The 61,950-nt window shown below is 46.9% G+C and overlaps 1 protein-coding gene and 1 long non-coding RNA gene across 8 annotated transcripts; one reads left to right on the top strand and one right to left on the bottom strand.

The window, feature by feature from the left end:
• Window positions 1-1,756: 1,756 nt before the first annotated feature.
• LOC147821249 (anthrax toxin receptor-like) lies at window positions 1,757-45,454 on the bottom strand. 7 transcript variants are annotated; one of them, XM_087201107.1, is made up of 20 exons: window positions 45,317-45,454; window positions 29,459-29,507; window positions 29,264-29,386; window positions 27,183-27,357; window positions 21,992-22,063; window positions 20,749-20,820; window positions 18,449-18,530; window positions 18,316-18,349; window positions 17,532-17,611; window positions 17,388-17,456; window positions 17,166-17,246; window positions 17,016-17,076; window positions 14,516-14,611; window positions 10,238-10,307; window positions 9,587-9,665; window positions 8,411-8,608; window positions 7,395-7,433; window positions 6,293-6,448; window positions 5,383-5,460; window positions 1,757-2,339 (listed from the first exon to the last, which is right to left on the bottom strand). In XM_087201107.1, the coding sequence occupies exons 1-20, from the start codon at window positions 45,350-45,352 to the stop codon at window positions 2,277-2,279; spliced, it is 1,713 nt and encodes a 570-aa protein (XP_087057233.1). In that variant the 5' UTR covers window positions 45,353-45,454; the 3' UTR covers window positions 1,757-2,276. The 7 variants fall into 7 exon arrangements, with proteins under 7 accessions (XP_087057233.1, XP_087057232.1, XP_087057234.1 ...); XM_087201106.1 differs by having other exon boundaries at window positions 29,264-29,507; XM_087201108.1 differs by having other exon boundaries at window positions 27,183-27,347; window positions 29,264-29,557; window positions 45,317-45,445.
• Window positions 27,831-31,639, top strand: LOC147821250 (uncharacterized). The gene is made up of 2 exons (XR_015447366.1): window positions 27,831-28,943; window positions 29,187-31,639. It is a non-coding gene; the product is annotated as an uncharacterized LOC147821250 (long non-coding RNA).
• Window positions 45,455-61,950: the final 16,496 nt, after the last annotated feature.

Below are 61,950 nucleotides of genomic sequence, written 5' to 3'. Positions count from 1 at the left end.
TACCCAGGCAACTCTGACATCTACTTCATCCTCCAGTCCTGTCTCCCCCAGACCCCAGGAAGAAGCAGTCCCAGTCACTGCAGGCAGGATGGGGCCTCAGGGAAACCCCATGTCTGTAAGAGGACTGGCAGGGCCCTCCAGTGCTCAGCCCCCAGCACAGGCCTCAGTGATCTCCTTATCTCCTCAAGTGGGAGTGTCACCACAGAGGCTCTGGGTGGCTCTGGCCCTGCATCAATGTGGCCCAGCCCTGGGTTCAGGAGGGCCCTCAGTCACTGGTCCCCAGGAGCCACCTCCCAGCCCTGGGAGAAGCCTCAGTAGGGTTCTCTGGAGAGACCACCTGTGGCCTTGGGGGGCAGTCAGGCACATGCATGCCCAGTGGCCTCTCCTCTAAGCCTTGCTCTTCCTCCCACCTTGCAGACCTGGCACAGTCCCTGGACCGTCAGGGGAGCTAGGGAATAGAGTGGCCCTGAGGAAGCTGGGCTGTTCCTGAGGCTCCTGCTGGCTGTTGGGGAGGGAGGCAGGCGAGTCTTAGCCTTGGGGAGGTGACTGGGTTCCATCTCAGCCCTCCTGCTGGCTCGGGCTGGGAGCCCAAGAAGAGCCTGTGTGGACCTCAGTAGGGGGACATCCTCACCGGACCCCAGTCCTCCTGCAACATTATGTCCTTCTTGCTCCGGATACACAGGAGCCAAGGCGTTATGTGATTACAAAACAAAAACTGTTTAAAAACCAAACAAAAAACCATTAGCCAAGGTAAGCATTGCATTCCAGTGCACCAGTCAGGCTGTGCCTTTTGGAGGGGCTGCTTATTTTCCGAACCTCCCACAGCTGCTCTGGGACCGGGTCTCCAGGGGGGCCCAGACCAGGCCACCGAGTCCATCCCCAGGTCACAGCGCCCTCCTCCATTGCCTGTGCTGTGACTGTATTTCCCTGGACCACAGGGAAGCTTCCTACACCCAGTAGGAGACAGATGTGCTGACAGAGGGGAGATGCTAGGAAGGGTGGGCAAGACCGAGGTCCCATCCTGGAAGCTAGTGGGACCCAAGTTGGGGCTCTGGTGGTGGCAGCTCAGGACAATCCAGGACAGAGAAGTTGGGGAAGGAAAAGAAATAGCAATTCCTGGAATGAATGAAAGGTCAAAGTTATGGGACCTAGAGAAAGCCTGTGAATGACCCCTTCATGTGTGAAACAGCCACTCCAGCAAGCCCTGTCACTTTGCAAATGTAGGGACAGTGTGGTCATCACTGGCCATCCTGTTAAATCCATGCCAACTCAAGTCCAAAGTCTGGCCTTTTTCTGCTTGTGCGAACTTTACAGAAATTCACCTGCAAAGCTGAAGGTAGCCTGCAGGGAGAAGGGGGCCGATGGGAGCTGCCATTTAATTAATTCTCAGGTTGGATTAGGGACAACTGGGCAGCCTGGTCCTGGCCCCCTGGGGACCCTCCTGAGGTCCTTAGGGCCCCTTGTTGGGTTCCCATGCCCGTGTGACCTGCTCCTGGATGGTCACGAGGACAGCAGTGCATGTGCTGGGCTGTAGGATGCTGTGTGCTACATAGGCCTGTGAGGACCCTGTTTTCTTCTCTGGTGACAAAGGGCACAAGGAGATGAAATGCAGGGGATCTGCTGAAATCCCCTGGGCTTGGGACCTTGCCAGGTCTCTGGAAAGAAACATCTCCCTTCCAGAAAAGGCTGGCCTCCTTCTAGGATGCATTCAGGATTTGGGTAACCAAAAATGGAGACCAAGGAGAAATTTACACACTTCTCTTACAAACACTTAGGGCAGAGGCCCAGGATTTTATCTGTGTTCCAACACTTGGGTGCTTTTTTCCTTTTTGATAGGAGACTTGACATTACACCCATGTTTCCCACCCCTTGGTGACAGATGAAGACAGAGTGGTGGCAGTGGGGTCACCCACGCCTGGCATCCACAGAACACCTGGGTGCACATCCAGGCAGTGCAGACTAACCACAACTCAGATGGGGGAGCATCTTCCTAGTGACAAACCCCCGCTGTTCAGCAACAAAATCCAACTGGTTTATTAGAATCCAAGACTCCATGCCATGTCCAGTTCAGCAAGAAGACCTCTCATCTGGGTAAGCGGGGCCTGAGAGGTGGCCTATGGAGGTGGGAGTGACAGTACAGGCCTACAGGCTGTCCGGGAAGGGGGATGCAGCAGGGGCAGCATTCTAGAAGGGGACCTGGCACTCGTGGCTCTGGGGTGGTGGCACTGGGAGCAGTAGGTCATGGAGAGGCTGTCTTGGCTGGGATGAAGGCAGATCTAGGGGGCCAAGGGGCCCTGGGCACAGAGCACCTCCAGGAGGTCGAAGTTGGTAGAGCTGCCCTGGTGGGAAGAGCAGAGAGAGAGAGAGGAGATGGCTGAGCGCCTCTGGAACTGGGCCACAGGATGCAAGCACCTGGCTGGAGGGTGGGCCTGGATGAGGCACCTTCCCTGGTGCTGCCCTCCAGCCTCCACTGCCTCCAGGCTCAGTCCAGGCATCTGACAGCAGGCAGGCTGGGGGCTGAGCAGTGGATCTGAAAGGGGTATGGGTCTGCATCCCTGGAACAGGTGGCTCTGTGCCCTACCTGGTAGAAGGGACTTTGAGGCTATAGTTAAGGACTTGCAGATGTGCTGGGTGGTCTGGTGGACACTGTACATTCCCAAGGGTCACAGGGAGGCAGCAGAAGGAGAGGACAGGAGGAGGAGAGTATGCCTGGGGATGGAAGCCAGGAGACTTTGCAAGCAGGTGCTGCTCTGCAGGATTTGGAAATGGAGGAGGGGGGTCCTATTCCTGCAGTGTCAGGCCTCTAAAAGCTGGAAAGGGCAAGAATACAGATGTACCCAGAGTAGCCCCGGGACAGCTTGATTGCTGCCAAGCAAATCCCTTTCCAACATCCAAATGCCTCAGAGGGTTGGGATAGATGCAGAGGATGAGGCCTTTGTGTCTCTGGGGTGGGACCTGGCCTGGGTTCTGTGCTGTGTGCCAGCCAGGCTGCACCTGGAACCACAGCCAGGCCCGCTGAAGCCTGGCGATCTCTTTACTCCAACAAAGGAGGTTCTTGGGTGGGGGTGACTGTGGGCCCCACCCACTCCACTCTGGCCCCTCAGCCAGGCACAGGTCCTCCAGGTAGCCCTGGGGACAGAGACTGAGTCTTCTTCCCATGTTGGTGTCTCTGCTAGTTCCTCATGCCCAGGGGATCAGGAAGAACCCCACCCTAAGAGCCAATCAGGGCCTCTTAGGAAAGCCCTGAGTGCTCCTCACTCTAGGTAAGCTCAAGGGCTGGGGTCCATGCCTGGCACAAACCTCCTAAGCCACTCAACCTCAGGGGAATGGCTTTCCTGTCTCTACATTGGGGCAGCCATTCCAAATGCTGACCTGTAATCCTGTGTTCATTCCCCTCTTAACAACAACAAACTGGTTTTGTCAGGAGAAGCAAAGTACTCCTCTGTGACATGACATTGCTCATTTTCTCCTGCTGAGCAAGATGACCACTGGTATAAATTCTGGCAAATGGAACAGAAACAGGAATTTCTGGGTCACGCTCTGCAGAATGCTCCCTGTGCCCTGTTCTTCCTTCTTTCTCCTTGGAATCTAGATATGTTGATGGGAGCCCTGCGACCATTTTGTTAAAATGAAAGCAATTTGAGAGTCTGGTCTACCAGACCTGCTTTGTTAGCTTCCCTGAGGTTGTCCTCTTGGGGATTTAGCATGGCTACTGTCGTCCCAAAGAAAGCCTCCCCCATAATTTCCTTCTCTTTTGTACTCTGAACACACAGCACAGCAAAAGGCAGAGACAGTGTCATCTCTATGCTCCACTGGCCTAGGCAGGAAAGTTCCCAGATTACACCGCAAGGAAGGCCGAGAATGGTGTGGGAGTGAGAAACATCCTCACTGTGCCTGTGACAGAGCTGTGACCATTCCAATAGGAGGGCTCTTAGGGTCTCCTTGGGCTCCAGGCCCGCAGGCTCCGCCTCTACCCAAGTGTGCTTCCCAGTCTATCTGGAAGCCGCTGCTGGCCTGTGCTGGGCCCGGGGTGTTACAGAAGGGACTTGCTGACAGCTGTCACCCAGCGTCAAGCCCACATGGGCCTGTGAGACACCGGTTGAGGTGCTCCATTCCCCTCCAGGACTACCCTGCTGACTTCCTGCCCCTTCCCATCTGTGCTTCATCGGACCTTGTCCTGACCCAGCCTGGGTCACCCCCTCCTGGGCCCTAAGGTGACAGCCTCCCTCTCTGGCTGACCCCAGCTGCTGGCCCTGGTCTCCACGGCTCCACCCACCCCAGATTCCCGTCCTCATAGAGCCACCTCCTGCCCTCCTCACAGCACCAGAGGGGCTTTGTAGGCCTGCAACCCAGACTTTCCCACCAAGCCCTCCTTGCCATCTCCCTCCAGCCAGAACTGGCCCCTGGCAGCACCTGCTACCAGAAGCTCTGCACATGCCCACCCCTGCCTCCTGCTCTGACTCAGAGGGGTGTGTGTCCCGGGCCTCCCCATCCTAACCCAAGTCCTCCCATCTTCCCAGACTGAGCCTCACCTCTATCCTGCCTCTGCCAAACAGTGTTCTCCAACAGGGCCTGGGAAAACACTCAGGCCACAAAAGCCCAGAGCACCTGGGCAGAGTCACCTTCTGCAACACTGAGTTAGGGAGATTCCCTTTCCTCTCTCTCTCTCTCTCTCTCTCTCTCTCACACACACACACACACACGTACACACACACACACACACGGCCCTCATTCTCTCCACAAGACCTTCCCCTTCCCAGCCCCAGCTCCAAGCCAAGCCCACAGCAAGAGTCACCAGCACATCCACAGGCCTACCCCAAGGGACAGTGCTGTCCTCTGTCCACCTCTCCTCAGGCTCAGGACAGGCTCGGCAGGACCTCCACCCACCCTGTCCTTCCACGGATGGCTCTGCTGCTCAATGTGCTCCTGGGCCCTGTGCTTACCCAGTTCAGGGATTGAGGCCAGTGTAGCCTCGAGCAGGCCTTGGCACTGCCCACCCTCCTCCTAGGGATGTCTGTGCACAGGGCTGGACATAGGGCCCATCCCCAGGAGCCCCAGGCCACAGGAAGGGCATGGTGGGGACTGGGCCTGAGCAGGGCAGCTGTGGACTTGGGGGTGACCAGCACATGGACCCAGGGCTGAGCCAATGAGGACAGGGGGAGGAGGTAGCCAGGCCCAGGTCCAAGCCCCATTCTATATGTCCCGTGCTTTGTGACCGAGTCACACAAACTCCATGGGCTTCTGCTCCCAGTGTAAACTGGGAAAAAATAGCAGCTACTGTACAGTTGCTGGATGATCAAACAGGGACACAGGGACAGTCCTTAGCAAGCAAGCCTCAGGGAAGAGCAGTGCTCACCAAGAGGGCCCCAGAGTCCTGCTCACCTGGTCACTGGATGGAGACCGTGTCAGTGGCACCTGGTGAGAGCTGCGGTGACTGAAGTTGCGCAAGATCAAGGTGCCCTGAAAAGTAGATGAGGTCACGAGGAAGAGCACAGCAGGGACACAGCCTCCTGCAGGTCGGGATCGGGATCGAAGCTGCAGGCAGCTCTGTCCCCACGACAGTGCTGAGACCGAGCTCCAGGTGCCCAGGGAAGGCCGGGGGGCCTGGGTGTCTGCAGTGTCACTGTGAGACTCAGAGAGTTTGGAATTTGGCTAAAAGAGGTTTTGGGGCAGCAAGGAAGCCCAGAGCTGGTGACAGAGATCAAAGCTGGGAGCCCCGGGTGTGAGCTGGAAGCAGAGGGCATCAAACGGAACCAAGGTGGGCACAGGGCCAAGTAAGAGCACAAGGAGCGGTAAGGGGCTGGGTTTGGGGCCCACAGGATAGGCCAGGGGAGGCCCATACCCTGAAACCAGGACAGAGAAAAGGAAGGCAGACAGGGCGAGAGATGGCCCAGTCCAGAGCAGAAGCCCCTGGCCATAGTGCTGGACCTCTGGGTCCTGTGGGTGGGTGAGGATGGCCCCACAGCCAGAACCTGCCACAGGCAGTGGTGTTCTTGCTTCTGCAGAGCAAGTGTTGGCTTCTTAGTGTCCCCAGCGAGGTAGGGGAGAGGGCTGGCTCCTCAAAAGGGCTGTGGGGACAGAGAGGCAAGAAGCTCCCAGAAGCCACAGATCCTGGGGCTGGGACAGGCTGGGGTGGGGTGGGATGGTGAGCCCCACTGGGTGCTGCCCTTGCTGGCCAAGGTGGGGGGTCTGGCGCTGTCCTCTGGCACCACAGGATCCCCACACAGTCCACACAACCACGTCCCCTCCCAGGTCTCCAGAGCTCCAGTTCCCCAGAGCCCCGGCCCCTCACCTCCAGGCCCCTTTTCACGCACACACCACGGCATGCACAGCAGCACACGATACTGGTGGGGCGCATGGTGACAGGTGATGGGGCAGGTGCTGGGGACAGTGGTGGAGTTGGAGGAGGAGGCAGAAGAGGCAGGGTCTCCTCCTCTTCTTCTGATTCCTAGAAGTGAAAAAGACCTGTATGCAGCCCCTGGGCAGCAGGGACATGGGGTCCTTGACCTGGCACCTGCACATGGGGTCCACTAAGGTTTCAGGGTGACACAAAGAAACAAAAAGCAGCACCCACAGTGAGGGGAGGGCTCTTCGTGGAAGAACAGCCAAACTCCCCTGCTTCTCAAGTCCAGCTCTGCCCGAACTGCCCACAATCCCAGGGTAGGACCTTGGTCTCCCAAGGCTGCCCTGGCTGGCAGAAGCCTGGCAGGGGACTGTGCAGGGATCAGGGCACTGGCATGTGACTGTCCCCTCCCCCTGGGCCTGGCTTTTCAAATGTCACCTCCTCAAGCCACAGTGCAGCCAGCACAGGTCCCAGGCAGCACCCTCTTTCCCCACACCCCTAGCCAGGTCCCCTGGCCCAGCCACTCAGCACTTCCGGTTCCACCCAGCTGAACCCCAGGCTGCCCCCACCCTGACCCTGTGCTCCCCTGAGGACAGCTCAGCCCTCAGAAGCCCTTGACCCTCAGCCCTGCATCCACAAGGCTGCACCCAGCCCAACCCTGGCCCTGTGGGAGACGGGATCCAAAGGAGAATCCAAAGGAGCCCAGTGCCACCAGGGAGGACACAAGACCAGTGCTCCTTTCCCAAAGTCCTGAGCACTCAGATCCCAGAGACACCTTTGGGGTCACATAGCCCATCAGGGCAGTAGGAACAGCAACTGCTGAGGCAGGTCCCCAAGGTGCTCTGTCTGTGACAAAGGCCAGGACCAGAAGGTGCTAGGGCCTGGAGGGTGGTGTCCGGGGAAATCATTATTCCCGCTCCTTATTTGACTTCTGTTTTTTCTCCTTTGCCCAGAGGGGTGAGAGACCCTAGCACAGGCTGCATGGTGCCCCTTTGGAAGGACAGCACAGTCCTGTGTGTGTGAAGATGTCAGGACCCAGACCTCCACTTACTGTTTCAGGTTCTGGGGGAGGTGGTGGCAGCTGCTTTGGCTGGAATGGAAAACAGACATAACAGGGACTGCTGGGGTGGGTGGGCTTTGCCTGGACCATGAGCCGAGCTGACCCTGGTCTGAAGCACAGGCATGACATGGCCTTGGGGTGTGCATCAGGCACCCTGTCTCTGTGCCACTGTGCCCAGAAGCCCACCTGACCCACCCCTCCCTCTATGGTGGGCCAAGGCACTGTCACCCCCAACCCACCCTGCACCACAGCGCACTCCGGCCTCTTCCTCCCTCTGGGAACCTGGCTGTCCCCAGCCCTCCCTGCTGACCCTTGCCAGGTGTCCCCTGCTTCCTCTGTCCTGGGTAGAGCCAGGCACCTGTTCCAGGCTGGACATCAGCCCCATCAGGCCTGCTCTCTACTCCTTCCTCCAGCTCTGGACACCTCCTTCCACCCAGCTGCCCAGCTGCTCCACCTCCTCTGCATCCCTGGCTCTGCTGTGCCCAGGCCCTGGCCACACCCAGGCACTGGTGACATTTCACCCTTGTGCCCTAGCAGAGGCTGCTCTGAGCTCCCCATGGGGTGGGTGGATGGCGGCCGCTCTGTCCTCTTCCACCCAGCCCAGCTCAGGCCTCACACTCTGCTCAGTGATGGGGGCGGTGTGTACAGTGTGAAGACGTGCAGGTCCCAGGTTCCATGGGATTCACGGTACAGCCCCCCCAGCCAGTCCTCCCTGGTCAGCACCACCCTGCATCTGAGCCATCGGTGCTCCAAGGGAACCCTGTCCCTTCCCCACACAGGCTCCTGGGTACATATCCTCCTGGGGCCTGCAGAGGTCCAGTGAGGGATCCTGGGGTGACCTCTCTCCTGGGCAAGAGGCCGGGGGAGCCTGCCTAGGACTAGGGTGTGACCTTGAGTCACAGGATGACCTCAGAGCAGATGGAGATGGTCCATGGCTGGATCATAGGCTGCCACATGTCCCTGTCCCTTGGCAGGAGGGTGTGTGTCTGACCTCAGGGTACACTTACCTTGTGGCAGCTCAGCTGGTGGAGACAACCAAGAAACAGCACCGCCAACAGCAGGAATAACCCAAGGGGTACCAAGAAGAACTGCTTATTGCTCGAGTTCACCTCTTCGGGGAGTGGGGGAACGGGAGGAACCGGAGGACTCTCAGCAGGTGGTGGTGGTGGTGGAGGCGGAGGTGGTGGAGGTGGAGGACTCGTGGTCTGTGGGTACAGAGGTCCATGCCAGCTCAGCCAGGGACAGGACAGACAGCAAGGCCTCAGGTCCCACAGGGCCTGTTCCTGAGTGTCTGCCATGCAGGTTTCCAACCACCCACACCCTCCTTTGAAATTTGTGTGGCATGAAGGACACTGTGGGGCAGGGGCCAGCCCTGGTTCCCAGGCTGCAGGGCCCACCGCCACCCTGGTCAGCGCTCTGCACTCAGCCCAGACAAGGAGGCCCAGGAGCCCCTGTGTGACGCCAGCCTCACTGCCCACCTCAGGGCCAGCACAGCTCGTCCTGAGGACACAGAGAGCTACAGGTGCCACATTGGGGAGGCTGGGCTGCTGGGGACCCTGAGGAGGACAGGAAACATGGGTTCCCCCAGGCCTCGATGCCCACCTCCTGGCTCTGTGTCCTGAGCTCACCTCGTTCTCTCTGAGCCTCAGTGGGACCCTGGGCACAGAAGTGGGAGCCCCTTCCTGCCCAGGCACTCAGGTGTCAGAGGGTTTGGGGAGCCCAGCTCAGGCCCTGTGCATGTGGGTGAAAGGAAACGCTGTCCCTGGTTGTCACGATGAAGGTGCACAGGCTGCCTGCCTGCCCTCCCCCAAGTCACACACTGGGTGAGGAGAAGCTGCAGAGGGCACAGGGCTGAGAGCACAGAGGGGATGGTGCTGGCCATGGGCTGGCAGAGCTCAGGTCTGCTCTTGCGTTCTCTCCTAGTCATGTGCACAGCTGTGTGGGGTTGCCCATGTGGAGAGACCAGAGCCCTAGAACCCTGGAAAATCTACAAGCAAAAGCCTCTGGTCTCCCCAAGTGCCCCAGGGGAAGCCCAGGATGGGCCCAGCATCTCTCTGCCCAGCTGCTCTCTGGGCTGTGCAGCACACTCCTTCTAGACCTCCCCAGAAGCACATGTGTCCAGTGCAGGGCTCTTCACCCCCTGGGAGGTGCTCCAGCCAGTTCCCCAAACCCCTAGTACTCACACAGTCCATGCTGGTAAACATGAGGTCGTTGGCCCGGTAATTGCTCCCACTGTCCAGGCTGACTTCCACGAAGACCTCTCTGACATAGAGAAAGGACAGATGCTGGGATACACCTCATAGCTATCAATCAGGTCCTCAGCCAGAGCAGAGCCCCCAGCTCTGCTCAGGACAATGACTCTGAAAGTCACACATTCAGGGTGACCAGAGGGAAGTCACGTGGGTCATGAGAGCTGGTTCCCCAAGTCACTGTGAGGTCAGCCTCAGCAAGGGCTGCAGCTCAGGCAGTGAGTGGCCCTCACGGCAGATGGTGCCATCCTTGTCATGGCTGAGGGACCAGGGAGGTCTGAACAGCATCACCGTCACACTTCTATCACGTGCTGTGTGGTCCTAGCCGGGAAAGGCGACCCGGAGGAAAGGCAGCCATGTCTGGCCCAACCTCTCCTGCATCTGCCCTCAGCAGTGCCTGGGCCTCTGTGCTTCCCTGGGCACCTTGAAGGTCACCCACAAGGGCAGGTGGGGAGGCGCCTCAGCCCAGAGCAGGCCAACTTGTGCTGCCTGGCATGGGGACACCCACATTCACAACAGGAGATGGTGGTGGCAAACAGAGGCCACACTGTCCCCGCCCCAAGGACCCAGAACCATGGCCTTTACCGTCCAGGCTGATCTATCCTCGGCCCAGGACACGTTATGGAATCTTCTTTCACATCGGTGGCGTTTTTATCTAAAAAACAATGGCACCCAGGTGTCTGTGCAGCCGTCCTTCCCCTGTGCCCTCCACCTGCCCTGGGCCAGCAGAGCCAACACTGAGCCCGTTTGACAGGGGGAGGTGACAAAGGCTCTGAGCTCCCAGGCTCAGCCTCAGGGACAAAGGGGACAGAGAGGAAACACCGCAAAGAGAGCAGCCCAAAAGGCAGGTGCATGGTGCTGGGGGGTCCAGGCCACATGTACCGCCTTTGGGAGATGCTGTTGCTCTTTGAGAGACACTGAAATATCGGCACTGAAATGGCGCCAGCCCTGGAACTGGATCACAATGCTCTGTGGTATGGGTGGGGGGAACCGCGAGGACACAGATGGGCAGCCGGAAGAGCAGGCATCAAGAGCTTCAAGTTCCATGCAAGTCTTGTTCCCCTTGCAGGCAGGGGCCTGGTCTGTCAAGTCAGCTCTGCCCGAGCAGCAGGTTTCAGCTGAGCCCAACCACAGCAGCAGCAGCTGGGAGTGATGCATGGGACCGGAGGCTGGGCTGTGTGAGTGGCAGGTGCCAAGGCCTTGTGGAGGGGCTTGTGGAGGAGGGAAGGATGGGAGCCCAGTGGTGGGTGTCAAGTGGAGGACTGGGTTTTGCTCCTGGTGCAGTGAATCCTTGTGGGTGCGCAGATCCTGGGCACTGGGTGGACAGCAGTATTGTGGGACTAGCTGGGGGACTGGGTGTGAGAGGACTAAGGGTGACCCTGGGATTTGACCATAGGGACCAGGTGGGGTCATCACTGAGCTGAGGCAGCCTGTGGAGGGAATGGGGGTGTTTGGTGATTTCTCCTCTGTTTCTGTCCCTCCCTCCCTCCCTTCCTTCTTTCCTCCCTTCCCTTTTTCCTTCCTCTCCCCATCTTTCTTTCTCTGTTTCTATAAAAGTTTGGAAACTCAGAAGAGTTTCCTAATGTTCGGCCATGGAACTCGAGGGTGGAGCAACCACGAGAGAGGACGCCCTGCCAGCTCCACAGCGCCCTGCCCAGCACAGGGCCATGCTCCAGGGACACTGAGAAGAGAGGGCTCCTGGGTAGCGAGACTAGGTTTAGAGTGAAAAGTTAACTTTTATAAAAACAGGCTTGTTGTTTGTTGAGAAATAGCCCGTGGTTTTACAGGGCCGGCGGGTGGGGTCTGCACTGCACACTGCACTGTAGAGCACACACTCTCAGGAAGTTAGACTTTTTAGGGTATATTTGAAAGTGCTAACAGTACTTCACTTTGAGCTTGTTGTTAAGGGTAAATTTTTATTCTTTATCTTTTCTATATTTCCCTGTTTTGTACTGTATATCACTTATTTAATTAAAAAATAATTAACTTTAATTAATAATTTATAAGTTTTAAATTATAAAACCATATGATGCAAAATCTAAAATGCTCTTATGATTAAAATTTTATTTTATTTACAAAGTAATTTCTATTGTTTTTTTCTACTTCTTTAGGTCAATGCTAATGCTCACAAAATGATTCTTTTCCATGTGGGCCTACTCCATGATCATACTAACCATGGGTTGTTGAACCACTTGATGCCCTCATTGATAATGACCATGAGACTGAGTGGTAGAGTGGTCAGTGTTATGGTGTAGATCTAGAATGTCCCCCAAAGTATCATCTGCTCACTGGTGGGGCTTTTGGAAAGTGTTTGGATCATGAGGGCACATAACTCATCAGTGGATTGGTGAGTTTGTAGGTAAATGTGCTGTTAGGAGGTAGGGCCTAGTTGGAAGAGGTGTGCCACTGGGGGCGTGCATTTGGAAGGCATATCTCCCTCCCTTGATCCTCCCTTCTCTCTGCTTTCTGGCTGCCATGAGGTGAGCAGCTTTCCTCCCCCCATACTCTTCCACCATGATGCTTTTGCTTTAAGCCAGCCAACCATGGACTGAAACCCCTGAACTGTGAGCCAAATTAAACCTCTCTTAACTTTAAGTTGTGGGTGTCAGATATTGTGCCCCAGCAGTGGGAAAACTGACTAATTTAGCTGGGATTCCCCTGCAAAGATCCCTCCACTTAGGTGACACAGACACCACAGTGTGAGAATGTGAAAGGTCCAGATATACCCCATCCACTTAGGTTGGGACTGTTATGGCTTGTGTTTACATGTCCCTCCAAAGCCTCATTTGAATGAGGTAGACCTTTTTGGAGTGGCTGGATCTAGAGTGTGTGACACTGGAATTGGTTCATGGTGCAATGCTAGGCTCAAAGGCACTAGAATTAAGAGTGTGAGTGCTACCTTCCCTAAGTAGTCTGGATAAAATGGAAGGGACAGGAAGATGCTGTTAAAGTCCCTTACTGCTTTTGCTTCCATGTAGGCACAAAGAGGTGTTTCTCGGGCCAGGGATTTAGCTCAGTGGTTTCGCTGCCTGCTGCGCAAAGGCAAGGACCTGAGTTCGATCCCCAGTACCAAAAGAAAAACAGAGGTGTTTCTCCTCTGCAACACCCCTCTGCCATGTGCCACTCTGCCTTGGAGCCAGCCAATTATGGACTGAAACCCCTAAAAACTGTGAGCTAAATAAACCCTTTCCTCTTTAACTTTGGGTGTCAGGTATTTTGTCTCAGTGATGAGAGAAAACTAAGACAGGGACCCTCCGTCAGGGTGAGCAGAGAACCTAGCACAGCCTGGTTGATGGGAGAAGTTTTCAAACCAAGACTAAGAGATTACACTGACTACTTTGGTTGCCATCAACCAAGCATCTCATGACAAAGGTGGAAACCATAAAGCATGTGGAAATACTGTTTGTTCCATTTGTTTTCTTTACTTTCCATTTTCTATAATGGCACCCCAGTGTTTTTGAGAGCAAAATGAAATTAGGCGCCAAGAAAATCCTTGTCACATGAGACTACCATGGATGGTTGCTTCTAGCCCCACCACCCACCAACTTCACTATAGCTATCAGGAGCCGCAGGATGGCAGCATGGGTCTCCTGACCTACTCTGGTCCTGACCCCTGTAGGACAGAAAACCAGTGACCTCCAGGTGGTACCCCAAGGGGTCTTCCTTGAGGAGCATCTGAACCTCTTCCCTGGGGGTGGGCTACACCCCACCTTCCCCATGATCTCATTGAGCAGAAGACTCCATCTGGGCCCTCATTTCCTGGGTTCTCTTTCCAGTTTCCCCACAGCCCTGTGAGGCCATTTCCCTGGGCCTGGTTCTCCATCCAAAACCAGGGCTACTGTGAGGCTGTTTGGAGGCTCCAAGGAGAGACTGTAGGTGGGGCACTTGGCAGAGTACCTAGGATAGAAGTGCTAAATAACCCTCACTTTGGCAGGAGAAGGCCAGTTCAGATCCAAGCCACTTGGCAGACACTGAAGCCAATGGAAACCACACAGCCTTGCCCTGTTGGAATTGTGGCTGTGATAGCCACATTCAGAGGAAGGAGGAGAGGTAGACCAGAGCCATCCCCAGAGAGGGGAGTCTCCTGGGTTTCCCCAATGGCCCTGGAATAAGATGACATGAACATAATACATTTGGATCAAGTCAATGACCCCGGGGTTAAGTAGAGAACAGAGGTCACAGAAAGTCCAACTGTGCCTAGGCCTTTGTGGGATGACCACACTACCTCAGCTGCAATGGAAGCCTGGTGGGACTGAGGGCACTCCCAGTCACAGAGGGACACGGACACCCAAGCATGGCCAAATAATAGGAGGTTGACCAAAAAAAAAATAAATCATTTTGGTATACATGTGATGCAACCACCATCTGGGCTCCGTTTTGGTGAGAAATGGCACCTCAGTAGGAAATACCCATGTAGTCAGATTGAGCCCTACCCTGAATTCCAGGGCATCCTCTCAACCCAAGGTAAGCACAACACTTGGAGGGTTCCCTGAGAAGCTGGCCAGGTTCAGAGTGCAGATGCTGCTGCCCAATCCCCCAGCAGGGTCAGGGGCTGGGTCTTCAACTTTCAAGAGAGGAAGCTGGGGATGGGGTAGGAAAGATGCTGCCCTGAGGACACCCCAGCCCCAAACCCAACCTTTCAGAGGGAAGAAGCCTGCTCCACCATGCTCATGTAAGGCTGGGGATTTACAACCTCCCCACTTTGCAGACCAAAGGAAAGGTGAGTGCCCCCAGCAGGGTCCTTGCTCCCACTTGTCCACCCTGCAGTCTCCTCCAGGAGCAGTCAGCAAGGGCTGGGGGCTCAACTGCAGGAGAGAAGGGTAGAGCTGTGTAGGATGTAAAAGACATTCAGGGACTCCTTACCGATGACATTGCTGTCATTGAACTGGAATCTGCAAATGACTTTGTCTGGATCTACATCTTGAAAGCCTCGTCCATGGACGATCATGTCATAGGGTTCTGCAAAGATACATCCCAATGCATGAGTGAGGGGCACTGGGCTCTGTGGTTACTCTCAGCCCAGTGCTCACAGCAGTCACCCTCAGGGCACTCCCAGGGCCCCAAAGAGGCAGCAGGTGTGTTTGAACATCTGTGCATCCCTCAGGCCAGAGGTGCGTCTGCTGTCACCAAGGGTCCATGTGGATGCAGTGGACCAGTCTTACACATGTGGGAGCCCCCTCCCACCATCCCCAACCACAGCACCATGACAGACACCCAACTTCCAGGGGCCACCTCCGCTGAGGACTCCCACCGGAATTCCCATGGTTCCCACTGGAGAACCCAGGAGCAGGGCCAGGATGGGGGCACTGAAGGTGCCTGTTCCCCCAAGAGGGGGACTCATGGGGGTCGACACCTCCTTCCACACCCCAGCCTGTTCCTGACCCAGAAGGAACACAGCCCACTGCCCTGTGGACCCACAAGCCCCTCCCTCCACTAATGTGGCCCTCCCTGCCCCTCAGGCCAAGCCACAAGGGACAAGAAAGGCCAGCTGGGTGGCCCCATAGCACCCAGGCTGGGTTCCTGTGGGTCTTCCAGTTGCAGTTCCCTGCTCCTTCGCCTGACAGCAGCTCCTGGCCCAGGCCTGGCTCCTTCCTGTCCCCATGGCCCTGGAGTGGCCCCAGGTCACCCAGCCCAGGACCCTGGGCTGCAACAGCCCTGTCTCTCAGCCCCTGCACTTGGACTGGCTCTCCACGCCGGCCTGAGCACCCAGCCCATTCTGTGTCACCTGGGCCCGGCTCCTGCCTCAGCTTCTCCCCCAAGTCCCTGTCACTCTGTATGGCAGCTCTGCTCAGGATGCCTAGCAGTGTAGCAGGTCAGCGGCAGAGCTGGTGTCTGGAGGCACCTGTCACCTCAGCTCTGTGGCTGGGAGGAAGCAGTGACAGCTCCTGTCCTCACCTGGGGTTTCCCTGGCTGCCCAGATGTCAGAGCCTGTGTGTCACGGACACATCAGGAATGTGCAGAGGCCTGGTGGACTGCACAGCTGAGCTGCTTCACACCAGAAGCAGGAGAGACCTCAGGCTAGGGTCCCTGACCCAGCTCCACCCAGCACTGCAGCCCTTACTCTGCCCAGCATCAGAGGGGCTTGGGTGCAGAGCCGAGGTCCAGGGTGGAGAGGTCAGGACCAGGTGCCATCCTCAGCTCCTACCCACCCTGATGCTATGCCATCACACTCTCTGTCCCCCAATGTCCCCACAGTGCTATTTCTATCCATCGAAAGCCACACTGCAGCCCAGGTGTTTGGCACCTTATCCCTCCCCTGGGCCACGGGTGGCAGAGTTCAGAAGTGAGCACAGTTCTGTCTTCCCACAGCCTGCAGCCATGGTGCCTCCCACAAGGGACACGGAAGCCAGGACCCAGCACCTGTCAGCCTGACCCTCTCTGTCTCCTCCACCTAGGTGTTAGAAGCCAACCACATGGGGACCATGGAAACACATACAGAGCCCATGACAGAGAGGTGGCCTCCCCACTGGACCATTTAGGAATGTCCTCAGAGCACCAAAGCAGGGACTTGGGCTGGCCTGGGGCCATCCTTGGCACTTCCAGCCCTGGGGACAGGTGCTGCTATTTTCCCACACGGGTGGGGTGGAACAAATGGCTTTTCCTGTGGATGTTGGGTCAGGCATGGAGGTTTCCTCTCTGCCTCCCACAGTGCTGTATGCTGAACTGGAGCAACACTTTTGCTTCGTCCCAGGAGGTCACTGCCTTTTGTCTGTCCCCATTTGAAGATGTGGAAACTGTTTATATTTCTAGTGCTAGATCTGCTCACCCCTTCCAGGCTGAACCCTGGCTGCCATGTCTGTTTTGGCCTGTTTAAAAGTTCCTCTATTCCACTGACCATGTTTCCTTCAGCATTTTTAGCATACATTTTTTCTGTCTTCATTATTTTGCTCTTTGTTGTGACATAAGTAAGCACTAATTGTACATATACACACACCAACCCCACAGCATCCCCACCACCGCACAATGACATAGGCACCCAGTGTAGAATCACATTGCTACACAATCAGCCACACACACACACACACACACACACACACAGAGCTCCATAAACTCCACACATGCTCCATGCATGCACAAGTATACACAAATACTTAGCAATATATGCTAAGCATATACTATATACTTAGCATGTACTGCACACTCAATCAAAACACATTCACGTAGTCACCACACAAAATTGTCACCCACCACACATGCAGGACACACAGTACAATACATAGGCATGCATCATGCTCCTCCTTGTACTGCACATGACCCAAACACAACACACAACACACCGTCACCAAGGCTGTACCCGTCACACGCACACCACAAGACAACCTGGCACACCTCCCTGCCTGGAGTGACCGCAGTGATCTCCTACCTCCTGCACACACAGTGTCTTCTTCCAAGGATGAAATGCCAGCACACGTCTTGGAGGCCAGCTGGGACAGAAGGAAGGAAGCAGCAAGAGGGTGAGCATCCGGCACCAGTCAGTCGCAGCCCACTCACCGGTCACACACAAGCCACTCACCGCTTCTACAACTTCCTGCAACCCTTTGAACCCAAGCTTCACCTCCAACACGCCTTCCTCCTTGTCTGAGAGTCCCAGTAACTGCAGAGAGAGAAGCTGGCTTGGCCCCCAGGCAGGGGCTCAGGAAGCACCAGGGCCCCTGACCCAGGACACAGCATCTTGCCCTTGGCCCTTGGGAACAAAGGAGAGTCAGAGGGCCCCAGGTCATCTCAGCAGAGTTACCTGATCTTTGTCAACTTCACCCACACCCACAGTGTAAATGGATGCTCCCATCCTCCGAGCCTTGTCAACCTAAGAGAAAGGAAGGATGAAGCTGAAAGGGCCAAAATACACAAAATGGAACAAACTGCAGACAGGCAGACTCACTTCCACCTTTGCCTCCTGGTACAGGGTTTCGTTCATCGTTCTGATCATCACAGAGATGATCGTGCTGGGAACCCGGACACCTGCAGGACACAAAGGAGGGACCCGCTGAACATGGTACAGGAGCAACCAGCAGAGGCCCAGGGTACTGTAAGCCATCAGGGCCCAGCACTGCCCAAGGCAGTTGGGTCAGGTGCTCCCCTACACCTCAGGCTCCTGTCACAGGAAGCAGCAGCCCCTCCTGCAGAGCAGCCCAGAGAGGGGTGGAACTGGTGCCTGCTTCCAGCACAGCCTGCAGGCTTCTGCTTGGGACAGCAGCCCAGCTGCTCAGGACTCCCAGGCAGGGTCCTGGACAGGGGACCCCATTCTTCCCCAGTGCTGTCCCCTCCACTCCCACACAGAGCTGCCAACCCACAGTGCAGCTGTTTGCATGGTGGGAGATGCAGGTCCAGGAGCAAGTGGGCCTTGGAGGAAAGGGATGGAAAGGGGAAGGAAGGTCTGGCCCTGGGGACAGAGTGGGCGCCTCATGCTGGTCCTCAGGCAGCTTGGGATCTGGGCTTTCTCCTTTTGCACACAGGGCCCCGTGAAAGTCCAGCAGCTCAGAGTGACCAAGCTCCCTACGTGGACCCACGGGACCTCCTGTCCTGTGAGAACCCTGCTGGGGTGGGCGCTCTGCCCACTGCACAGGGCTGGGATGGGACAGGGGAGCAATGGGCTCTTCACACAGAGCTCTCTGGAGGGTGGCTGGCTCCGTGCAGCCACCCCCAGTGGGAAGGCAGGGGCTCACCTCCAGAGTTGGCTCTTTCAATTTGTAAATTTGCCTGCAAGGAAATTAAGATTCGTTGGAGAGAGGAGTGAGATGATGCAGAACAGTAGGAACTGAGAGGAAGCACTGACCCTTATGGTTTTGCCATCCCCACCTTTTGAAATGCTTTCTCCAGGTTCTCAAAACCTGCAGGGATACTGTACTTCAGTCTGTCCAGACCCCTCTGAATTTCTTCTCTGAAAAAAAGATGGAAAAGAAGATGACATGAGGAAAGTTGACCCCAAGCTGTTCCTACAGCCTTGTCCGCTGACCCTGTAGAAGGGGGATGTGAGCAATTTGCCCTTTCACCCAGCTCTGTGCTGGGTTATTGCCAGGTTTGTGCCCTTTTCTGTCCCCATCCTGCTGAGACCTCTGGCAGGCGGGGTGGCCGAGAGGAGGTCCCACATCAATGCCTGGCTTTCGGGCTCCCCACCCTCAGGGACTTCCAGGTGGGGTGGGACCCAGGGATATGCAGCTTGAGTCCAGGGCTCCAGGGGGACCCACATGCCTAATGCTGACCAGAAGCCCAGGACAACCTGCCTGAGGCCTGCTCTCCAGCAGGGAAGGCTGAGTCACACAGATCACCAGCTCAGCCTGCCCTGCGCTGCTCCCACTGCACAGACCCGATCTGCCCCTTCTTAGCCACCAAAGGAAGGAGCCAGGCTGCTTCATGAGCAGCGAGGCCTGAGGACCTCACACTCCTGACCCTGAAAGCCTGAGGTGGAGACACACGGCCACAGGCTGCTGAGGTTGCTGAGCTCTACGCCCAGGCTGCTGGCCCCAGGCTGTCAGGAGCTGTGAGGGAGACAGAGTTGACTGGGGCAGGCAGCACTGGCTCCAGGGGCAGCACTGGGATAGGAAGAGAGGCTGGGCTCAGGCTGATTGGCTGTGACAGGGCTGAGCCCGCACAGCAAGGCCACCTAGAGTGAAGACCCTGAGGGCGGCTTCCTCCTGGGGCAGAGACACTGCTGTGGGCCAAGCTCTGAGGGCCCTCGACCCTTCCCTGCCTGAGCTTCCCTAGGAGGAGATACAGCCAGCCCTGCCCAGGGGAGGCCCAGCCAGGTCCTGCCCAAGCCAGCCCTGCTCTGTGCCCAACCACTGCCCCTCTGAGCTCCTCCACCCCTCATGCCCACGGAGGTCTCCCCCAACCCCCAGCACAACATACACCAGCGTATACCACACCTCTCCTTTGCCCACTGAGCCAGCCCCTCCCTGTTTCTCCTGGCAGCTATACCCAGCCACACCATGTGCATGGGGCCTGGAGGCCCCACCCTTCCACCCTGGGGTCTGGCCTGTCCTGCTTCATTCTGCCCCTGGCTTCTCTCTAGACCCTCCCCATACCAGCTCCCCTACATTTCCAGGCAGCCCTCCTCCTTTCCTCTGAGCTCCTCCTCTCTGAAGGGGTCCTTGGCATTGTATGCAAGGTGACCCTTCACTCCCAGACCCCAGACCGTCAGCTCCTCCCCAGCACCCCTACTTGGATTTTCCTGGCCTCTGGGCACAGGTGGGACACCTCCCCCCCCCCCCGTGCTTGTTCCTTAGGCCTCATCGTGGCACCCAGACCAACCAGGACTCCACAGCCCCCGGGGCATGCCCTGTCTTGGACCCACCTGAGGACCCCACTGTCCTGCTCAATGTTCCCAGCTCCTCCCCTGGTCCCTGCCACACTGGCCCAGGGCAGACTGTGACCTGTCTTAGGAGGCTCCAGTCTGTCCACGGTACCTGTGGGACCCACAGACCTGCTCTACCAGGCTTCTTGTATGCTGAGGTTGTCACAGACAGCCCCTTCTGGGCCTGCCTATAGACTCTCGGGGACAGGAAGCCAGTCTGAGGTCAACGGTAGCACGGAAGTGACCCCACCTAGCCCACCCTGTGCCCCAGAGAGCGCCTTCTGGCCATCTCAGTGAAGCAGTCTGCCCCTGTGCTCTGAAAACCAGGCTTGCACTGGGATTTGAGTCAGCAGCTATGTTATGGCCTGTACCTAGATGTTCCCCCAAAGCCTCATAGCTCACAGTGGGGACTGTGAAGAGGTGGCTGGATCATGGGTGTGTGACACTGGGATTAAGTATGTCTGGTACTGGATTACCCACTGATGGGTTTAGCAGAATTCTGGAGGTGGCTGAATGGATTTGCTGAAGACAGAAGCCCCACCCTGTGTGTGAGCGGCACCAACCACTAGGCTCATACCCTGGATGTAATCAAAAGGGAACAGGAGGCTGCTGCTTCACCGCTTCCAGTCTGCCATAGACTGTTTCTCCCCTGTGATGCCCCTTTGCTACGTGACCCTGCCTTGGAACCAGCCAACTAGTGACTGAAACTTCCATAAACCATGAGCTAAAATAAACTTCTGTTCCTTTTAATTTTGAGTGTTGAGTATTTTGTCTCAGCAAAGCAGAAGTAACCAAGACAACCTACCTGTCAGAGGTGAGCGGCAAGATGATGTTGCCACTACAGGAGTAGGTGATGAAGGACATGCGCAGGTTTGGGCTGGGAGGAAGCAGGGCCGTGAGAAGTCACATATGCACAACATGCTGCCACCCAGGCATCAGGGAGAGGTTGGGCCAAATGACTCCCTCCCAACCCCTTTGCTTTCACTTTGGGGCACACCTCGAGATGCTGAGGAATTGAACAAATACAGGACGATTCTGAAGCCTACGGCAATGAATGGTCCCAAGGAGGGGAGAGCATCAGGATGGCTCCAGGCCCCACCCCGGTGCTCCAACACCCACCAAACACACACATGTATATGAACTAAACAGGGAAGATGACATCCACACTCCTCATGGGGCCTCCCCCCACCTGGCCTGTCTTCTACAGTCACCTCCTTTCTATCCTAACCCCATCCCTCTTTCCCTCCATTTCCTCCTCCCTCCTTCCAGCTCAGGAAATCCCACTCCCTCACAATGCCTCCCCTTCCTGCCACTGACCAATTGCCCTTGGCTCAGGACCTCTGACCCTCGGCAAAGTGGCTGCAGCCTTCCTGGCTGAGCTGACCACTGCTCCTGCTCTTCTTCCTGGCTCTGTTCACCCACAGTTGCCAGGTTTTTTCCTGGAGCACTATATCACTCCCCTGCCTGTGAATCTTCCATGGCTCCTTGTGACACAGAGGAAGAATTCAAGGCCCTCCTTGGCCTGGAACGATAAATCCTTGTGACATTGGCCCCAAGCAACTTGTGAGGATTTGTCTCCAGCCCTCCCCTGAGTTACCCACACTCCTCAGCCTAAACAGACCACCCACTAGAGGGCACCCTGAGGGTTACTGTGACCCTGACTTTTCTCCAGCCTTCAAGGTCAAGTTCACTTCCCACCTCCTCCGGGAAGCTGCCCAGGACCACTTCCCTCTAGGAATCCTTGTTTTCCCCTCTAACCTTCCTGGCACACTCTCTGTCCCTTTCCTTTGGCCCTGAGCACCCTGTGTCCAGGTGTCAGCTACTGAGTTGCTGTCCTGACTTCCTTCCCAGCCTGGGGGTCTGGAGGGCAGACGGTGTCCCTGCAGGTGCCCAGGTTCCCAGGCAGGGCAGGCACACAGCTGAGACCCAGAGGACCAGGGCACCCTGTCCCCTTTCCTGCCTGGTCATGCTGGGCTCTGTGTCCCCACCCAAGGGACCCCACCAAGTCTAATGGATATTCAGGTAGCCTGCAGCATGGAGAAGCGTACTCTGGTAAACTTGCCACCATATTCTCCATAAACCGGTGAATGTGACTCCAGAAGTCACCCACAAAGATGGACCTGAAGACAAAAAGACACCAGTCAGAGAATGAGGTACCCCTTCAGGAGGAAACATCCTCTGCCTTCTCCCTTCTCACAGGATCCTTAATAAGGCACTCCCCCTCCCAACACCATCAACCGCAGTGGGTCATCCTGGAGGTGACTGTCATCAGGGCCGCCAGTGGGCAGAAGCGAGCCACCCAGACCATCTACTGAGACTGAGGGGTCTCCCAGCACAGTGGATGCTTGGCTGCTGTCCAGTGTGTCTGATCACAGTAGGTGAAGGTGGCGTGGACAACAAATGCAGGAAGGAAACTTGACTGGATAGGGTCCTGGGCACCCCTGCTTTGTGGGCTCTCTGGGTCCCCACTCGCCCACTGTGCTGCCTTCCCAGGTTCCTATGGGTGAGGACGTTGGCACCACAGAAGCCTTGGAGAGCCATCACCAGGTCCAGAGCTGACCGGGCATGGCCTGTGGTTTCCCTGCTGGGCTCCTGGGTTCCAGGTGTCAGACCTGCCCTTGGAGTGAGGAACCTTTTGCAGGCTGTGTCTGCTCTGCACCTCTCCTCGCCACACCCCAGATTCCTCTCCCTCCTCACATTTCCCAGCACCATGGATGCAGAGAGAGATGTTTCCTATGGGAACCTGGGTCTTGGCAAGGGTGACCAGTACCATAGACTGTGACACCCCAGCTTTGTCACCAGCTTGCAGTCCCAGCCACTGTGGGCCCTGGACGCCGTTTCCAGTAAGCACTCTATGGGAGGGGGACAGCCCAGCCACTGCTGCTCTGGCATCAGCACTGTGGCCCAGCAGGTACGGCTGCAGGCTCTTCCCATCCCAATTTCTGTATCCTGCTCCCCTCTTTTCCACTCTGTCCCTGGACAGAGAGTGAAGAGCAGGAGGTTGTTTGAGCTGCATGAGCTTCTATCCTGTGGGAATCAGTCACATCTGCTCTACATTCCTGGAAATGGTCTCTAGAGTTCCACAGCTCTGCAGATATGAGCATCATGAGGCAGAAGAGAATTGTGCCCAGTGTGGAGGGACACATGACACTCAGGGCTGAGCTCCCACCCCAATACTTCTGACCACAGTGGGGTATCCAGGAGGTGACTGTCATCAGGGCCACCAATGGGAAGAGGGTGGCCAACCAGACCATCTGCTGTGATTGAGGGGCTTCCTAGCATAAGGGACATTGGTGGCCACCTAATGTGGCTAGTCACACTAGGTGAGGGCTATGGGGACCTGAAGTGGAAGAAGAGGACATGGTTGGAAAGGTCCCTGAGCACCTCTGATTCATGGGCTCTCTGGGTCCACACTGGCCTTAGTGTGACCTTCCCAGCTCCCTGTGGGTGGGTGGAAACCTTGCCACCATGGCCATCAGAAGCCTTTGAGAACCATCAGATGTGGCCTGTGGTTCCCTGCTGGACTCCTGGGTTCCAAGTGTCAGATCTGCCCTTGGCATGGGGGAGCCAGCCTTGCTTTGTCACTAGCTGTAGTCCAGCCCCTGCAGGCCCAAGGGGCCTTTTCCAGCAGCCACTGCCAGATGGGCTTATGACAAGAAATATCAGACTTACAGATAACTTCCATCAGTAGTGCGGTCTAAGAGCCAACTGTTTACAATTGATATTCCAGTCACTTAAGAGCAGGGTCTGGATGTGGCTCTTTCCCCAACCTGCTTTTCCATTCTAATGCTCCTGTTTTGATCATACATGCTTTCATTTCTTAGAAAATTTGTTTATTCTTGTCTGGAGGCTGCCAAACACCAGGTGATCAAGCATATGGAAACAATGACAAATGTGCCAGACTCCTTTTACTAAGATCCACTAGATCAACCTTGTGAAAGGAATTCATAACTGCTAAACTGCAACATGACTTCTATCCAAGGCCCATTAGATTAGCTAGAATCTAATTCTAGATTAAGGGACACTAAGCCCCTTCTCCCTAACCACAGTTAGTGATAGTTCTTCAGAGGGAGAAATAGTATAGACAGCTAAGTTAGGTAGAAATATTATAGGCAATCAGACAGGGCTAGTCAAGGGAGTCAATGCAGAAGATGAGAACACATAGGAAGTGTGGCTACAGGTACATCTGAAGAAGATTAAAGTCACAATGGACAGATTTGCATACTTCCCTAAGGGATAAACAGAAGTTTGATATTATTGCTACCACCCTTTTGAGATTTCCTATATAAAGAAGCCATTATCTCATTAGGGGTGGGCCATCCTTTCCCACTCACTAAGACTAAGACTAATACTAAGACTACTAAGACTAAGACTGAAACTAAAGCAAGACTGAGACTATAGATTATAGGTTAATGATGTCATCTGTATGCCCTTGCTATTATTGGATCAATACTAGCCAAACAGCTATACTTATAATCATATTGGTTGATTATAGCTTTGACCCAGGCTGTACCCACTTCATGATTTTGCTCTATAAAACTTTCTCAGTGGAGTGGGCTCATTAACAACCCATTCAGGATCTTTCCTGTCTCTCACAAGCTATTCCTATTCCTCATTCCTATTCCCCATTCCTATTCTCCAGTAAATTTTCTTACTCTTAAAAAAAAAAGAATAAATTCAAATCATGAACTTACATCATTGCAAAATTTAATTTTTAGGATAAGACAACCAAAGCACAGGCAACAATAGAAAATAATTTTAAAACTGGACTTCATCTAGAATGGTAGAGAATGTTTATAAATCATCTATCTGATAAAGGATTAGTATCCAGATGCAATTAAAAAATTGGCAAAGGATGTGAATATATAATGCATATCATACCGTCACAAAAGCAGCTTATAAGTAACAGCAACAACAGAAAACCTCATAGCATGGGCTGGAGACCAGGAAGGCTCCAGTTGGAAGAACCAAGTTCAGCCTCTACTGTGTGTCATGGACATGCTGCCTAACCTCTTCAAGCCCATTCCACCCTGACCCAGAGCTGGCCCCATCTCAGGGGCAGTGGGGATGCTAACACCTACTGTGCACACACTCGACCCACAGCTCAGGTTAGCCTGAAGTCCAAGGCCCAGGCTGCAGGAAGGAAGGACCAGAGCCTGGGGACATGTAAGCCCAGAGCAGAAAGTATTCCTGGGGAATACACTGAAAAGCAGAGCAAAGCAAGACAGCAAAACATCAGGCTTTGTCAAAGACACTGGAGTCTGGAGACATTTGGTGGCAGTGTGGAAACTGGTGCTCGGCACATCCAGAGCTCGCTTCAGAGCAGAGAGCCTAGGTAGCAGGGGTTGAAGATGGTGGACAAACTGATCCCCTTGCACACCATCTGCACACCAAAGGTGCAGATGAGGCAAACAGCGTTAGCCAGTGCTGACAGTCCTGGTACTTGACGTGCCCGTCGCTGGGGGCCTGGAGACCGAGAAATAACAGGTCCCTGCTGCCCAGGAGGCCTGGAAGAGATTGACCTTGCCCTTCAGTGGGCGGAGGTTTTCTCAATCTACAGCTCTCTCTGAGCTCTGAGTACCCAACACCTAGCCAGTGAGATAGAACCAAGGAAACGCCTGCCGACAAAACTCAGAGCCACACCCCCACCTTCCCTCAGCTGTGTTTACTGAGGTCCAAACACAGAGCCTTCTGGGTCACCCCCAAACAGGTGTCCAGTGAGCTAGCAGGGTCCTCACCAGAAGCAGGGAGGTCTGGGAGGCTCAGAACACTGACCTCTTAGACAAGGGCAGCCTGGGCAGGCTAATGTTGCCAGGGATGGGAATCAGCACCCACTGCCAAGTGTAGAAGGTCATGAGCCCAGGAGTCATGAGTCAGGGCTCAGAGCAGTAACCAGGCCCACCTGTCCCTACCCTGTACCCTACCCAGCAAGCCCTTCACCTCTGACCTGCCAGATAAGCCATGGCTAGCTGCTTGAGAGTGGTTTGTGTGCCTGGCACATTGCTTGACACACAGAAAGCGTCCAATTAATGCTATTCCACATCCCCACTGGTCCCAGCAGCCCTGCTCATCCATCCCAGGGCTGGGTTGGACCCTGGAGCCTCAGAGCAGGGCCTAGGGAAGCAAGCACAGACATGCAACAGGGTGGTGGCCAAGAAGGGCCTTGAGGTCATGCCCACTCTCCAGCAGGACTGGCCTGACCAGGCTGTCAGCGCCCTGGGCGCCCATCCTCCCCAACTCTGATGCCCAAAGGCAGCCACCACCCACGCTGTGCTAAGGATCTGAGGGCACCACCTGCCCAGGGCATCTCAGAGTCCCTGGGCTGGAAGTGAGGAGGGACTTCTCCGATGGTGGGCAGGGGGCTCCTAGGTGGCTGTTTTGGCTCAGGAGCTGGGACTGGGGCCTGTGTTCCCCACCCTCAGTGCCCACAGAGAAGGAGATGAGAGGGCCACACCTGTGACTGTGGAAAGAGCCCAGCCCAGGAAGCCCGGGTCTTGTCACCACCAGCATCCTCCAGGCACTTTAGCCCCCTAGGAGCTCACCCTGCAACAGGACATCACAGGGAGACCCCCGGGCTACTGTGCATCCAGAGGGAGAGGGCTGAGGGAGGAGGGCTGGGGACCAGGGAGGGCGTCCCCCTGCTGAGGGCTGCACAGGCTCTCATTGGGTCCCAGCCCCAGCCAGCAGGAGGGCTGGGATGGAACCCGGCCACCTCTCTAAGACCAAGACACACCTGCCTCCCTCTCTGACAGCCAGCAGGAGCCCCAGGGACAGCACAGCTTCCCCAGGGCCAAATGAGCCCCTGGCTGCCCTGAAAGTGGAGGGACTGTGCCAGGTCTGCAGGGTGGGAGGAAGAGCAAGGCTTAGAGGAGAGGCCACTGGGCAGGGATGCAGCTGAGTTCCCCCCAGAGGCCATAGATGGTCTCTCCCAAAGATCCCTGATGGGGCTTCTCCCAGGGCTGGGAGGTGGCTCCTGGGGCCCAGTGACTGAGAGCCCTGCAGGACCCAGGGCTGGGCCATGTTGCTGCAGGGCCAGAGCCACCCAGAGCCCACCCCTGTGGTGACACCTCCACTTGAGGAGATAAGGAAGTCACTGAGGCCTGTGCTGGGGGCTGAGCACTGGAGGCCCTGCCAGTCCTCTTACAGACATGGGGTTTCCCCGAGGCCCCATCCTGCCTGCAGTGACTGGGACTGCTTCTTCCTGGAGTTGGGTGGAGGCAGGATCTGAGGACCACTCACTTGTTCAGGATGAAGTAGATGTCGGAGACGCCTGGGCATGGCGGCTGATCTGCAGTCCTCTTATGCCAGCTGTGCACTGAGACCTGGGGTTGGAAACTTCTGGAGCCCAGGCCAAGTCCCTGGACATTTCTCGAGCTGGCAACTACATCCGGGGGGCTCCCTGTGCTAAACAGGGCTGAAAGTAGCAGCAGCAGAAGCAGGAGGGAGAGCACAGAACTAGGGCCATGACTCCCCATTTTCTTGGCTGTCTCTGTGACCTCTTTGCTCCTGAACCCTGCCCCAGGGCCTCCTGGTTGACGACCTCCCCTGTGCCCAGGGACCTTGGCTGGCCCCTGGAGCCCTGTCACCAATGCCCAATGTGCCCACACAAGTTCCCTCTCGGAGCAAAGACTGGGAACACTGCTGCCCCAGGTGTCCTGCTGCCAGCTGTGCCCAAGGCCCTTTCCTCCTCCTCTAGGCAAAACTGGGATTATGATGGACAGAATGGTTGTCATGGTGACTTTGTGAGCTACAGCTCCGCCCAGGGACCTGCATGTGGTCATGATGCTGACCATGATCCTGCTGCTGTCAACAAGCAGGTCCCTGGGCAGAGCTGCGGGTCACAAAGTCACCATGTCAACCATTCCGTCCATCATAACCACAGGGTATTCTGCCCTGGGGTGGGGGGAGGGCCTTGGGGACAGTCCGTGGCTGGACACTGAGGGAAGCAGTGTCCCCAGTCACTGTGCTCTGAGAGGGAACTGGTGTGGGCACACTGCGCATTGGTGACAGGGCTCCAGGGACCTTGGTCCCTGGGCACAGAGGAGGTGGCCACGCAGGAGGCCCGAGGTGGCTGGTGTTCGGCCTCCCTGGGCTCTGGACAGGGTCCCATGAGCAAGGAGGTCACAGAGACGGGCAACAAAATGGGGAGGCACAGCCCCTGTGTGCCCTGCTCTGTGCTCTTCCTCCTGCTCCTACTGCTGCTACCTGTGTGGCTTTCCACAGCCCAGAGCTTCCAGGACCCTGGCTCAGGCTGGGGAGCTTCTCTCTCCTATTACCCGAACCCTGCCCATTTCCACAACTATGGAGACCCAGAGGCCAGGCAGAGTGGGAACCAAGATGAGGACGTTCTGGAGTACTGTGATTGTTGGGAGCAATGCTACATAATTCTAGGGATAAATCATTTGGTTAGCCTAGTTCTCTTGCCTACAGCCCAGCTACAGAATAACTCGTTTGGCCTCCGGTCTCAACTGAGACTTCAGTGATCCAGTGATGCTGTGATTCTCCAGGACAAGAAACATCCTGGGAGAACAAACATTGCTCAGTTCCTCATTGTTCTTGGACTGATTAATATCTTGTTTGCAGGAGATGTACTGAACTCTCTGCAAGCCTTCCGTTACACCTTGTTTATCCCAATGTGAACTACTGAACTCTCTGCAAGTCATTTGTTACATTTGCTTCACCCGATGTACTGAACTCTCTGCAAGTCATTTGTTACATTTGTTTCTCCCGATGTATGTACTGAACTCTCTGCAAGTCATTTGTTACATTTGTTTCTCCCGATGTATGTACTGAACTCTCTGCAAGTCATTTGTTACATTTGTTTCTCCCGATGTACTGAATAAAAGGCGTGGTAAGCTGGGGGTTTTGCCTTGCCGCCCAGAGCAGCACTGATCAGACCCAAAGCTCAGCTTCTTCTCAGTCTCATTAGTCTACCTTTCCTGTAATTCGCCGTGTGCTGCCCTGGCTCGCAGGAGACTAGGACTTACTGCAGAGGTTCTGGTAAAGTCCCCTTCCCCTGTTCCCTACAATTATTCATTCTAATCATTGGTACATTTTAGGTATACAATATAATGACATTCATCATTGGAAATTTGCACCTTTACATAGTCTCTCTTGGTTCTTGTTTTTCACCTTTGCCCAGCCCTCCCTTCAACCCCTCCAGCCCTCCCTATTTACAAAGATTTTGTTCCTATTTTTCCATTTTCTCATATTAATCCCATTCCCTTCTATCCTTTCCCTTAGCCCTCCCACTTCCTTCCAATTTGGGACGACAGCTCAGAAGCCCCTACCTCTGGGCCAGGAACAGTGGGACTCAGTACCTTGGTCTGGTGGTCTGGTGTCCTCTGCACCTTGGTAATGTGGAATCAGGTGGCTGCCTGTCTGCAGTGGGGTGATCCGGTGTTTTCCGCGTGACTCAGGACTTCGGTAGGGTGTGCACGGACCTGCCTGTCTGCAGCGGGCTGATTCGGCGTGTGTTCCGCGCGACTGGGGACCTCGGCAGGGTGTGGGCAGACCTGCCTGTCTGCAGCAGGGTGATTCGGCGTCTTCTGCGTGACTCAGGACCTCGGTAGGGCGTGCACAGCAATGTCATATTTTCTTTATCTATTCATCTGCTGATGGACGTATAAGGCACTTGCACAATTTAGCTATTATGAGTTGTGCAACAATGAATACAAGTTTGCATGTATAGTCACTGTAATATATTATCTTTAATTCTTTTGGAAGAGACCTACATACATTGTTGCATGGACCATTGGTTTCCATCCTTTGATTTTTAGGCTATGAATGTCTTTTTGGATTAAATGTGTATCTTCTATTGAGCATATGATTAGGTTTTGTTTTTTGATCCATTATGCCAATTTGTGTATTTTGATTGGGGAATTGTTTTCCTTCACATGGAGACTCCTTTTCCCTTCTGTGTAACTACTCATTCTGCTTTGTGTATTAATTCTATTAGAGTTTTTGACATTTTGTGCTTTATTGTCTCTTTCTAGAAAATCTTTGAGAAGTTTTTTTAATATTGGTTTCATGGTCATCAATTTCTTAATGTGCTCTTTGTCATGGAAATAATGGTCTCTGTCAATTTTGAAAGATAGTTTTACAAGATGTATCAGTTTGGGTTGGAAGTTTTCTTTTAGGGCTTGAAACATTTCACTGGAAACTCTCCTGGCAATTATAGTTTGTGTTAAGGAGTCTGCTGTCTCCAATGAGTTTACCTTTATAAGCGATTTGGTGCTTTTTTTTTAACAGCTTTTAAGCGTCTGCCCTTATGTTAGCCTTCTGAGATACTGAGTATGATGTGTCATGAAGAGGATTATTTCTGCTCCTGGCTATTTGGGATTCTATATGACTCTCTTTTCTCACATTTGAAGTGTTCTGCCATTATTTCTGTGAGCAGATTTTTAAAATCCCATTTGTGGCTGGACTTCTGGAGTTTTGTCTATGATGTGACATGGAGGAGTGTTTTCCTCATCATTACTATTTGTGTATCTCCATGATATACTTATTTGGGTTTTAAATTCTTTAACAATATTTAGAATTTCTTTGCTGTTATTTCAGTAAATAAATTTTATATGTCATTTGTGCTGTGACATAATATAGTTTTTACATTTTTTCTTTTCTTTTTAAATTTTTGACAGGTAATAGTTTTATATATTTATAGGGTAAACTTTGACATTTTAATAAATGTACTCTGTATAATCATCAAATGGAGGTCATTAGTGTATTAATCAATTTAATCATTTATTATTTTTCTGTTGAGAGAACATTCAAAATCACTTCTTTTTGCTATTTGGATTATGAAATGCATTATTATTAGGTCTAAGTTGGTCAATAGGGAGTTTATAGGGCAAGGTGGCAGAGGGCAGAGAAAGAGGGAGAGAGAGGTTTGTTTTAAAAAAAGAGTAAAAAGTTTTTACTTAAAATAATTATAGAACTAGACATTACTGTTAATTTGGTGTACTGTTTAGTTAGACAAAACTGATAATCACAGATCTTATAAAATATATATGCTTTATACTGAAAGAAATGTAAAATCCAATAACAGCATCAAATTTAATTGCTAATAGCAATAAGAGGATACTTGCGGTTTTTTGCTTTTCAACTTATTCATATTCATATTTTTACCACATTATGATAGATTAATAAGTTACTTATATGGCTACTGAAATAAACAAAACCTTTTGAGATATTCATACACATAATTCATTTAAGGAATTCAGACATAATAGCAAAATACAGATTTTTACAATTTAGGGATAAGTGTATTGGATTAGAAAGTGCATCTGAATTTGAGTTTTACCCATTTTATGTTCCAGTAGGTTCAATGTTTCTGTTTCAATGTTTAGATCTTTGATCTCTTTTGATTTTAGTTTGGTACATGTGAGCCATATGCATTGACTTCCAATCCTCTGCAGATATCCAGTTTTCCCAGCACCATTTGTTAAATAGGCTATCTTTCCTCCAATGTATCATTTTGGCCCCTCTATCTAAGATCAAACAGCTAATGTGCCAAGGGATATTTCTGCACCATGTATTCGGTTTCATTGATCCAGGTGTCTGTTTTTGTTCCAGTACCATGCCGTTATTCTGTTGCTTTGTAGTACAGCTTGAGGTCAGGTAATGTAATGGCTCTCACTTTGCTCTTGTTGCCCATGATTGCTTTTGCTATTCTAGGCCTTCTGGTTTCAAACAAATTTTAGGATTGTTTTCGCTAGGTCTGAGAAATATGTTGTTGCCATTTTGATTGGGATTGCATTGAATCTCTGTAAAAGTTTTTGGATTATGGCCATTTTGACAATATTGATTCTGCCTATCCAGTAGCAGAAGACATTTTTACATTTTCTGATATCCTCTTCAATCTCCCTAGTCAGAGTATGGTAGTTTTCTTTGCAGAGGTGTTAACACTTCTTTGTTCAGGTTAATACCTAGGTATTTCATTTGTCTTGACACTACCATGAGTGGTATTGTTTTCATAATTTCTTTCTCATTTAATTAATTATTGGTGTACACAAATGCTATTGATTTTTGAATTTTGATTTTGATCCTGCTACACTGTTTAAGTTAGTTATTAATTCTAAGCGTTTTCTTTGTTGGAGTTCTTCAGGTCTTTTATAGAGAGTATCATGTCATCTGTAAATAATAATAATTTGAGCTCTGCTTTTTCTATGTATATATCCCTTTTATTTCTTCTGTTGCCTATCATACTATAGTGATACATTCATATGAATTTTCATAGCACAATTTCTTTTTCTTTTTTTTTCTTTTTTTTTTTTTTTTTTTTGGTACTAGGGTTCGAACTCGGAACCTTGTGCTTGGGAGGCAGGCACCAGAACCACTGAGCTAAATCCCCCGCCCCATAGCACAATTTATAAGAGCTAAATCCTGGAAGGAGTTTGTATACTTATCAACAGAAGACTGGATAAAGAAAATGTGGGGATATATCTTGGCTATAAAGAAGGACAAATCTTAAATAGTTGTAGGAAAATGGACAAATCTTAAATAGTTGTAGGAAAATGGATGTAATCAGAAAATATAATGTAGAGTGAAATAAATCAGATGTGCAAGCTTAAATACCATGTAGTGTCTCTCGTTTGAGTAAAACAAAGTACAAAAGAGCACAATAAATGTTGGCTAGAAGGAGACAAAGGGATAGATCTCTTGCAGATGAGAAGGGGTCTAAGAGAACTCGGGGAAGAGGGAAAAGTGAAATAAGTAGAATACATATATGCTTAACAACCTAAGAACCTCGAGGAACCTAACAACCTGAATGAAAATAAAATAAGGAAAAGGTGTGAGGAAAGCAGGTGAAAAAAAAAGAAACAAGCGGTAAAGCTGTATTATGTTCCCGTACCCACTCCCTGAGATGACTGTAAACTACCTGCACTAAAAACACATACTAATAAAAAATATTTGGGTTTTTCTCTAAGTGTGGTAGAAAAAAATAAAAGAGAGGGAGAGTATTTGGGGGGAATTAATGGTGAGTCGTTTACTGTAATAAATTTTCTTAATATAAAAAATGTATTTGTGTGAATTTACAGTTCATAAATGTTATATGAATGTTTGATGATTCATTTAGTTCTCACATTTAAAAACTAACAAGTACATTATAATTCAGAGGAAATTTAATATATTAGGCATAAATATAAAAATTTCTATTTCCAAGTCAAAAGAATTAAATCTCAAATTTTACTGTGAAGGAAAACTAACTTACTTATCTACAATGAAACTGAAGCTCTGAAAAATAGTATGTGTATACTAGAAAGATTAAAATTGACTTTCATTGTACCAAATCTCCTATACCCTTTAGAATTTTGAAATAACTTACGAAAAATTATTGTTCATTCAATAGTTACACTATGTATAATTAGTTTCTGAGGGATTATTTATGAAAATTGTATTATGGATATAACCAAAGCCTTCACTTCTTGATGTTCCTGGATAAACTCATGCAATGTTTCTATCAAGGAAAGTTAAAGAAAAAGTAAATTTAGTCCAAAATTGCCTTTCATTTATGATATGAGAATAGTTTTCCACTGAATCCAAAGGAAGAGTCCCCAAAGTTAGTCATTAGATACAATCATTAAATTTAGAACAAATAGAGTTATAGTCATTGAATCTCGGTTCCATATTGGCATATGCAGAGCACCCTGGCCCTCCACACAGACATATAAATCTAGAAAATTCTACTGATAACTTCAAAATCTGGAGGGAGCCCACCTATGTAGCAGTCACAGCCTTTTTACTCTTAGTGTAGTGAGTTGGCTCAAGCTGCATGGCCTTTCTGTATTGTGATTTCTCATTTATGAGTAAACAAAACTTCAGAAGGTCATTGTAAAGATTAAACTATTTAGGTTTGAAACAAGCTTAAAATTGTAGTCAGCAGGTAGTAAGTTTTCAATAAACATTGCTATTACTTTTAATGATCTGTTAAATGCCTTAGTAGTACTTTTCTCTCTTAATCTTCTATACCCAAAAGTGCCTAAGATTTCAAACTAAAATTTCTCTGATAGCAGTGAAAGAATTTTTACTGTTCAAAACAAAAGAAAAAAAGTCTTTAAATAGGTGCTATAGTGAGGCAAAGTTATTTGTCCTGATGGCTTTGAAATTCTTTTTAGTGATGGAACTATATGGGCCTTGACCTGTGAATTAAAGTGTAAAGTCAGCTTCTTTATTCAGTCTTTTGTCTGAATGACATGAGAAGATTAATGAGGTAGAGGAATGAATAAAACTAATTTTCTTTCTATATATTTACCTAGAGACAAAACCAATGCACGTCTCCACTTAATAACAAAAAGTTTTAAGTGAATAATCACACATGTGTTTGAAAAGGGATTGCATCGCAGCCTTTACCCAGTTGTCAGTCAATTTTTGGTATATTGATTTTTGCATTTGAAATTTTTGAAGCTTATCTTTGATGTTCAATATATAATGTAACTTGTTTCATTTACTTTGGAAAGAATAAATAACTGCCTTTTCTCCCAGTATGATTACTGTTTAAGAAAAGGCCATAAAGGAGGGAAAGGAGTTTAAAGTTCACTGAACCTAGAAAACAAAATAGCCCAAAACATTACTGATAAAAAAATTTCATTGTTATAGAATTAAGAAATGAACTAAATTTCCCCAAAACTCTTTTTTCCCTCCTATTAGTGTATCTCTGACTTTTAACATGCTGCCACATGATTTTTTTCCTGCAGACAAAGGCAAATGAGCTTCACTGTGCAAGAAACCAGAGGGTCCACTCCATGGAATAGTGTAAAATGTGAAAGTGTGGGACAATAGTCATGTAATCTTGTCTTAGCCATATTAATCCATTATAAATAGACACATTAACATTAATTCTGTTTATAGCCTAATGAATATTAAACCTCACTACAGAGTAGAAAGGAACTTCTGCATAATGCATGTAAAATACAATATTGTAAGATTATGAAGATTGCTGATCTTGATTCACAATTCTGGAGAATGATTTAGATCCGGATTGTATTAATGTCTGAAATATATTGTCTGTTCTTATTTTCCTAGGTTTAAAATCACTAGAAGATTCTACTGATGTTGTTGTTAGTCAGATAATTTAACAATACTTAATTAGCATAGAATTCATAGACCTCACTGTGGCAAATTTTAGTAGATACCAAGGATATTGCAGAAATAATTAGGCGTGTTCCACTTCAGGAAGTTTACTTCCTAATGAGTTATTGCAAGAAATGATGTTGGAAACTAATTGGGGTGAAATAGTCTTCAGTATTTGCAAATTTCTTACAGGTTTCTTAGTCATGGATATGATTAATGCTTAAGACATATATGACTTGGAATTAAATATTATGATGAAATTTTATTCAAAATAAAATTTTGGTTTTCCTGAGAAAATTTTTCTAAGATTTTGAAAAGAAAAATAATAGATATTTTTGAGACCACAGGAAAAAAACTGTGCAAGAAATTCATGAACTAAGAAAACAGAAGACAGATTATAAATATAACAGGAGATCTTAACAGTGTACAAAGCAAAAAGAATCTATAAAAGATGCTGGTTGGAAGACAAAAAGAAAGAATGGGAAAACTGTTAGGGAAGGAAGGCAAAGACAGGGAAGAATTTTCAAGCTTTGCTTTGGGATCAGGCTATGTGCAGCAAAAGATAGATGAATGGTATTGGATACAGTAGAGGTAGAGGTAGGATGACCACAGACAGCACCTGGGATTTGACAAAGAAGTGCCAGAGATTTAAGTAGCAGATGATATTACATTTTGATTAAATGAGAACTGATTATGAATGGTGAAAATGGAAGGTGAATGTATGGTATTTCAGTGTGAAGGCAGGTTACTTTCCACTTTAATATACAAGAAATTTTGAAAAATGCAGGCAGAAGAACTTAGAAAATTTTAATATACAGAAAAAATTAGCTAACAATATGAAATCCAAAAAGAACAAGAGAGGTAAATAATCCAGTGATGTATATGAAAAACTACAGAGCATCTGAGGAGAAGAACATTTATTCATTACCTATTTTTTTAAGCACTTGTGAATACTTACATTCAATTTTATTTAAAAGAGTTCACCTTATTATTCTCTATGGTAATCAAATGTTACTCCTACATGGTTTTTACAATAAATGTCTGATTTAGTAAGAATTGATATCAAGAAGTATGTTTTTTTATCTCAGATTTCTACCAATTCCTCTCCTCTCATCCATTACCACTCTTTTGTCAGTAAACAAATGTTTACCAAACACCTATTATATGTCAGACACTATTCTTGAAACAGTAAACTAAAAGGACAAGAAGACAAAAAGAATCCCTGTTCTCAATAATCTTATATTACAGATATGTCCTATAAAAGTAAATGTATGAAAACATAAAATAATACTGTGTTCTGGCTTTGAGAAGAGTCATGAAGAGGATAAATAAGTAACGTGGCTGACAACAGCTGTAGAACCATGTTAGGTAAGGTAGTCTGACAGTATTTTTCTTTAGAAGACATGTGATTGAAACTGTGAATATAAGATATGAAACCATAGAATTCTGTAACGAGCATTCCTACAAAAATGAACCACCTAGTGTGAATTATATGAGAACTAAAAGATGCTTGTAATATTTAAGAAATAGTAAAACAAATCAGAGTAATAGAATATAAAGTGTGTTTTGAGGGAGTTTCATTTGGATGAATAGAACGTGGTAAAATAGTAGCTGGGAGGACTGATTGGACTAAAGATATGTTTTGAAGTTAAAGAAGAGGGGACATAGAGACCTCCCAGATGATACTGAGTTTTAGCCATGCAGCTACAGAAGGTGATCATATTTAGTGAGTTAAAAAGGATTTAGATATATGACATTTTGACACGTTTTCTATAAAGATCATTAGTAATATTTTAGAGAATAACTTTTAGTGATAGAAACAAAGATGAGAAGGTGGAGACAAAAAACTTTTGACTACTGAAGGAGTCAAAAACAGAGTGACAGGGGAGGGAAAATAAGAGCCAAAGAATATACCTTTATGACAAATATGTATATATACATACATATTTGTTACCGATATGTATATGTATACTGAAATATATATTTGCACATCAAACTCCACAGTTTCATAAAAGACAGCAAAGAGTGTTTCTTCGGGCAAAATGGGGAGTAAACCTTTCAAATGATACAGATGAGACAGTCACAAAAATGAATGTAGATTGACTGTTGACTTAAGCATCAGAATGGCCACCAAAGACTCTTTTCATTAGAATATGTAGGAAAAAGTCCCCTTAAAATTGGCTTAGGACAGAAAAGAGAAAGCAAAATGCAAATATAATATTTTAGCAAATCTTTTTTGAAAGATTTGAAATAGATACAGTTTGGCAGAATTAACTACCACGTAAGTGGTTGTGTTCAGTGTTTTGGAAAGTATATGAGTTTTTAAATGTGAAGCTGAATAGAGGCACTGTTTATGATAGAAGTGAGCATTTAAATTGGTTCTTAAATATTAATGATAACAAACCTGTATAAGCACTTAATATGTATTAGAACTACTGTGAGAAAGTTTCTCTTATCAGTATTGTTTACTGTTTACCCTTTTGCTGAGGAGGAAACTAATACAGAGAAATTTAGGTGGTCAAGTTTGTATGGAAAAATTGAGAGTAAAAAGTTTAGAATCTGAGAAATAATCATACAAACAAGGAGAGAAAAAGAGAGCATCAGGGTGAGACAGAGAGAGAGGGAGAGGGAGAGGGAGGGGGGGAGAGAGAGAGAGCGAGCGAGAGAGAGAGAGAGTTCATCGTACCCAGGGGCTGAGAAAGCCAGAAAGAAAAGATGAGAATAGGTGCTGAGAAAGTTAACCTGTGGCCGAGGGCCTTGGCATTCAAACATCATAATTTGAGCCTTATGAAAGTTGAGGGTAGATGTTCAAAGCAAGATAAAGCATTTTAGAATTATTAGTAATGACACCGTAACACTCAGTGCATCACCAACAGAAGCAGAGGTACAAAGGGGTCTAGTTTAAAAGAGGATGCAAGAATTAAGAGCAGTGTTCCAGTTGAAGTTTACAAAAAACTTTTGGTTTAGTTTTTACTTTGAATGTCCTTGGTGAGATTTGACCTGAATTCATGAAGTTTCCAGTGGATGGTTAATGTAGACTGGAGGGGAAATATGAAGTGGAGATATAAATGATGTAAGAAAGAAAGCTCCAAAGTTTAATGGGGTCTAAGAAAAGTGAAGTATTGTGTGAAGGATGAGATAAGTTTTCACAGAAAAACTGCCAGTTAAAGTGGGTTTTAAAAAATGGATGGGGATTTAATTACTAGTGATTAGGAGGGCATACGGTATATTGTAGATAGAAAAAGTATCCTAATACCGCATAAAGCTATTTATTCTTTCTTTCATTCCTGCAAGATATATTTATTAACTCATTATGTTAACAGCATTTTAAAAGTATCATAAACTAAAGCATGAGAAGGAATGATTGCACTAACAACACAATTTATTAGCATTACATGAAAGTCAGTTCTTGATAGCAGCTATCCAAATGATTATTTCAGGTTTAAGATCATTTATTAGAAAAGTTGATACAATAAAATACGCAGTTTATTTTACTTTGAATAGTACAGACCACCGTATATATGACATATATTTTTGAAATATATGCTATAAATTCATTGAATTTTAAAATGTGTATACATTTTAATTTAAAGGTATTCAGTTCTCTGAAAAAGTATTTATGTCATACCTGCACTATGTTTCTATATTGTAAATATATAATTTACTCTGGAGCATAGTTTAAAATGCTATGATTGAACAATGCACTCACATAATCGATTTATAAAATGCATCCCCTTTTATAAGGCTCTAGACTTACTGCAGCCTCCCTAGAATATTTGAAATTGATTAATTTCAGTGTGGTTTAATAACAAGTTTAATTTTTTTAAACACTAGATGGTTTAATAATCTACAAATCAGACTCACTGTATTACTGATTTATTTTGGTTTCACTTTACTTAACAAAGTATTTTAAGCACTTATTCTATGTAGTCACGAATTTGATGACTAGTATTGTCCTATCTTATACTTAGGGTTACATATTACATGCTCTAATTTTACTTTATTGATGGGATAATTTATCGTGATCAAACTTTTTTTAGTAGGTGGAAGAATGTAGCTTCTTGATGATTTCAGGTAAAATATTGGGACTTAGATTAAAATACTTGAAACTGATTTTATGTTTATTTAAAAACATAAGTCTTGTGGCCAACTGGTTTTACACTTCTTCAGTGTCTTCATTCAAGGCTACTTGATTTCAAACTGTTGAATGATATCCACTATTTATGGATTCAAGATTTTCAAAATAGGAGTAGTTCAATTTTTGTTTATTCCTATAATTTTAGCCGCTGGACATCAGCCATTATCAGCCAGGCCCCAACTGCACACGCTGTTAATGATAACATAATCTCTCTTTCATTGCTATGTGCCTCGATACTTGACATGCTATTTTTATCACACTTACTATCCTCACCAAAGGATCTTTCTTGTTATCAAACCTGCTACATTCTGAGTTCTGTATTTGCCTCCTACCTGGGATAACATATACTTTTGATCACTGTTATTCCACTGTGTCTGTGGGATGCTTTCACTTTTCTTTGTATAATTCTTAAAATATAGATCAGACCATTGTCTCCCATGTTGCAAATAATATTTCAAATTACTAGGAGTATATTCACATCTCACAAGTATTCATTGCTAGTGATTATTATAATAAATCATGTGTATTTATGTCACCCCACATAAACTATGCATTGTATCATTAGCATCTCTTTAGAGCTGAAAACAAAGATGCAGGTGTAGAGGTATTTAGGCTTTAATTAAGTCCATTTAAACTATTTTCAGAAAAAGAAAAATGTACTTTCAAATTTAGCATTGGCACTTATTTCTATAGAAAAAAAGAAACTCCATCAGACTTAAAAATAATTAAAGTTAGACGTGTGTGGAGCTATGGCTACCAATATTCTTTTATGAAAAATAAATTTCTAAGGTTAACTCTTCAAGGGAGAAATTACAGTGATGAAACTTTGACATTGTTCTAGGGTTCTTCACACAGTCAGAACCAATAAGAAATGATATAGATTTACTATAAAGGATATACTTATGGATATAGACATACAAATGGGGACTTATTAATTGAATTGGCTCACAGAGTTATGCAGCACGTGATTTCTCGGAGTAGTCCAGTAGTTTGAAACTCAGCAGTGTTGGTAGCATGGCTAAGTCTAAGTTAAAAAGAATCAGGGTGAGGAAAGCAAGTGGTATAACTTTCTTTTCAGAGCTGGGGGGCTGCTGTTGTAAGTTGTGGAAACCCGAAGGCAGAGATTCTGGAGAGATGGTGGCAAGGGGAAAGAGAGGAATGATGTTCCAGGTCCAGGAGACAGAGTGCATTTACCTTTCCTCTGCTCCTCTGTTCTGTCTGGACTCTTCGCTGATTGATAATATCTGCTCACATTGAGGATGACCCTTCTCTGCTCAGACCAGCTCACTGGCCAGTCTCCCCTGGGAATAAACCTCACAGGCATAGCCAACATAAAGCTTTCCCACTTTCAAAGTGTCCTTTACCTTAGTCAAACTGGTACTTAAATTAATCATCACCATCCATATAAGAGAACAGTTTTGCAATCCAGTGCCTTCGTGGTACCTAAAATAAGTCTCAGTGGACATGTACTTGTGGTTTGAGGACTATCACTGTTGATATATATAATTCCATGTCTTGCATCCTGGTCCTATACTATGTTATATATAATACCATAGCATCATTTTAACTTTTGTTCTGTTATGAATAATGACATGAATAAGAAGTTCAATTAGTTGGAAATGAGATTCTCAGCTTGCCTGAGATGATAAGCTAGTGTTCTCTAGAGGGAAAGTATTTTCTAAACACTTGAAGATTTAAACCTATGTAAAGATTAAGAAGTAAACAAAATCCACAAAACTACATTAAAATGCCATCCCTACCCTGTACATGAGTCAAGGAGATTCGTTAACAGTCAGAAGTAAGTGTTAGAAACCTCCAGGTGTTAACTCTGTGCAGGTAACTGACTTCAGAGTTTGACTACAGCCAAATCACTTGTCTGCTAGGATAAAAACAACAGAATGCATGAGTCTTTAGACAAAAATAATGGAATCCAGAATCTTGAAAATGAGTTATTCACGATGTACGCTATACACTAAAATTATATTAGATATGAAGAAAAAGGAAAATTAGATTCATCATAAAAAGGCAGTAAAAAATGGGGTCCATAAAGATAAAGATGATGAATTAGCAGGTAGAAACTTGTTCTGTTCCAATAAAACTGTTTGAAATGGAATTTTTTTCATTTTTAAATTTTTTGTTAGTACATGCTTGCATTACATAATTATTATAATCCATGTCGGAAGTTGGAGTTAAAAATATTTAAATTCTCACACAAAATTATGGTCACTATGTGAGCAATGGTGTACAATTTTGAGAAAGAAAGAAATAGTATATTTTAAAAGTAAATGAAATAAAAATTGGCTGGCTGTTCTTAAAGGAAGAGTAAAACCAGAAGTGGAAAGGGTCCATCAGCTTAAAGGAATATATTTTAAAAATTAATATAAAGAATAAAAATAGTAGAGATTGAAACAAAAACTAGCCATCAGAGTTCTGTAAATAAATATCAAATACATGACATTGGAAACCCAGGAAGAACAAATTAAGTGGTATAAAACTTCCTATAGAAAAAACAAAAATTGCCAAATTTTGAGAAACATAGCTGTTCACCTCAAAATAATCCTCAAGGGAGATGTCTGTAAAGGAGAACAAATGTAGCAATAATTACCTTGCTAAAAGTCAGTTAGAAAAAGAAAGTTTAAAAGGAGCCAGAAAAAAAAAACTGACAAGGATATAATAATTGAAATTATGCCTGACTGATTAGCAGAATCTATGTGAGCCAAATGACAAAGAACAGATTTAATATCATAAAAGAGAAAACAGAACTGTGATACAAGATCTTTAGATTTAAGAAAATATTCTTATATATAAAGAAAACATTTTGGGGGTTAATATAAACAGTGAAACTCAATCACTAGCACACCTGTGCCTTATATTTTGAGAATAAGAGGATTTTTCTAGCATATGGATATATAAGGTATTATAACTAGAATTTATAAATTCATAGGATTTTATGAATTTATAAATTCATAAAGGGCACTGTAAATGATAAATATGATAAATAGTATTTTCTATTTATAGTGATAACTATTAATATTAATTTAATACAAGCAGAATGTTCATATTAATATAATATAAATATAATATAAAGAGAATTGTAATATTAATGTAATATAAATATAATATAAAGAGAATGATATTTGAAATTACATATATTTTTAAAAATCAGCATAGTTATTGAGTAGTAGTGGACAAAGTTTAATATCTAAAAAGTTATTAAGTTAAAATGAAATAGTAAAAAAATTGCCAAAAGCAAATAAAAGCAATAAAAGGAAGATCATACAACATAAAACAGAGGAAGAGTAGTGAAAAGGTGGACACAGTATTGACCCATAAAACATAGTGTATTGTATGTGAATTGTACAATTGTAGGAAAGAATTTTTTAAATGTAAGTAAAGTAAAAACTCCAATTGAAAAAAGGGATCCTTATACTGAATAAAAGCTAGGACTTAACTACATGCTACCATGTAGCAACAGAAAGATGCTATTATTTAATAATAACAGATGTATAGTTTGTGAAAAAGATAAGAATTATATAATATATGCTTAATAACTGACCTTAACATATGTGAATTCACAACTGAGAGAACTGGTAGAACCTCAAAATGTCAAGATATGAATGTCTCATAACTCTAAAATAAAGCACACTAAAGATATAAGCCACGTAAGTGCAGTCCATACCCCAAACTTGAGATTTAAAAGGAAGATATTGCTGAAATGATCATTGGCATTTGAATTCGATAATGTTATGTCAGTATTTTTAAATTTTGATCATTGTGTTATGTTTATATCCAAGAATGCTTCTATTCTTATGAAATGCAAGTTGGAGTATTCATTTGGAAAGGAGAATTTTATTTTCAACTTAGTTTGAAATATTTTAGAAAAATTCCATATAAACTAGTGAGGAAAACAATATAAATCTAGCAGTCTGTAAAGGTATAAATAGGTGGTGAATGTTGATAGAGGTATACAGAAATCTGGTGAATACAGACAATGTTCATTTAGAGGACTAAACTGGCACCTTAATTAGACTTACAGCAATCATTTAAATATTTGCAAAGATTTTGCTTGTTATAAATTTAAGTTTGCTAGTTTACGCATTTTGCTGTTTAAAAAGAAAATTGATTATTTTAAATATATAGAAATCCGTTTTATAAAATGACTGAGTACCCTATTTGGTTGAATTGTTTTCACTATACATGTTCTCCAGAAAGCAATATTTTTGTTACCAAATATTTGATAAGTCAATTAAGAAAATAACAAGATATATGGGTATGGCTTAAATATTTAAACATAAGGAATTTTTCTAATTTGCTAGCAAACATGAACTTCTGAAAACAGAATCTGATTTGTCATTTAAAATAAAGAAAGCAAAAAGGAAACCCATATAATTTCGACTCAATAAGAGGATCATAGGTTTTGGTATTGGAACTCCAATATGTGGTGGTTTTATTCAATACTTTGCAATTTTTAAAACTATTTACCTATATAGTACAGGTCTTTCTTTAGAGTAGCTAAATTATCTCATGCAAGAGAGCTAAATTACTATTGTTTTAAGATTCAAGTTGAATGTCTACAATGGAAGTTCTTGGAGGAGAAGTAGATAGAGGCATTTGGACTAGACAACTCAGTTTTTATTATTAGAAATTGAAGAAGTTTGCCCAAAAGATGGCTTTTTTCTCTTAGGAAAAACCGAGGTCACTCCACATTCCTCTGGGGAGGTTAGCATTTCATGTATTTCAAATATGTTATCATAATTTTGACACAATTTTTATTTGATCCCAGTTGACAGCACTTAACAATTAAAGATATCCTCTTTTGACCTTGAGTTCTTAAGGCAGTTGTATGAAGTGACACTCATGTTTGTTTTGTTGAGAGGCAGGGTTTATCTTGTTTGCTGACTTTCCTTTTTTACCATTTGATGTTTTAGAGTGATGACATATCTGCAAATTCAAGCTAAAGAAATGCGCTGATGTGTAAAAATTTATAGGTACAGGGCTTCTCTTTCAAATTGTGTTCTTTATTTGAGACAGTGAGAAGTTGAAGGTTTATGAGGTAAACCCATACTCTCCAGATTTACTTGATACAGAAAAAAGGAGTTAATTTTTTTTACTGGTTGAATATTTCCTAGCATTTCCTCCCAAGGCAAATATTGATGAAATTTTCAAAAGATATCTGAATAATAGAGGTTATTCTTACCATCAGGCTAGTGGGTTCTTTTCTCAACCCAGAAAGAATTGCAAGACAGAAAGTCAAAAGACTGAGTAAAAGTATTTGTTGTGGAGCAAAAGCAGAAAGCATCATTTATTGTAAAGCAGAAGCAAAGACCCCCAGGTTATTGAAACCGGCATGGGACTTGAATAAAGTCTACAGTTGTTTTTCATTTTTATAGGTTTATTCCTAACCTAGAGAAGACGAGATGCTCATGAAGAAATCACAACACCACTATTTTTTTTATCACAATGATACACTGAGAATCGTATTTGTAAAACATGTATCAAGAAAGACAAGCCACACAAGGAGATGCAATTTATATGACTTTTAACATTTAATATTATAGTTACAACCTCAATTAAACAAAATAAGCAACTTCTGAAAGCAAATGAGACTTCTGATTAAACATGGTATAAAGTTAAGACTCGGAAATGAAATAGTATTTGGAAGGGGCACAAGGGAGGTGAGAGAGGAAAAGGAGGGAAGGGAAAAGGGAAAAAAGTCAAAAAAATAAAGATAAAATGGAAACAAAGCTCTTGTCTATGGGTTTATAAACACAAAAGTGATTATATATCAGCCAAGTAACAATCAATCTATGGTGATACAAGCAGAAAAGTTTGACTTAGCAATGGGCCTATAGGTACTCAGGGTAGGTAGCAGGCTATTTTTGTAAGCAACATTAATTGTTAACAGAACAAAGACATTCTTTAGAGAGGTATCAATATCTTATTCCTGAGCAAGAAAATTCCACCAACCCAACCAAGGAGGCTTTGTTTGTTGCCCCTGCAGCCCTGGCTTTGGCTATGGGGTCTTTCACTGACTCATCCAGATTCCCTCTCTGGCGTGGCATTTCCCTGGCTGCCTGTGCCTTCTCTGGAATTCCCTTTGCCAGAACACTTCTCACACTCACCTCCCTCCATGGGCCAGGGTCACTCTGAGAAATCCTCTTACCTTCCCACAGGGCCCGCTAGTTCCAGTACACATCATGTTTCACAGAAAACGATTGTTTAGATTAGTGTTGGGAGCCTCTTGTTAGGAAAATAACGCCCAACCCTTAAAAAACAGAACCTAAGCCCAACCACTACTGTGGAGGACTCTTGGTTCATCCTCCCCAGGTCTATTATTAACTCCCTGCTTCGATTCTGAAAAAGAGAGTGTTCATGCTCAAATGAACTAAATAAAGTTTGTTTTAAAGAAATCTTCATTTTCAGGATAGTTTCTTTTTTCTTTATAGAAAAATCGCAGCACTTACAGGACTTTTATATTCACCCTTATCAGGTCTCTCCTATAATTAACATCTTAAAGCACTCAGGTACTTTTGTTACGATTACTGAATAGATATTGATAAATTACTAATGAAACTATTTTGTTTAATCAGATTAACTTAGTTTCAACCTTTTTCCTTTGAGGATTACATGCTAGACACCACAGTGATTTTACTAGCCATGTCTCTTTAGTTCCCTCTGGGTGGCGGCAATTTCTCAGACTTTTCTTGTTTATGACTTTCCTTGATTCTTTGTTTTATACTAAGGCTTATTATCACTGTAAGGATGTATTTCTTCCCACTTCTTTATACACTGGCTGTGAAGTGAAAATCTAAATGATATTTTCAACTGTTCTCTGGCTTATGCCTTCAACTCCACTCCTCAGTCTATGCTTGAAGGAAGAAATTTTGGTTTGCCACATTGTCTCATTAGTAATTTTTAAATTTAAATGTTTTGTAAGTAAGGGCTAAGATGTCTCAGTGCCTCCAAAACATTTAACAGCAGAATTTTTTAAACAAATCTTTTAGTAGCATGATGTTAAGACAACTGTGGTAGTTATTACATATTTGTGTAAGAACATATTTTTGCATCTTTAATTGTATGGATTGATTTGACATATGTTGTAAAGAACGTGAATTTAAAACTTTTCTGGTTGTTGGCACCTACCATGTCCTTATTCCTAAAGGAATAGTCATTAACCACCAACTATGAAAATTCAGTTTTGGAAAAAAAATACCAACTTCCTAAAGTAGGGACTAAAATGTAGCTAGAGTAAAGTTGCCTTCCTTTTCCTTTCATTTATTTCCCTTTTATGTAAACAAGAGCCACTAAATCTGAGAACATTATTGTAAAAATGGAAATATGTTTTCTAATGTAAAATCAAATAAATATAAATTGAAGGAATATATTGAAACTGTTTTAAATAGAAATAAGAGCTAGCAAGTGAAAATGGTAGAAACCAAAATTTAAGGTGTCCAGAATCCTCTCTATGTGGAACATGATTAAGTAAGTTTCCAGAACAATGCAACCCAGTGCATATCAAAGCAATTTTGAAGTTTTTAAATTCAGTCATTCCTCATCATTATTTATTAAGCACATCCTGAATACCATTGCAGAATAAAGAAACCAGAGACAGAGATCTTTTTCTGAAGAAACTGATACCCCCAGTGTCTGAATGGATAAATACAGGGAAAGTCTTACACATCTTTGAGTTTAACACCTACATTCAGAGACCAGGAAACTGAAAACCAGCTAATTGTGAAATTTTTCTAAATTTTTACAAAATGAATGTTAGAATTTCCATTTACTGAGTCTTGCTGTAATAAAAGAGAAAAGGAATTAAAAATAACAGCAAAATTATGATATAGGGAATAAACTGCTTTAGGTCACCAGAATGTCATTATAAAATAGTGTAAAAGGTAGATAAATAGGAAATAGGGGGATAGATTTTTTATTTGTTATTAAAGACTCTTGTCCATTATGTCTTCAAAGTTCACTTTGTTTTATCCTCTCTTTCTAATCTTTCTGTGACTCCTCTTCCCTGTATTTTAAACCCAGTAATATTCTCAGGTTTTTGAAAGAAATGTCCTGGTAAGTAGGACTGAGTACTCCTGCTCTCCATGCTGATTCGAGCTATGAACATTTTAACAAGGAGGCCCCAGATCCATGGGAATCACCAGGTACTGCTCCCCACCCAGCCTGGGACAGCCAACTCTCACATGCCACTGGTCTGACCTTTGTGTTGAGTCTCATATAACAGCTATGAACCTTCTTATACATTTTCTCTAGTCTTTAGTGTGATGAAGCATTTTTCTATTGATTTATCATCAAGTTCACCAATATTCTCTTCAGCTATGTCCAGTCTTTTATCCATCCCCTTAAGTACTTAATTCTTTTACTTTGCTTTCCTATATTCTCCATTTTACTTTTTGGAAGCAAAAATTACAGTTTTGTAATGATATTTCCCATCTTTTACTTAAGTTGAACATGTTAATCACAACTATGTTAAAATCAATATTCCCAACATTTGGGGGTTGATATTAGTTGTTTTCATTGATTTTATTTCTCAGCACTTCTGGCAGTCTTGAAAGAATGATAAACATGTAATAAAAGGTGGTGGAGGTGGTCTGAGGTATTATTCCCTTCAGGGATGACAAGTCACACTAGAGCAGGAAAGTGTCCTTCAGCCCCTCAGGAGCCGGGCCAGGAGATAGGGTCAGGGTCTTTTCTGGGATCTGCATCTGTTTTCCCACCGTTCCTGGGGGTCCCACAAGTGTCTTACAAGAGCCTAGTGTCCCCAGAACCCTGTGGTCCTCACCTACATTTTCTGTTCCCTTGGCCCCATGACAGTACTGAAAATCCTGCTGTTTGATTCTTTCTGGTTTGTTTCTTCCTCTCCTGGCTTGTACAGCTGAAGATTTCAGCAGATAATCCTGAAGGGGAAACCACCCAGTGCTTAGCTTGTTTTATGCAGCTCCTTCCACCCAGGGATTTTTGCTGCTTAATCCCTGGCTGTGTTGGCTTCTATTCATTGCCTTCAACATCTGTTTATTTTGCACTGTTTCTGAATTTTTAAATTTTTCTTGGCAGAAGTGTTGGTCTACTCCAAGCTACTCTGTTATAGCCAAACCCAGAAATCCCCTCTAATTTTTGTTTTAAGAGAAGAAGAGTCACATACAGCAACAACCCTGGAATTAGGAAGATCAGTGACCCATTTCTGGCTTGGTCACTTACAAAGTCTGAGAATTTAAATCTGTTCTCTTTACCTATTAGTGGCCAAACTTGCAAAGTCGCATGATTGTTGGAGCTTACACTTTAACAGAGGGAAAAAAAGTAATGAGAAGAAATGAATAAATTACAAAACACGATTACTGCTGTGAAGGAATTGCAACTGGGCACCATTGGCATAGGTAGTCTTTAATGCCGTGAGGCTGGACAGCAGCCTTGGAGAGAACAGGATACAGAAGTGTGAAGGCTCCAGAGGAAGACAGGGAAACCCAACCAGGATGGGGAGGAGGCACCCAGAGCCAGAGGTGGCTGGCTCTGTCACACGCCACTGTGGCGTCAGACAGATGAAGGGAATCCACCATTGGCTTCGACATTGTGACAGCTGCTGACACCTTCATAAGAGCAGTTTCCGTGGATCTTTCTGGACAGTAGGGATGGAGAAAGCAGCAGCCTAGAGGGAAATGCTCTCTCTAGAAGCTCACCCCTGAAGAGAGGGCAGAAGTGGGCAGTGCTGACAAGGTCCCCTCACCCCTGATTCCATCCTGTGCAACCCATGCGAGTGACCTCAGTGGTTCCCAGGCTGAGTGCTGCTTTGTCACCTGAGAAAGCGGCTAAGATTGTGGCTATGTTTATTGAAACTTTTCAGATTATTAGAATAATCTGTCCTAAAGCAATGTCATCCAGCTGCAGAGTTCCTATGGCAGTGACAGGGATGGGTGACAGGGATGGGTTACAGGTGAAGCTTCAGCCACAGAATTCTGAACCAGAGGATCCCGAGTTCAGGCCATCCACTGTGTGTCACCTGGGGCAATGTATGACTCCTTATTAATTTTACACATGTAGAGAAATTTATATAGACTTATTCATACAGAGACTTACAGCTCATGTATGAATTGCACACTCAGAGCCCAGCATGGTGGTATGGTTGTAATCCCATCACTCTGGGAGGCTGAGGCAGGAACATCACAAGCTTGAACCCAAACTGAGTAATTTACCAACTTAATGAGACCCTGTCTAAAAATTAAAAAAAAAAAAAATCTCAGCTGTGGACAGTGGCTCACAGGCTCAGGACTCAATGGGGACATCAACTCCAACTCCCCCAGAGCCCAGCCCTACAGAGCCCATGTCCCCTTCATCCTCCTCAGGGTGACCGTGGGCTCACAGAGTGCTGGGCCCTTCCACAGGCCAAGCTCAGCTGTCCTCAAGCCAGCCCCTAGTGCAGCACCCCCACCCCAGTCCTCCAGATACATGGTATGAACCAGGCGTGAGGGGAAACCGTGTCACGAGTGACTGAGTCGTCCTTTCCCCCAAGGGACACCAGGCTGCCTGTGCCTGGTGTGGCCTGCTTGGCTGTGTCTCACAGGGCTGTGACTCTGGCGGGCCTGGACCTTTGGGCAAATTACTCAAAATGGCTTTGGTTTGGGGCTGGAGTGCAGCACACTGGGGCCATGGCAGGGGACTTGTACCCTATGGCACCTTCTGCAGAGCCCTGTTCCCTGTGTCAGCACAAGTGCTCTGTCCTGGCACTTCGTCCCTTCCTGCTGCCCGGTCCCTACACTTTACCCAAGGGGACCAAGGGGTGGGCTGGGCTAAAGGCCACCCAATCTCATGAGGCCTGATGAGGACTCTGTGACCCTTCAGCCTCCCCAGAGAGGAGCTGCCTCTGAAGGCCAGTCCCTCCCAACCTTCTGCCTCTGCCGTGGGGGCCACAGACCAAGCTGGGGCTCTGAGCAAGGGGTGGGGCTCTCAGGTCCTGAGTCTGGGCTTTGGTGACATCTTCTGCATGCTCCGCATCCACTACTGACCTCACACAGAACTGTCTCCACTGCATGGCCCACAGGGACCGGGTTCCTGGCTCCCCTTCCTGTCCCTCACCACCAGACCCTAGCAGCTGCGGCCACTGCTTTGCCCTGCGGCTGGAGTCGAGAGGGTCCCTTCAGAGTGCTTGGTGGAGGCTGTGGGGGAGACAGATGGGCTTGGTGACCACCTCACCAGGCTGCCTGCTGGCCAGCGCCTGACTTCTACAAGCTGGGGTCTTCTTCATGGAAAGGTATGCACGGTCCCACCTTCCTCCAGCATCATTCGGAGGTTAAGGATGGTGGGTGGAGGAGTCCAGGAGACCCCCTGGCACAGGGGAGAATTAGTAAATGGTCATGGCCTGTGTTTCTTTCTTTTCCTGCTTTACTGATGAATAACTGACACGTGTTGTATGCAGTGCAGGTGTACAATGTGATGCTTTGAGGTGTGAGCCACACACAGTCACCTTTTAAAAAACTAAACAGAAGTGCCCTACTCATGAGTAGCCTATGACATCTGACACACACACCCATCATGCGACACCCCTGTCAGGGCAGCAGCTGCTGTTTGCAAACTCACAAGCACACATGGCACTGCGAGGCCGCCACCTGACTACCCCACTCCACTGCTCTCCTCGTTTGGGGACCCCAGGTCCTACCACTTCCGTGCATCCTAACTGCTCAAAGCCTTTTATCCCTTTCTTCCTGTCACGAGTACTGAGCTCTGCTTTTGACAGAGCTCCAGCCTGGGGGCTGCGTCCATCTGCTCCTGGGCTCACCGTAGCTGGGCCCTAGTGTCCACTAACTCCAGGGTCCAAGGTAGCAGGGAGAGACGGTGTGGAGTATGGCATGGTCAGTTCCTCTGTGTGTGTGTGTGTGTGTGTGTGTGTGTGTGTGTGTGTGTGTGTGATGCACTGCCCGCCTTTAGAGAGGGAATTCAGATGAGAAGAGCCATTCACTCAAAACCGCGTGAGACTTGGACAGTGAGGTAGGCATCTCACTCCGTCTTCCCTCTGTGTGTCTATGCCCAATTTCGCTTTTATGAAGATATCAGATGAACTAGCTCGAGCCCAGGCCAGTGACTGCATCCTAATTCAGTTGCCTCTGGGAGCACCCCTCTGGTGAGGCATGCTGGGGCACTGCAGGCTGCAGCTCCAGAATGGAATGGGGGATGGGGTGCAATCCCTGCATAGCCCCAGGTGCAATCCTGCCTCTGCCTTGGGTCAGCAACACCTGGTCAGGACCACTTTGGGCCAAAGCCAGAGCCTACTTTTGGGGCCACCACCTGCCCATGTGGTTCCAACCTCTGCCATGGGGGATCTCCCGGGGTGGGAACTGTGCATCCCAGGTCTCAACCCCTGACTTGTGGCTCCCACCGCTGTGCTGCCCTCCATATGAGCAGCTCCCCACATGTCCCTAGAAAAGAGAAGGAGGCACAGGGCCCTGGGTCTGGCCCATTCAGCGGGCTGAGTAAGGGCCAGGACCCAACTGGGGTTCCTGGCTGCTGGGTACTCGGGGAGATGTGTCATGGTGTCACTGGAAGTGACACCCAGCCTGTTAGACATCAGATGTGCTGAGTTCGTATCTGTCAATAAGAGAAGAATGGATACAAGGACAAAGGAGATGAAGAGTAGGAAAGGTTTATTGAGAAAGAGGTTGCTGAGAAACATGAAGGGTCCCAAAAGTAGGTTGCCACAGATGCTCCTTGTCTGGGTATCTTTGTACAGAAAAACGACCACATCTCAGGCCACTCTGGGCCAAGCTGAGGCCAACCTATGGGGTCACAAGTGGAGTCCCATAGCTAATATTGATTCAATAGGGAAGCAAGGCATGGAGCAAGGGTATGTGGTGGATGTCACTAACTCCAGCTTATCTATAACTTGCAACTTTAAGCTTATCTAGGCTCACCAGACCAGGCTGCACTGGTTACAGTGTGGTCTCAAGCTTCTGTCTGTATCCAGGGAGGCCTGCAGGCCTGGCTGTCTTCTAATTCACCCCCAGCTACAATCTTGATGTCTCATCTTTAGCACTGACTCCCCTAGGGCCTGGTCCCTCTCCAACTGCCTGGTAATTTCTATCTAACATAGCTGTCTATAACAATGGCCCCTTCAAGTGGCTGAGGATCACGGAATGGAGACCATGCCCAGTGCACAGACTGTGACAAGGTTAAGACCAGGTTTGCCATCCTCGGGTGTGGCTGCAGGAAGACACCGACGTCACTTTCCCCACGCAGTGGTATCACATGATAGCCATGAGCACACTGGCCTGCACACACAGTAACAGACACACACACCAGTGGGCCTGCTTAGGCTTGTGGGGATGGGACACTCACTGCTGCCCACCTGGACTGCTCTCCTCCGTTCCTATCCCTGGCTTCCTTCTGTCTGACTGGTTTTCCCCAGAGCCCCATGGTTGCTCCCAAGTGCACCTCCTCCGCTGGGCCCCAGCTCTGTCTCCTTGATTTCCAGATGCATTTCTAAGACAGAAATGCCACTGCTGTTGAAGCGTTCCTGTGTCTGACCTCATCTGGCGCTGAGCGAACTGTCATTGCTGAAGGATCAGAGAAGCAGACCAGGCAGGAGGGAATTTTCCTGTCCCTGTGCAGGTCCTGTCCCACCCAGGGCCTGGACAGTGTGTTCAGGGTTTCTCATCCATGACTGCACACAGGAGGTCTGCCCTCCTGCCCAGCTCCCTGAGATCTCCCTGCACCCATCCTGTCCACTGGCACCCGGGCTCCTGGAGACACAGGAGGAGAGGACGGGACCCACCCAAGTCCAACGGGGGAACTAGCCAAGTCGCATACTACACCCTCACTGGGGCAGGGAGGTCATGGAGGACGCCTTCTCTGGGAGGGAGTGCGGCCCTGAGCAGCCTCCTGGGGCTTCCCCTGCCCCCCAACTGCTCTAGAGGAAAGGCAAGAAAGGTGCACTGCTGCCCTGCCACCAACAATAGTGAGATCAGAATGGCAGTGCCTGCCATCAGGCTAGGAGGCCTGGCAGCGACACCCCACTGCCAAGCTCGGGCCTGGCTGCCCCTGAGCTTTCCGACCTTGGTTTCTGTGCTCTGGGAAGCCTCCTGTCTCCTGAACTTCCTGGAGGAGTGAGGACTTTCTGGCCTGTCAGATCTGTGTGACCACAGCTGTGCTGGGTCAAGGCAGTGGGACCGAGGGACCAAATCTTGACAAATCCTGGATGGATTCAGAGCAGATTTCCTATCATTTTTCTCCCATGAACATTCTAGAGCTGACTTGGGTGTTTCAGAGCCTGGTTACAATGGTGGGTGCACAAAGCCTCCCCATTCCAGTCCCCCTACTGCTGCCAGTGATGCTCACAGGCCTGTGAGTGAGTCACAGGGCAAAGACGTTTATTTGGCTCTCGGTTTTAGCCCGGGTCCCAAGGCATCTCTGGTGACAGCCTCCATCTCTGTGCTGGCAGAGTCCAGAGGAGCCCAGGTCATCACCCTGCAAGGGACAGGGAGCAGCCAACACCAGGACATGCCCCTCTTCAGGGCGACCCAATCACCTTTCGCCATAGATGAGTGACAGCTCATCAAGGACCCAGCTTTTATGTCCCATCATGGGGATGAAACTCCACACATCAGAAAATAAATACATAAATAAAATTATATCTCTTTATGTATCTATTTTTCTATCTATTCTCTGTCTATGTGTCTATCTGTCTATGTATCTGTATCTATTTACCTATCATCTATCTATCTGTCATCTACCTACAGTCCCCTTCTGGGAGGAGCTGCCAGCCTGCCAGGGACAGTAGGGTGGGCAAGAGGGTGAAAAGGAGCCTGAGCTCGGTCTCTGGTCCTGGCACACTGGTTCCCACACTTTTCCTGCCCTGGGAAGGTGCCCTGAGATCTTTGCCAGGCAGTGTCCTGGTCAGATTCAGCCTTGGGCATTTCATTCTGGCCACAGAGACCAGGCTGACTGGGGAGGCTCAGGGCAGACACCTGTGGGGAGACAGCTCCAGTGGTCCTCGGGGATGATGGTGACATGCTGAGGGCCCGAAGGACCATGTGGTGCAGGGCCCTCCTACTTCCCCCAAGCCTCTGGGGGACAGCCCCAGGATTCTGCAGCCACATGGCCAGGGCCTTGCCCAGCCTCTGGAGAGGAAGGGAGACCCAGCATTCAAAGACAATGTCACAGCCTCTGGAAGGAGGCTGCTCCCTGAGGAGGATGCCACTATCAAGTGAGACCCCTGTGTCACTGCTAGCTGGTGGCCATGAGGAATGGGAATGATCAGGTGGGATGTTGTTCTACCAGGTGCACATTCCCAAGTCCGAGCTGAAAGCAACTGAGGGAAAGATGGAGAGGGACACGCGAAGGGCTGGAAGCTCATCACAGCACAGCAGGGAAGAGCCTGCACCCTCAACAGCCTGATAGTGTGCCTGGGAAAGTCACTTATATGCAGGCCCTGTGGAGCTGAAGAGAGCTGTGGATTTAGGGCAGAGCCCGCAAGTTCCTCGGGGTGGGGGACCAGTTGAGCTGTGGTGGAGGTTTCTGCCCCTGGATGGATCTCAGGTTTCAGAATCAGAGGTACTGCCCACTGTAGTGCAGAGGATGGCAGTAGGCCACAGCTCCGCAGGTCAGGGGTTGAGGACGAGATTTCCAAGTTCATGCAGGCTCTGTGTTCAGTGAAGTAACTCTGTCAGGGAGGGAGGTGGGGTCACTGCAGGAGGACCATGCAAGCCAGCCCTGAGACGAGAGAAGCACCTGATTTCTCTTTTTTCCTGCACTGGCTTCAGGGGGCCTGGCTTGTCCAGTGGCTGTCACACCTCTCTGCCTTGCTTCCCTTGAGGGACTCTTGGCCTGTGTCCTGTGGTTGGAACAGTCAGCAGGCCTGAATCTGAACCAATCACAGGGCTGCACTTGGACTAATCACAGGCCTGGAGCTGCTATATAAGCTGCATTTCTTACATACTTCTCAGTCTAGGGGACTCTCTCTGGTGCTCTAACTCCCTGTGCTGCTGCACAGGTCCTGCTAGAATAAAGACTCTCTGATGGTTCTGCAAATCTACTTGGGGTTTTTATCCCTTGCAGTCATCTCAAAAGAAAGAGCAATAAACTCCAAGGGCTGTTAGCCCTGAAGAGGTGCAGAACCTAGCAGCCAATGAAGAGCAGCAGCAGAGACTAGCCCAAGGTAGAGCTATGGTGTCCAGAACAGGCCAGCAGAGGACAGGGATAGACAATAGCAGCAGCAACCTGCAGTGGACTGTGTCCACTGCTGACATCCAGCATCATCTAGTGTGGTTGCATCAGGACTGGTAGCAGAGCTGCACTTTGCCAGTGCATCTCAATAGAATAAAAGAACTGATTGGCAACAGCAGTGGCTTTTACTCACAGATGTATGTGGAATTTCAGGGCAGTTTAGCAATCAAGGCAAGGTGAACAGGGCAAGTCCTATCTTCTGTGTCACTAAGGGCACTAGATTCTTTTTTTTGTATATCCTTTTATTGGTACATTTTAGGTGTAAAATATAATGACATTCATCATTGGAGATACGCATCTTTACATACTTTCTTGGTTCTTATTTTTTCCCCTTCCCCTGCCCTCCCTTCAACCCCTCCATCCCTCCCTATTTACAAGGACTTTGTTTCCATTTTTTCATTTTCTCATATTAATCCCATTCCTTTCTTTCCTTTCCCCTACCCCTCCCACTTCCCCTTCCCCTTTGCCCCTTTTCTTCCTATTTCACATTATCTATTAAACCTTTTAGTCCTTATTTACACTTTCAGTTTCTCACACCAGAGAAACTATTCAGTATTTACACATGTGTGTCCTATTTATTTCACTTAAGAGTATCGCCTCAATGTGCAACCATTTAGATATAAATGTCTCTAATTTCTCATTTTTTATGGCTGAGTAGAACTCCATTTTATAAAATACTCTAACATTTTCTTTATCCAGTCTCCAGTTGATGGGCATTTGGGCTAATTCCAAGTTTTGGCTATCACAGATTGTGCTGTTATGAACATGGGTGCACATATATCACTGTGGTTTCTTTTAATTCTTTGGGGAAGATACTCAGCAGGGAAATAGCTGGGTCAAATGGGACTTCCAGTCCTAGTTCTTTGAGGTATCTCCATACTGATTTCCACAGTGGTTGCACCAGTCTACACTCCCACCAGCAGTGGAGCAGGGTTCCACTTGCCCCACAGCCCAGCCAGCATTTGTTATTGGTTGATTTCATGATAGCAGCCATTCTTTCTGGAGTGAGGTGGAATCTCAGTGTTGTTTTCATTTCCATCTCTCGAATGGCCAGTGATATTGAACATTTTTTCATATGTTTATTTGCCATGTCTACTTCTTTGTGTGAGAAATGTCTGTTCATTTCAGATGCCTATTTTTGGATTGGGTTTTTAAATTTGGGAGGTCTGATTTTTTTAAGTTCTTTATACATTCAAGATAGTAGACCTTTGTCTGAAGGACTGCTGGTGAAAATATTTTCCCACATAGTGGGTTGTCTCTTCACACTGCTGGTGGTTTCTCTTGCTGTGCAGAAGCTTTCTAGTAAAAAGAGATCCCACTTGTTGATTGTTTGTGCTAGTTCATGGGTAACTGAGGTTTTGTTCATAAAATCTTTTCCTACCCCATTGTTGGCAAGAGTTCTACTTAACCTCTGTTCCAAGTGGTTCAGAGTTTCTATTTTAATATTTAGATCTTTAATCCATTTTGATTTTAGTTTAGTGCATGGTGAGAGATATAGGTCTAGTTTTAATCTTTGACAAGTTGAAACCCAATTTCTCCAGCACCATTTATTAAAGAGGCTATCTTTCCTCCAGTGAGGGTATGTGGCTCCTTTGTCAAAGATGAGATGGCTGAGTGTGTCTGCATTGTTTCTGCATCTTCTAATATGTTCCACTGGTCCTCAGGTCTGTTTCTTTGCCAGTACCATGTTGTTATTAGCACAGTGGCTTTGTAGCATAGTTTCAACTTGGGGGTTGTAATACCCCCTGCCATGTCTCTGTTACCTAGAATTGCTTTTGCTATTCTGGGTCTTTCTTGTTCCAAACGAATTTTTGATTGTTTTCTCAAGGTCCCTGAAGTATGCTGCTGGGATTTCAAATGGGATTTCAAGTGGGATTTCATTGAATCTATATAGCAGTTTTGGAAGTATGTTGATCCTTCCTACTTAGGAGCAAGGGATGCCTTTCCATTTTCTGATATCCCCTTCAACATCTTTTTTCAAAGTGCTATAGTTTTCAGAGAAGAGGTCTTTGATTTCTTTTGTTGGGTTGATTCCAAGGTATTTCAGTTTTGTGGATGCTATTGTGAAAGGAATTGTTTGCCGTATTTCTCAGTGAGTCTGTTGTTCGTGCAGAGAAAAGCTATTGATTTTTGTGTGTTGACTTTGGATCCAGCTACTTTGCTGAATTTGGTTATTAAGTCTAGAAGACTTTTGGTGGAGTTCTTGGCGTCTTCTATATACAGTATCATGTCATCTGCAAATAATGACAATTTGACTTCTTCATTTCCTATCTTCATTCCTTTTATTTCTGTCTTTCATGGTCTAATTCCAATGGCTAATGTTTCCAAAACTATATTGAACAAGAGTGGTGATAGTGGACATCCTTGTCTTGTTCCTGATTTGAGTGTGAAGGATTTCAGTTTTTGACCATTTAGTATGATACTGGCTGTTGTTTTTTCATAGATGGCTTTTATCAGATTGAGGTAGAGACCGTCTATTCTGATTTTTTGTAGGGTTTTATCATAAATGTGTATTGGATTTTGTCAAATGCTTTTTCTGCGTCTATGGAGATGATCATATGGTTTTTGTCCCTGGCTCTATTGATATAGTGTATTACATTGATTGATTTGCATATGTTGAACCATCCCTGCATCCCTGGGATGAATCCCACTTGGTCAGGGTGTATGATCTTCTTCATGATCTTCTGCATTCTGCTTGCCAGTATCTTATTGAGGATTTTTGCATCTATGTTCATTAGTGAGATTGGCCTATAGTTCTCTTTTTCAGTTGGGTCTTTCTCTGCTTTGGGGATCAAGGTGATGCTTGCTTCCAGGAATGATTTTGGGAGTATTGATTCCCTTTCAATTTCAATGAAGAGTTTAAACAGTAGTGGCAGTAGTTCCACTCTAAATGTCTTGTAGAATTCAGCAGTGAAGCCATCAGGACCGGGGTTTTTCTTGGTTGGTAAGTTTTTAATTACATTTTCAATTTCATTCATTGATATTGGGTTGTTTAGAATTTTTAGGTCTTCTTTGTTCAACTTTGGTAATTCATCTGTATCTAGGAATCTGTCCATTTCTTCTGTGTTGTCCATCTTATTGGCATATAGGTTCTGGAAGTAGGTATTGATGATTCTCTGGATTTCTGCTGAGTCTGTTGTAATTTCACCCTTTTCATTCCTAATTGCATGGATTTGGGCCTTTTCTTTCCTTTTTCTGACAAGGTTGGGTAAGGGTTTGTCAATTTTGTTGATTCTTTCGAAGAACCAACTCTTGGCTTCATTGATTTTTTGTCTTGTTTTCTTAGTCTCCATTGCATTGCTTTCTCCTCTGATCTTTATAATTTCCTCCCTTGTATGAGCTTTGGGTTTGTCCTGTTCTTCTCTTTCTAGAAGCTTAAGGTTCAATATCAGGTTGTTGAATTGGGCTTGCTCTGTTTTCCTAATATGAGTATTCACTGCTATGAATTTCCCTAGTAAGACTGCTTTTGTGTCCCATAGATTCCAATATGTTGTATTGTCATTGTCATTTATTTGAAGGAACTGTCTGATTTCTTCTTTAATTCCCTCTGTGACCCATTGGTTATTCAGAAGTGTGTTGTTCAATTTCCATGTGTTTATGAAGTTTTTGCAGTTTCCTTTGCTGTTGATCTCCAATTTCATCACAGTATGGTCTGATAATATACAGGGGACAACTTCAATTCCTTTGCACTTACCTAAATTTGTTCTGTGAGCTAGTATGTGGTCTATTTTGGAGAATGACCCATGTGCAGCTGAGAAGAATATGTATTCTGATTTTGTGGAGTGAAACACTCTGTAAACATCCGTTAAGTTCATATGTTCAAGAGTTTGATTGAGTTCTAGTATTTCAATGGTTGTTTTTTGTCTAGTTGATCTATCAGTTTGTGACAGTGGGGTATTGAGGTCCCCCACTACTATTGTATTAGTGCTTATATGGTTTCTCATGTCCATTAGAATTTGTTTTATATATTTGGGTGCACTAGTGTTTGGTGCATAGATATTTATGATTGTCATCTCTTCCTGTTGGATTCTTCCATTTACAAGGATATAATGTCCTTCTTGTCTCTCTTGATCAGTGTGGGTTTGAAATCCACTTGGTCTGCAAAGAGGATAGCTACTCTTGCTTTTGTTCGGGCTCCCCTCACATGGAGTATTGTTTTCCACCCTTTAACTTTCAGTCTGTGAGTCTCTTTTTGAATTAAGTGTGTTTCTTGTATGCAGCATATTGTTAGATCTTGCTTCTTAACCCATTCTGCCAGTCTATTTCTTTTGATTGGTGAGTTGAGACCATTAACATTGATGGTTATAACTGATAGGTATTGACTTATCATTGTAATGACTTTTTCTTTTTGTTTGATCCTCCCCCTTTGCTTTTAATTTCTTGTAGTTCCTGGTGGATTCATTCTGCTGGGTTTCCTGGAGTTGTGATCCTTGCTGTCTTTTCCTAGGATTTTGTCTAAAAATTTTTTGGAATGCCGATTTGGTATTCATGAAGTTCCTGAGGTGCTCTTTGTCATGAAAGTATCTTATTTCTCCATCAATTTTGAAAGATAGTTTTGCAGGGTACATCAATCTGGGTTGGAGGCTGTTTTCCTTTAGGGCTTGAAATACATCACTCCAAGCTCTTCTTGCCTTGAGTGTTTGCACTGAGAAGTCTGCTGTGATTCTGATGGGCTTTCCTTTGTATGTGATTTGTTTCTTTTCTCTAACTACTTATAGAATTTTGTTCTTCTGTTGGGTTTCTGAAATCTTAACAATTATATGCCTCTGTGTAGATTTTTTTTGATCAAGGCTAGTTGGAGTCCTATATGTCTCGCTTATCTGTATGTCAAATTCTTTCCCCCTGTTTGGGAAGTTTTCTGCCATCACTTCTGTGAACAGTTTTTTTTATGTCATCTGCACTCTCTCCTGTTTCTTCATTGACTCTAATCAGTCTTATGTTATTCTTCTTTGCATCATCTAGCAACTGTTGGATTGATTTCTCGTGGTCCCTTACAATTTTAAAGAATTTTTTCTTTTCCTTGTCATTAATTGCAATCTTATCTTCTATATCTGAAATTCTGTCTTCACATTGGCTCATTCTGCTGCATAGACTTTCAATGGAGCTTTTCATCTCCTGGAAATCTATTTGCATCTGTTTTATAGATTCAATTTGTTTCCTATGTTGGCATTCCATCATGGTCCTCAGCTCCTCTGTTTTTTAATCTGTATCCTGTCTAAATTTATTAATCATGTCTTTTACTATAGGCACAATCTCTGCTGTTATGTGAGAAATTATTTCTGATTTCATTTTTTCCAGATCCTCTCTTTCGTTGCTAGTTCAGGAGTCCAGGTTGTTGAGTATCAGAATGTTCCATCTTGTTTCCCTTTGGGGTTGCTGTAGGTGATCTGGAAGTCTGGTTCTGAGGTTTGTTTACCTGTCTTCTCATTTTTACAGGGCAGGGGGTGTGTACCTGGCACCTGCATGGCTCACCTCCTCTCTGCTGGGAGCCACAACACGCCCACTTGGAAGCCTCCTCTACACTCAGGGCACTAGATTCTTACTGGATCAGAAACTGATTTGTGGCTGATGTCAAGAATCACATGTGGCCTGGGATGGGGAAAGGAAATGCATCCTGGTCAGTGGCATTTACCTTCGACCTGTAGACCCAGACTGACTCAGGAGTGTAGAGGAGAGCATTCTGGCATGAGAACTACATGTACAAAGGGCCTGGGGCAGAAAAGAGCTTGGCTAGTATTATAGTTTATGTCTAGACATCCCCCCAGAGTCTCATGCAATCATAGGTGGGGCTTGTTCAGAGGTGTCTGGATCTAGGGTGTGTGATTGAGTCACGGTGCAATGCTAGGATTAAGGGTGCTAGGATTAAGGGTAAGTGATTACTAAATCAGTCCACTGATTGGTTTGGCACCACCCTAATCCCAGTAGCCTAGATAGAATGTAAAAGTGACAGAAAGAAGCTGCTAAGTTCCCTTGCTTGCTTTGAAGCCTTCTGCCTGCCATGAACTGTTTCTCCTCTGTGAAGTCTCGCTGCCATGCCATCCTGCCTTGGAGCCAGCTGATTATGGACTGAAATCTCTACAAATTGTGAGCTAACTAAAACTTTCCTCCCTTCACTTGTAGGTGTTGGGCATTTTGTCTCAGCAAGGAGAAAAGTATTGAACAGCTGGTCTCAGGTGAACAGACAAGGCCAGAGCCCATTGTTTGAGCATAGCAAGACAGGAGAGGGAGCTGAAGGTGTAGGCTGAGCCTCATTACACAGGGCCTGTGGGCCACCTGAGAACCTTCTCTGCACTGTGGTGTGTTACAGAGCAGCACAGAGGAGGGGCCCTTGGAGCCCACAGAGAGGGTAGCCACCCTACCCGGTCTTGGGTGTGGACGGAGCACTGGAGACCACTGATATCTGCTGCAGCCACACAAAGAGCTTCTGGAACATTCCCAGGCACGTGCATCCCAGAGTCAAGACTGTGGTGACTTGCAGGCTCCTGCAGTGCCAGACAGAATCACCTGTCCTGAGATGTCCTGCTCTGCTTCTCCACACCCAGCCCCTGGCACCCACCAATCCATCCTCTTCCTGTCTCT

This window comes from Heterocephalus glaber, unplaced genomic scaffold (genome assembly GCF_053883595.1).
Source record: "Heterocephalus glaber isolate CG9 unplaced genomic scaffold, H.glaber_assembly_v1.0 deba00001755, whole genome shotgun sequence".
In the NCBI taxonomy this organism is placed as follows: domain Eukaryota; kingdom Metazoa; phylum Chordata; class Mammalia; order Rodentia; family Bathyergidae; genus Heterocephalus; species Heterocephalus glaber.
This window is presented reverse-complemented; position numbering and strand designations above follow the sequence as displayed.

What these genes read in the sequence shown, in the direction of transcription:
- LOC147821249 (XM_087201105.1), bottom strand. Translation starts at nt 27,736, where the DNA reads ATGGTCAGCATCATGACCACATGCAGGTCCCTGGGCGGAGCTGTAGCT. An exon ending in CCCTGTACCAGGAGGCAAAG is followed by an intron (nt 17,457 to 17,537) that starts GTGGAAGTGAGT and finishes CCTTTCTCTTAG; the next exon opens with GTTGACAAGGCTCGGAGGAT. An exon ending in GTGAAGTTGACAAAGATCAG is followed by an intron (nt 17,247 to 17,387) that starts GTAACTCTGCTG and finishes CTCTCTCTGCAG; the next exon opens with TTACTGGGACTCTCAGACAA.